Consider the following 71,635-nt stretch of genomic DNA (forward strand, 5'->3'; position numbering starts at 1 on the left):
GTCCTGCGCCCGCAACAAAGTTCCGAGACACCTGCCGGCCGGCCGCCTCCTACCTCTGCCAGTACCTGCTGCCCCCTGGCAGCATATAGCGATGGACTTCATTACTGATCTGCCCGTCTCTGCCGGTTGTACGGTCATTTGGGTGGTCGCTGACCGCTTCTCCAAGATGGCTCACTTCATTCCACTGCCAGGTCTTCCGTCTGCACCCGAGCTGGCTAAAGACTTTATCCGCCACATCTTCCGTCTTCATGGCCTGCCCCGTCACATCGTGTCGGATCGTGGGGTACAGTTCACTTCCCGTTTCTGGAGAGCCACTTGTAAATTGCTGGACGTCACCCTGGACTTCTCCTCCGCTTACCACCCACAGTCTAATGGTCAAGTGGAGCGGATCAATCAGAACCTGACCAGTTACCTTCGGCACTTCGTTAATGCCCACCCTTCTGACTGGGTGGATCTCCTGCCATGGGCCGAATTCTCGTACAACAATCACGAGAGCGAGTCTTCCTCCAAATCCCCGTTTTTTGTAGTCTACGGTCAGCATCCTCGGATCCCGTTTCCCGTCTCCACCTCGGCGGACAATCCGGCTGCGGAATCTCTTGTTAACAAATTTTCCTCCATATGGGAGAGTACCCGGTCCGCACTCCTTCTGTCATTCCGAGCGTATGAAAAGACACGCTGACAAAAAACGTCTGGACCCTCCTCAATTCCGCCCTGGGGATAAAGTCTGGCTCTCGTCCAAATATGTCCGGCTCAAGATCCCTTCCTATAAGTTAGGGCCTCGGTTCATCGGCCCACTGGAGGTCATCAGTCAGATCAATCCGGTGGCCTATAAATTGAAACTCCCGGCCAACTTACGGATCCCTAACTCCTTCCATGTGTCTCTCCTCAAACCTGTGGTGCTTAACTCTTTTTCCAAGTCTACAGGTACGCCTCCTGCTCCGGTTTCTGCTGAGGACGAGTTTGAGGTAGAGAACATTCTTGCCACCAAAAGGGTAAGAGGAAAGACCTTTTTTCTGGTAGATTGGAAGGGGTTTGGTCCTGAGGAGAGAACGTGGGAGCCCCGGGAGAACATCCATGCCCCTCTCATCCTTGCTAAATTTCTGTCTGGCCTAAAAAAGGGGGGGCCTAAAGGGGGGGGTACTGTAGTGCCGGCGTCCCTGCCCTCTGCTAGGCAGGGACGCTGCTCCCCTCACCGCTCTGCTCCGTGCCCGGCATCTTCCCCCCGCTCTGCTGTCAGCGCGCGCTCCGTCCCGGCGTCCTCCTCCTGCTCCGTCCCGGCCCCTGTGCTTAGGGCGCGCGCGCGCTCCCCTCCTCTTAAAGGGGCCGCGCGCGCCGCCCTAAAGAGTCCCCGGCCAATGGCCGGAGGACTTCATCATATATAAGGCACCTCCTCCAAAATGGAGGTGCCCGAGCAATGTTGTTTGCACCTGTGTCTCACCTGTGCTTCAGCCCTCAGGTCCCGTTGCCAGTTACCTGCCAGTTTCCTGCTAGTTACCTGCCAGTTACCTGCCTGATTCCTGCCTGAATACTTGTTACCTGTCTGCCAGTCTGAGGTCCGACGGTCTGCCTTACTACTCCGGTCAGTCTGTCTATGGACCAGCTTGCCCGCTCACCTGGGAGCGCTTCTCCGTTATCTGCCTGCTTGCCAGCCCGGAGGCTCCGTTGTCACGTGCTGTGACCACCAGCTATCTCAGAGACTCTTGCCCGCTCACCTGGGAGCGCATCTCCGTTACCTGCCTGCTTGCCAGCCCGGAGGTCCCGTTGTCACGTGCGGTGACCACCAGCTATTCCAGAGACTCTTGCCCGCTCACCTGGGAGCGCTTCTCCGTTACCTACCTGCCTGCCAGCCCGGAGGTTCCGCCGTCACGTGCCGTGACCACCTGCTATTCCAGAGACTCTCGCTTGCTCACCTGGGAGCACACATCTACCATCTGCCTGCTAGCCTACCCGGAGGCTCTGCCATCACAGGTCGTACCTACCCCTTACCCAGAGACTGCCCTGATCACTTGCCGTAACTCCCTGTCCGTTCACCCAGAGACTGCCACCCGCTCCCTTACAAGGGCCGCCCCCTTGTATAGTAGCTCAGAGGTTCCGCCTCCCGGACCCGTTACAGATGCCATGGTATTGGTGGGCAGTGGCGCTGCCGGGGTGCGAGTCGTGACACTAGTGGTGGTTGCTGGTGGAGCAGTCAGTGTGTCCAAACGGGAGTTGACATTCCGCAGGTGGTTCAGGATGGACTCCTGCTGGGACCTCTGACGGGAGACTTCATGGTATAGGTCAGAGAGCGAGGGAGCTTGGGTGCCACCGGGTTCCATGGCCCGAGCAAACTGTTACGGGTCCGGGAGGTGGAACCTCTGAGCTGCAATACAAGGGGGGAGTCCTTTTAAGGAAGCGGGTGACTCCCAGGGAAGGCAGGCAGGTAGTCACAGCAAGTGACAGGGACAGTCTCTGGGTAGACAGGCAGGTGGTTACGGCAAGTGACGGGGACAGTCTCTGGGTAGACAGACAGGTGGTCACGGCAAGTGACGGAGACAGTCTCTGGGTAGACAGACAGGTGGTCACGGCAAGTGACCGGAACAGTCTCTGGGTAGACAGGCAGGTGGTCACGGCAAGTGACCGGGATAGTCTCTGGGTAGACAGGCGAGGCGGATACCTGACAGGTAACTGGCGGGCGCTCCCAGGTGAGCGGGCTGACGGAGACAGCAGGTAACAGGCAGGTAACTGGTGGCCGCTCCAGGTGAGCGGGCTGACAGACGAGGCAGGAGACAGGCAGGTAACTGGTGGACGCTCCCAGGTGAGCAGTCTGGCAGACAAGGCAAGTAACAGGCTGGCAGGCAGGACGAGAAGTCAGGCTAGCAGCGGAACCTGAGGGCTGAAGCACAGGTGAGACACAGTGCAAACAACATTGCTCAGGCACCTCCATTTTGGAGGAGGTGCCTAATATATGGGAGTTCCAACGGCAATTGGCCGGGGACTACTAAGGACGGCGCGCGCGGTCCCTTTAAGAGAGGGGGAGAGCGTGCGCGCCCTAAGCACACTGCCGGGGAAGGAGCGCGTGCAGGAAGCAGCGGGGAGAGAAGCGCTGGAGGACGCCGTGCCCGAAGCGGGGAGGTGAGAGGGACGGCGTCTCTGCCTAGCAAGGGGCAGAGACGCCGATGCTGCACACACCTCCTCCTCCATGCTTCACGGTGGGAACCAGGCATGTAGAGTCCATCCGTTCACCTTTTCTGCGTCGCACAAAGACACGGTGGTTGGAACCAAAGATCTCAAATTTGGACTCATCAGACCAAAGCACAGATTTCCACTGGTCTAATGTCCATTCCTTGTGTTTTTTAGCCCAAACAAGTCTCTTCTGCTTGTTGCCTGTCCTTAGCAGAGGTTTCCTAGCAGCTATTTTACCATGAAGGCCTACTGCACAAAGTCTCCTCTTAACAGTTGTTGAAGAGATGAGTCTGCTGCTAGAACTGTGTGGCATTGACCTGGTCTCTAATCTGAGCTGCTGTTAACCTGCGATTTCTGAGGCTGGTGACTCGGATAAACTTATTCTCAGAAGCAGAGGTGACTCTTGGTCTTCCTTTCCTGGGGCGGTCCTCATGTGAGCCAGTTTCTTTGTAGCGCTTGATGGTTTTTGCAACTGCACTTGGGGACACTTTCAAAGTTTTCCCAATTTTTCGGACTGAATGACCTTCATTTCTTAAAGTAATGATGGCCTCTCGTTTTTCTTTACTTAGCTGCTTTTTTCTTGCCATAATACAAATTCTAACAGTCTATTCAGTAGGACTATCAGCTGTGTATCCACCAGACTTCTGCACAACACAACTGATGGTCCCAACCCCATTTATAAGGCAAGAAATCCCACTTATTAAACCTGACAGGGCACACCTGTGAAGTGAAAACCATTTCCGGTGACTACCTCTTGAACCTCATCAAGAGAATGCCAAGAGTGTGCAAAGCAGTCATCAAAGCAAAAGGTGTCTACTTTGAAGAACCTAGAATATAAGACATATTTTCAGTTGTTTCACACTTTTTTGTTAAGTATATAATACCACATGTGTTAATTCATAGTTTTGATGCCTTCAGTGTGAATGTACAGTTTTCATGGTCATGAAAATACAGAAAAATCTATAAATGAGAAGGTGTGTCCAAACTTTTGATCTGTACTATATATATATATGAAATATACATTGAAGGAAATAAGTATTTGATCCCTTGCTGTTTTTGAGTTTTCTCATTGACAAAGACATGAACAATCTATAATTTTAAGTGCAGATTAGTTTTAACATTGAGAGATCGAATATCCCAAAAAATAAAGAAAATCACATAGTATAAATTAGATGAATTTATTTGCATTTTGCAGTGAGAAATAAGTATTTAGTCCTTTCAGAAAAATATTAAGAATTCCCTCCCCCCCCAGACCCCTCTTCTTCTCCCCCTCCCCTATACTATATGTCAGGAGATAAGAGCTGATAATCTACCATCTGTCTGTATGCAAATTATCACCACAGCAGAAGTGGCTTGGACAGATGCTGGCACAAAGAAAGGTGCTACAACCCCAATTAGCATGTGAGTGTGTTTTCCTCTGACACAGACCTCCGACAATTTACATCTAGCTGAGGAGGACACAGCTCGTTAACTAAGACAATTCCCCACCTGCAAACTGCAGGATTTTCGGAGCCAAAGTAAAATATGGAATAACTAAAGTTCCATTTATTCCGATGATAATGGAGCCCATATTATTAGTGACAGGGTCAGCCAAGCAACAATATGCTTATTTTTCCAGCGCTGTGAGCCCTTCCGGGGAGAAAAATGGACTGCAGCTATACCGTGTGTGGTCTCCCCTCCAGCTATATTGAATCATCTCTGTGATCGTATAGTAAGTTTTTTCTTTAATCCTTATTATTTTGTGTAACTGCATATGTATTGTATTGCCCCTTGTGTAAAATCTTTGTACATTTTTCCTAAACACTGCCTCCATTTTGGATTAAATATAAAATTTAATAAAATAGGAGGTGGGGGAGATATGGCAATGATGGAGGAGTGCCGGGGAGATATGGCAATGATGAAGGAGGTGGGGGGAGATATGTCAATGAAGATGGCAATATGAAAATGATGGAGAAGGTGGGAGAGAGCAATGATGAAGGAGGTGGGGGAGAGAAATGATGGAGATGGGAGAGAGTAATGATGGAGGAGGTGGGGGGAGAGCAATGATGGGGAATTATTTGGATGCTATATGCTGTTAATATCTGGTCTGGTCACGGTGTGGTGGTATTTCTCCCTTGTATGTGGTATTAATCAGTCACTATGTGGTGGTAATATGTGGTCTGGTCACGGGTGTCACTGTATTTCTGCCTTGCATGTAGTATTATTCGGTCACTATGTGGTGGTAATATGTGGTCTGGTAATGTGTGGCAGTATTTCTCCCTTGTATGTGGTACTATTGCTGTTGGTATAGTGGGTTGTGTTGGGTATGGCAGTCATTTGTTCTTTCTGATATTAATTAGAAGATTCTTTATTTGCACTAGTGATTAAATACTTGGAGCAAGATGCACTTACAGGGGTTCTCCGGGGAAAACAAGTAATCACCTCTCCACAGGATAAGTGATAAAGTATTGATTGGTGGGGGTCTGAATACTGGGACCTGCACCAATTGGTAGAATGTGGAGTTTTTATTCCCATTAGACTGGAGCTCATGTGCGACTTGACCACTGATCCATTCATTCTCTCAGGTGCTGTTCTTGTTTTTATCTGGAAGCCCCAAAATGAATGAATGAGGCTGCGGTCAGACTTCCCTCCTGCTGCTGCATTTTAAAATGGGGATAAGTGTCCTGACAGGGATAAAACTTCCCCATTCTTCCGATAGGTGCGTTTTCCAATGTTCGGACCCAAACGATCAATAAGTTATCACCTATCTTGTGAAGCCCATGGATCGGTGATAACTTGCTGTAACCAAGGAACCCCTTTAATGCAAACTACCTTATTTGTACAACTACCTTAGTTATAGTGGTGCACAGTAGATGCAGGAGCCGCCTGCTATTTACAGTCGACGCTCCACTATAACAGGGATAACGGCTAACAGGTATGTGCATATAGCTGTAGAGTGGGCCCCGAGGATCAATTCCCCCTGTGGGCCCTAGATACCCCAGTCCGACACTGGCTGTCTTACATAGTCACCTGTATAAAAGACTCCTGTCCATAGACTCAATTAATCAGACAGACTAACCTCTCCAATATGAGCAAGACTAAAGGGCTTTCTAAGGATGTCAGGGAGAAGATCATAGACCTGCACAAAGCTGGAATGTTCTACAAAACCATAAGAAAAATGCTGGGTGAGAAGGAGACAACTGTTGGTGCAATAGTAACAAAATGGAAGAAATGCAAAATGACTGTCAATCGACATCGATCTGGGGCACCATGTAAAATCTCCCCTCGTGGGTTATCCTTGATCATGAGGAAGGTGAGAGATCAGCCTAAAACTACATGGGGGGAACTTGTTAATGATCTCAAAGCAGTAGGAACTACAGTCACCAAGAAAACCATTGGTAACACATTGCGCCTTAATGGTTTAAAATCCTGCAGTGCCCGCAAGGTCCCCCTGCTCAAGAAGGCACATGGGCAGGCCCATCTGAAGTTTGCCAATGAACACCTGGATGATTCTGTGAGATATTGGGAGAAGGTGCTGTAGTCAGATGAGACAAAAATTGAGCTCTTTGGCATTAACTCAACTCGCCGTGTTTGGAGGAAGAGAAATGCTGCCTATGACCAAAGAACACCATCCCCACTGTCAAGCATAGAGGTAGAAACATTATGTTTTGGCAGTGTTTCTCTGCTAAGGGCACAGGACTACTTCACCGCATCAATGGGGGAATGGATGGAGCCATGTATCGTAAAATCCTGAGTGACAACCTCCTTCCCTCCACCAAGACATTAAAAATGGATCGTGGCTGGTTCTTCCAGCAAGACAATGACCCAAAACATACAGCCAAGGCAAGAAAGGAGTTGCTCAAAAAGAAGCACAGTAAGGTCATGGAGTGGCCTAGCCAGTCTCCAGACCTTAATCCCTTAGAAAACTTATGGAGGGAGTTGAAGCTCTGAGTTGCCAAGCGACAGCAATCAAAATCTGAATGATTTAGAGATGATCTGCAAAGAGGAGTGGACCAAAACTCCTCCTGACATGTGCGCAACCCTCATTATCAAGTACAAGAAACGTCTGACCGCTGTGCTGCCAACAAGGGTTTTGCCACCAAGTATTAAGTGGTGTTTGCCAGAGGGATCAAATACTTATTTCTCTCTGCAAAATGCAAATATATTTATCAAATTTATACAATGTGATTTTCTTGATATTTTTTTTTTGGATATTCTATCTCTCAATGTTACACTTAACCTACCCTTAAAATTATAGACTGTCCATGTCTTTGTCAGTGGGCAAACTTACAAAAACAGCAAGGGATCAAATAATTATTTCCTTCACGTTTTTTATATATATATATATATATATATATATATATATATATATATATATATATATATATATAATTTATTTTTTCCCTTCGGGGTGGGGGGGCTCAATTTCAGCTATTGCTTTGTCACTGTGTGTAGTATCGGCGTGTCTGCTCCCTGACAGGCAGAGACGCCGTCCCTCTTACCGCCGCGCTCCCTGCCCGGCATCCTCCAGCGCTCCTACTGCTGCGGCTGCCTGCAGGCACAGCTTTCCAGGCACTGTGCTTAGGGCGCATGCTCCCTCCCTCATAAAGAGGCCGCGCACGCCGTCCTAAGGAGTCCCCGGTTAATGGCCGGAGGACCTCCCGTATATAAGGCACCTCCTCCAAAATGGAGGTGCCCGAGCAAAGTTGTAGCACTGTGTACTTACCTCTGCTTCAGCCCTCAGGTTCCGCTGCCTGCCTGACTACCAGTCCTGCCCGGCAGCCTGACTACCAGTCCTGCTCGCCAGCATGACTAAAAGTCCTGCCCACCAGCCTGACTACCAATCCTGCCCGCCAGCCTGATTACCAGTCCTGCCCGCCAGCCTGACTACCAGTCCTGCCCGCCAGCCTGACTACCAGTCCAGTTCGCCAGCCTGACTACTCTCCAGCCCGGCAGTCTGTCTTCCGTTCAGTCCGCCAGTCTGTCTATGGGCTCTGCCCGCCTGCTTACCTGGAAGCACCTGCCTGTTACCTGCCATGCCTACCAGCCAGCCTACCTAGAGGCTCCTGCCTGTTACCATCCATGCCTACCAGCCAGCCTACCCTAGAGGCTCCTGCTTGTTATCTGCCGTGCCTGCCAACCCGCTTGCTTACCTGGAAGCACCTGCCTGTTACCTGCCGTGCCTACCAGCCAGCCTACCTGGAGGCTCCTGCTTGTTACCTGCCGTGCCTACCTGGGGGCTCCTGCTTGTTACCTGCCGTGCCTACCTGGAGGCCCCTGCTTGTTACCTGCCGAGTCTGCCAGTCCGTCTACCCGGATCACCCACCAGCCTGCCTGTTGTGCCCATCTGCTATACCGGTCAGTCCCTGCCTTCTGACCCGTGGGAGTCACCTGCTCTCATACAAGGTCTGGCCCAGAGTAGCACCTGGTCCCTCTGCTCGGTCCTTCTCTGGTCACAGAGTCGATTGAGCCGCCGTACGACCTTGTTCAGTCCGAATTGATACCTAGTTACCCCCCCTCTGGTCCCTCCTTGCACCGCAGCACAGAGGTTCCAACACCCGGATCCGTAACACTGTGATTTCTATCTACGTCACTATGTAGATAATGTATAAAGGAAAACAGAGTATAAGAAGGTTATTATGGATGTGACTTAACGAACATTGTGCAGTGAGTCTGGATTCCCTAGTGACAGATATTTCTTGTTGCTAAAACTGAGATTTTTTTCAGGTTAAATATTTTTTTAAACAACTCTCCTCAGTGCGATCATACACCATACAAGCCTCTGATTGCTCAGGTGATGCACTGTACTACTGTAGTGCGGTGTATTATCACTGCCTGTCAGTGTAATACTAACGGCCCCATACACATGAGATAAGTGTTGGCTGAACGGTCATTTGGCAGACTGCTTTCTCTCCAGACTCCCCCATACACAAATATTCCAGCTTTCCTGGGGTATGTATGAGAGAGTCGCCTCCAGACTCCTCTAGTGGACGATTATCTACAGGAAAAACAAATGGATTAGCCTCTGAAATTCAGGATGACAGATCCTTCTCTGCAATGACATCATCTGTCGGGAGGCCCCCAAATACTTTATATAGTCGATCAAACTCCCTGAATCAGTGTTTTCATGCAACTTTAGTCTAATGTGTATGGGGGCGTTAAAATGTAACTTATTGGGTGCTGCCTCTGGCCCGGCCTAATAGACTTTCATACATTGCAGGCCCAGACACCATTAATAGGCATTTAGGTATCAAAGTAACTAGGCAGCCCCATACTATCGAGTACTTGGGGGAGGAGGGACATACGGCCGAACTCTGTCACACCTTCTTAGATGCCATATTTGCTTTTGACAGCAGCAAGTGGTTCAACCGCCAGGGTTTTGTTGCAGCCTGTGAGATCCCTGCGGTGTACATCTATGTTCTGGTGCCCAAATGAGTTTTTTTTTTTTTTTTTTAAACAAATTAACGTGTTAAAAAATAACAAAATGTGTCTTCTGCTTTTTGCATGTTTTTTTCTTTTTACAAGAATTGTTGGTGCCAATTTTCTTTTGAAACATTTTAATTTCTGCTTTTTTCCTTGTAATATTGGAAAGCCTAAGGCCAAAAATAAACTCCATAAAGCATTGTACATAGAGGCCTTGGTATCAAATAATTTCTGTCTGCGATGTTTGTGCAAACAAAAAAGCTTTTATAAAAGCCTCAAACTTCTGTGTGTGAATCAGACATGAGATCTAACGTGTAAGAAGATTACACTCCGGGGAAGACGGGAAACATTCATATAGACGGTCGCTGATGATGTAGTCAGTGACGGACTGTCTCCAAATATGTTTCTAGAGCCGTAGTAGAAGATGAAGATATCGTCCTCATCATGAAGTAGTTATTTGTCATGTCACGTGTAATGAATATCTCTTGCAGAATTGCTAATGCCGATTCCAGTGTCGGTAAAGGAGATGCGAATTAGCGTCATGGAAGATGAGTCTATGAGAAACGTATTCAGCTACTGACTCCTAGGAAGAAAGAGGAAAACTAAAGACTGTAAAATAATAAATCTCCTCATATGTTTCCCTTATTATCTCCAGTAATTGTATTATTACATAGGATTTATATGATGTTACATCGGCTCATCTTCTCATTCAGATCCCTACAATATCAGATCCTCTCAGTGAAGATCTTCTATATAAGAGAATTTTCCTTATTGATCCATAAAAGATGGATCTGGACAGAGACAAGATGGTGGAGAAGATATTACACCTAACCCTAGAGATCCTCTTCCGGCTTACTGGAGAGGTGAGAGATTCTGATGACGTCACATTACATCATTCTTATCTATGGGAATAACAGATGGACAGAACTGGAGAGGTGAGGACTCTGGAAATGTCTGGAGTGAGATTTATTAATGTTTCTCTCCATAACCAGGATTACACAGTAGTGAAGAAGACCTCTAGTGAGCGCTGTCAGGACCCTGTGTCTGACGGATGGGGAAGACCCCTGAGCCCAATCACGGGACCTCCACCTCACCCCCTGATACATGAGGACATCAATGACCAGAAGATCCTAGATCTTACCTACAAGATGATTGAGCTGCTGACTGGAGAGGTGACACTGCTGGGAATGCTGGGACATTATACAGTAACACTATAAAGGGATCGGGGAGATGACGGTATCATTGTATGTGTCAGGTTCCTATAAGGTGTCAGGATGTCGCTGTCTATTTCTCCATGGAGGAGTGGGAGCATTTAGAAGGACACAAAGATCTGTACATGGACGTCATGATGGAGGTTCCCCAGCCCCTCACATCACCAGGTAATAGACAGGACTAAATACACACGGCCTATAATTATCTGTATGTAAAGAATGAATTCAGTCCCTGTATGTGTTTCCTCCAGATCTATCCAGTAAGAGGACAACACCAGAGAGACTGTAAATAAGAAGATCCCAATGTTCCTCAGGATCATCAGGTAGATGGAGAGAAGGTGTCATGAGATCTCCCCTATGATGTGTAGATGGCTGTGAAGGTCTTGTGCTCAGTCTTGTTTTATCCACCAGGATTATATGTTTTATACTTGTGTAATGAGAACGGTGGAGATGGCAGGATTAGAGCTGATCATAGATGGGACTTCTCCATCTGTCTGTGACTTTTATAATATTTGTTTCAGGGTGAAGATCTGACCCATATTAATACTACAGAGACATATGTGAGGGGTGATGAGTGGTGTAAAGAGGAGATTCCTACATATGACTACCCAGGTGAGTAGTAACCACTAAATTCAGAGAAGTCACAGATTCTTCTCAATTACCGGCTGTGGCTGCTTTATCTGTGGTGTAGTCCGGCCGTATCACAATCGTGTGATCTCCATTTTACCTCTAGACCACAACATTCTTCTCCACCCAAAACTGTTCAAATGAATTTGGGCATTGAAAACCCTTTTTCTAGAGAACTTGCAACCTGGAGATCCACCTACCCCCTGGAATTAGTAGACGCTGACCGTTACCTGCCCAGATCTGTAAACTACAAAGCCAAATGACAGCGTACGTAGAAAGTGCTGACAAGTGAGAAAATCACTTGAAGAAAAACATTATGATGGGCCTGTAAGAGAAAGCGGAGGGTGATGATGCTGTTGGCTTCCTAGATCCCTGATATCTTATTGGATGAATCTACCTTCTCTCCCTTCTGTGCTGCTGAATGTTCTCATATGGTCCCTACAAGACCAAGTTCAGTCTTTCTGGCCAAACTTCACTTTTATGATCGCAAATATTAAATGCGCAGTGAGGGACAAGTGTGAATTTCTGTACAAAGTTTCCCTTTATTCTGACTTTTTAATTTCTTTTAAAACTGAATAACTTGAAGCAGGATTGGGATAAAACTGCATAAATAACATTACACCTGTGCCATGATATCTCTCTAAGCTGTGCGTGGCTGATGGCTGTAATATACATCTATTCACGCCTGCAGGAGATGTGGTGGCATGGCTCGAGCCCTGGTTTCATGGATTCACTCCACGTCATAAATTCCATTATGTTTTCAATCCTAAGGAATTCAGATTACTGCACAATCTCTCCTGAAATGGGGGCACTAATACTTTCTCTACTCTTCTGGTCAGGACTCATAGTAGCTCCAATGGTCCACCATAAATGAGTGCAACTCCGGTTTAGTGTTGGATTTCTCCCTTCATACATACGTTGGTGTTGGGGATGTAACATATTTTTATTGTTGTATATTTTTTTACATGTTCATTCTGTATGATAGTTTATTTGGGGTTGGATCGGCCTGCCTCACCTATGTGAGTCTTTAACTACCTAGTAGTTACAGTTACAGACTAAAGTTTTTTTTTACTGAAGAAGACTGTTCAGCTTGATCGTTTCAGTCGGTGTTATTATTTGTAGTCACAGTTTTGCCCATCACCCTTTAATCCTTCCTTACGGATCTTGACTTACACAGAGACCCCTAGGCTTGGGCCATAGTGTTACTTGCTGTTCTGTGGAGTGAGATGGGAAGAAGAATAGTCCGGTAGCCGGGCCAGAACCAGGAGGGCTGAGAAAGTACAAAATCAGAATACGCAAAAATAGTCAGTAAACGGGCCGAGGTCATAACAGGAACCAAATACACAAGCCGGGAGCTGAGCGCAGAGGACTGAACCCGAGGAGAACAAGGCTGGATCTGGAAGCTTCCGGCAATATGCTTCCAGCTTTAGTAGGGTGCGGTGCTTTCCATATGGCTGAAGCAGGGAGCAGATTATTGCAGCTGGACAGCACACACACCCATACTGCCAGACTGGATGGTACTACTGGTTCCATGCAAACTAATTTAAGTGGCTGGACAGAGCCTGCGCCGCCCAGAACTTTTGGTCCCAACGTCTTCTCAATCACTAGCGCCGCCTGCAGAATAAATAGGACAGCACCTGGTGACAGAAGCAGACGTCGCAGGAGCAGGTCCCAGAGGATATGGGACACACCACATCATACAAAATGTCAGAAAATCAGAGCAGTATAAATTCCCATATATTGACTCCATTTTGAAAATTATGACCCTCAATGAATTAATCTTTAGAAGTTGTCACTTCTTTGACTCCACAGTCACTTTCCGGAAATTAGCACACAGTAGATGTTTCAAAGTGAAAATTACACATTGGCCATTTTATTGCCCAACACATAGTGCCCAGATTGTGCTCCGGGAGACACACACTGTAAATGAAGAGGGTTCTTCTCACTATAGTAATGCCAAATACATGGATGATAAATGTGGTTTTGGCGCACTGCAAGGCTCAGAAGCGAGGGGGAGATCTGACTTTGGGAGAGCGAATATTGCTGGATTGGTTTATAGAAACAAAGTTGCTTTTCAAGAGCCTTTGAGCCACTAATAATGTGAAAATCTCTGTTTTTCCACTGACAAATTATGGACCTGAGTGGGGACTTGTTTTTTGTGAGATGAGTAGAAGTTTTTATTGGTGTTATTTTCATCTACATAACATTGTTTGGTGGCTTTTTATTCCATATTTGGGAGGCAGAATGAACAAACAGTTGAACACCGCTCCACTGGTTCATCCTATGAGGTTTTCTATTAGACTGTGAACTGTCATTGTCTTGGTAAATAATTCAATATATTTACAGAACTTACCCTTTTTACAGACAGTTTAAGTAGAAATGTTAAAAAATATAAATTTCAAGAATATTTTATTCAAAAATAATAATTGGTTTTATTCTTGACAGATGACTGTACCAGGAGATCAGAGGGACGGCTGACATCTTCAATTTTTAAATCAGTTGAGCTTGAGATCCCAGAGGATACAATTGAAGTGAATGCAATTACTCCAGATCTACCATCATCCCTTCACAGCAAAGATCAATCATCTGATCCTATGAAACACGTCCTGTCTTCTGATTCATTACCGACTACTAAGGAAAATCAAAGTCACAAAATAAGCATTAAAAAACAAACTGCTCCTAAAGCAAAGAAGCCATTTTCACGTTCAGAATGTGGAAAATGTTTTACAGAGAAATCAAAGTTTATCAGACATCAGAGAACTCACACAGGGGAGAAGCCTTTTTCATGCTCAGAATGTGGGAAATGTTTTAACCGGAAAGCGCATCTTGATAACCACCAGAAAACCCACACAGGAGAGAAGCCATTTTCTTGTTCAGAATGTGGAAAATGTTTTACATTGAAATCAAGTTTTATCAGACATCAGAGAACTCACACAGGGGAGAAGCCTTTTTCCTGTTCAGAATGTGGGAAATGTTTTAACCGTAAAGCGCATCTTGATAACCACCAGAGAACCCACACAGGGGAGAAGCCTTTTTCCTGTTCAGAATGTGGGAAATGTTTTAACCAGAAATTAGATTTGGTCTATCACCAAAGAACTCACACAGGGGAGAGGCCTTTTTCCTGTTCAGAATGTGGGAAATGTTTTATCCAGAAATCAGATTTTCTTAAGCACCAGAGAACTCATACAGGGGAGAAGCCTTTTTCCTGTTCAGAATGTGGAAAATGTTTTAAACAGAAATTTGATTTGGTCAATCACCAGAGAGCTCACACAGGGGATAGGCCTTTTTCCTGTTCAGAATGTGGAAAATGTTTTAACTATAAATCAGATTTTCTTAAGCACCAGAGAACTCATACAGGGGAGAAGCCTTTTTCCTGTTCAGAATGTGGAAAATGTGTAGTGCCGGCGTCCCTGCCCTCTGCTAGGCAGGGACGCTGTTCCCCTCACCGCTCTGCTCCGTGCCCGGCGTCCCTCTCCCGCTCTGCTGGCAGCGCGCGCTCCTTCCCGGCCACTGTGCTTAGGGCGCGCGCGCGCGCTCTCCCTCCCTCTTAAAGGGGCCACGCGCGCCGTCCTAAGGAGTCCCCGGCCAATGGCCGGAGGACTTTACCATATATAAGGCACCTCCTCCAAAATGGAGGTGCCCGAGCAATGTTGTTTGCACCTGTGTCTCACCTGTGCTTCAGCCCTCAGGTCCCGTTGCCAGTTACCTGCCAGTTACCTGCCAGATTCCTGCCTGATTACTTGCTACCTGCCTGCTAGTCTGAGGTCCGACGGTCTGCCTTACTAATCCTGTCAGTCTGTCTAAGGACCAGCCTGCCCGCTCACCTGGGAGTGCACATCAGCTACCTGCCTGCTTGCCTGAGGTCCGACGGTCTGCCTTCCAACTCCTGTCAGTCTGTCTATGGACCAGCTTGCCCGCTCACCTGGGAGCGCACATCTGCTACCTGCCTGCTAGCCTACCTGGTGTTAGAACCTTGCTCTTAGGTTTTTCCTTTGCTGGTCACATGACCTTGTTGGCCTATTTAATCCTGCTCCGCCCTTCTGGCTTTGCTGGACTTCATTGTATATCTACTTTCTAGCTAGCCTGTGCTCTGTGTCTTGCTCTGTTAGTTTGCTTGGTCTACGGACCTCTATGTTCTATATATTTTGTTTGTTCGTCTGTCTGCTACTATTTCTGTTAGGAGGTGTCCCATATTCCTCCCAGTCCTTAGTACTTGTAGGGATTCCTTCCCCACATCTATAGGTCTCCGTACAGACTAGCTTAGGACTTTAGCAGGTCTGATCGCAGGATCAGGTCCCCTGTTACATCGTAGGGATTAAGCTGAGTTCTATCGCAGGGACAGATCTCCTCTCTTTCCTTAGCTCTGGTAGCAGAACATAACAGTAAGTCCAGCCAGCAAATTCTCTAAGGAAAGATTTTTCTGTTCCATCATGGTGTCTGTTCAGGATTTGGCTCATCGCCTGCAGGGACTCTCTCTGGAGGTGGCCGAGCTCCGTCAGCACGTGAGTAACTGTCCTGGAGCACATTTCTTGGAGCCTAAGGTATGTTTGCCGGATTTATTTTTTGGTGAACACCGAGAATTTTTTTCATTTAAAAATGCTTGCTTATTGTATTTTCGTTTGAGACCCAAGTCCTCTGGGGATGAATCCCAGCGCGTAGGGTTCATAATGTCACTTTTGCTCAAAGAGCCTCAGGAGTGGGCCTTTTCTTTGCAACCTAGTGATACATGCTTCAGATCAGTGGATAGTTTTTTTTCTGCTTTGGGCCTATTATATGATGATCCTGACCGTGTCGCATCAGCTGAGACTGAGTTGAGACGTTTAAAACAAGGATCAGGTAATGTGGAAAAATATTGTACTCATTTCCGTCGGTGGTCTACTCAAACAGGGTGGAAAGATTCTGCTCTAAAAAGTCTATTTCTTGCTGGGCTCAGTGAAAGGGTTAAAGACCTGCTAATTGCTTATCCTACACCTGAAGATTTGCAACAGGCTATGCAATTAGCTATACGGGTGGATAGAAGACTGCGTGCAAGGGTTAATGAGAGCAAATCCTCTGCTATGTCAGTTTCTGGTTATGAGAATGTATGTACTAACAGTGGTGAACCGATGGAAATTGGATCGGTGGCACCTCGCTCTCAAGAAAAAGACCGTCGATTTTTTGAAGGCTTGTGTTTCTATTGCGGAAAATCTGGTCATTTGATAAAAGCCTGTGAGCTTCGTATGAAGAAAGAAAAAAAAATGGTCAGTCACGCCCGTATTGCCTGTTTAAATTCCAAGGGTATATTTTTAGCTGCTTCCACGATTGCTCAGGAAAAAGTAATGGAATTTCGGGTGTTTGTTGATTGCGGGTCTACTCTGAATGTAATTGATGGGGGATTCTTGGAAAGACTCAATTTAAAACCCGAACCTTTGTCATCCCCCATTGCTGTGGTTTCTGTGGATGGTTCCCCTTTGAAGAATATTACTCTCAAGGTCAGTGAATTTCCTCTCACTATTAATGGTGTTCACCATGAGAAATTGGATTTGGTAGTGTTGAATAACTTGCCTTCTCCAGTAATATTGGGATTGCCCTGGTTAAAATTTCACAATCCTGTACTGGATTGGTCTACCAGTGAAATTAAATCCTGGAGCCATAAATGTTATGACAAGTGTTGTAACGGGCGTATTGCAGCTTTGGATAGGGGAGAATTGCCTGTTCCTATTCAGGATTTTTGGAGAGTTTTTTCTGAGAAGGAATCGCAGGTTTTGCCTCCCCATAGAGACTATGATTGCTCTATTGAATTTGTCCCTGGAGCGACTCTTCCTAAAAGTCGTTTATTTAACCTTACTATTCCTGAGAGGAAGGCTTTGGAGGAATACATACAGACAAGTTTGGCCGCCGGTCACATTAGGCCCTCTAAGTCTCCTGTGGCGGTTGGATTTTTTGTTGTAAAAAAAAAAGGACGGCGGTTTACGTCCTTGTCTGGATTTTCGTGAGATTAACAAAATTACTGTACGCAATCCTTACCCACTGCCATTGATTCCTGATCTGTTTAAGCAGTTAATGGGGGCCAAGTGGTTCTCTAAAATTGACCTTAAGGGGGCATACAATCTGTTGCGCATGAAGGAGGGTGACGAATGGAAGACTGCTTTTAACACTCCTGTGGGTCATTTTGAGAATCTGGTTATGCCTTTTGGTCTTACCAATGCTCCTGCATTTTTTCAGAATCTTATTAATGACGACATCCTTGGGCCTTTGATCGGCAAAAATGTGGTTGTGTATTTGGATGACATTTTGATTTATTCGCCGGATCTGGAGTCTCATTGGCGGAGCGTACGTGAGGTATTACAGTTATTAATGGACAATTCGCTTTTTGCTAAGCTGGAGAAATGTGAATTCGCTGTACAGAGAATTAGTTTTTTGGGTTACATTATCTCCAGCGAAGGTTTTGAGATGGACCCGGTTAAAGTTCAAGCTATACAGGAATGGCCTAGGCCTATTGGTTTGAAATCGATACAGAGGTTTTTAGGTTTCGCCAATTATTACAGAAAATTCATAAAAAATTTTTCTAGTATTGTCAAACCTCTGACCGATCTCACCAGGAAAGGTGCTGATGCGGTTCAGTGGTCTGCTGAGGCCATTGAAGCTTTTGTGTATCTCAAGGAGAGGTTCACCTCTGCTCCCATCCTTATGCAGCCTGATGTGACGAAGCCGTTTTTGGTTGAGGTTGATGCTTCCTCTGTGGGGGTTGGAGCAGTATTGTCTCAGGATAACGGGGATGGATTACATCCCTGTGCCTTTTTTTCAAAAAAATTTTCGGAGACTGAACTGAATTATGATATTGGTAATCGGGAATTATTGGCTATTAAGCTCGCATTTGAACACTGGCGCCACTTCTTGGAAGGTGCGGAATTTCCCGTTCAGGTTCTTACGGATCATAAAAATCTGATATATCTTGATGCTGCCAAGCGCCTGAATGCCCGTCAGGCTAGGTGGGCACTGTTTTTCTCGCGGTTTAATTTCTCCGTTACTTACATCCCTGGTACTAAGAATGTTAAGGCGGATGCCTTGTCTCGCAGTTTTTCTCCCATAGTCGGTGCTGAGAAAGAGGAGAACATTTTACAAGAAGGTGTTGTGATAGCTGCTTTAGACTCCGTTTTGGAAGATGAGATTCTTAAAGCACAGGAGAATGCCCCTTCTAACACTCCTCATGGGAGGTTGTTTGTGCCTGGGACCTTTAGGAGAGATTTGTTTGTTGAGTGTCACGAATCTCGGTTGGCAGGTCATCCCGGAATCTCTGAGACCAAGAGACTGGTGGGTCGCAGTTTTTGGTGGCCTGGATGGCAGAAGGAAGTCATTAAGTGGGTGCGCCAATGTACTATATGTGCTAGATCTAAGTCCTCACATACTCCTGCTGCGGGGTTGCTTTGTCCTTTGGAGGTCCCCAGTGCTCCTTGGACACATTTGGCTATGGACTTTATAACTGACCTTCCCCCCTCTGAGGGTTTTACTGTCATCTGGGTGGTCGTGGACCGTTTTAGCAAGATGTGTCACTTGGTTCCCTTCGTCAAACTGCCCTGCGCTAAAACTCTCGCTAAGGCCTTTGTCAAGGAAATTGTCAGACTTCATGGCGTTCCTACTGACATTGTTTCTGATAGGGGTCCTCAGTTCGTGGCTAATTTTTGGCGTGCCTTTTGTGACAGGTTGGGAATTCATTTGTCGTTTTCGTCCGGATATCATCCTGAAACTAATAGCCAGACAGAAAGGAAAAACCAGGATGTTGAGCAGTTCTTGCGTTGTTTTGTGGCAGACAATCAAGAGGGGTGGTCTGAGTTTCTGCCACTTGCTGAATTTGCTCTGAACAATCATACATCTTCTTCTGCTGGTTGTTCGCCTTTTTTTTGTTGTTCTGGGAGACATCCGTCGTTTGGGTCGTTCTCCAAGTTGGGATCTGCCGTGCCTGAGGAGGAGAATTTTTCCGGTGATTTGGAGAGAGTTTGGACGGATGTGCGTGGTAATCTTCAGGAGGCCAACAGAAAATCTAAAGACTACTTTGATAGGAAACGACAGGAGGTTTTGTTCGCTGTTGGTGACATGGTTTGGTTGTCCTCTAGGAATCTGCGGTTGAGGATTCCTTCTAAGAAATTGGGTCCCAAGTTTGTAGGGCCCTTTAAGGTGCTTCAAGTTGTCAACCAATCTGCTGTTAGGTTGGAGGTTCCTACCTCCTGGAGAATTAATCCGGTATTTCATGTCTCTCTGTTAAAAAAAGCTGTTGTGTCGGATGGTGACGCCTCTGCCTCTGTTCCTCCGGTGGTGGAGGACGGGGAATATGAAATTTCTCGCATCCTTGACTCTAGACGGTATAGAGGTAGTTTGCAGTATCTTGTGGCCTGGAAAGGTTTTGGACCCGAGGATAACTCTTGGGTGAGGTCAGATGATGTTTCCGCGTCCAGACTTATCAGAGCGTTTCACAGGAGATTTCCTGATAAGCCTGGTCCTAGGGGATCCGGAGGATCCTCTTAGAAGGGGGGGTACTGTTAGAACCTTGCTCTTAGGTTTTTCCTTTGCTGGTCACATGACCTTGTTGGCCTATTTAATCCTGCTCCGCCCTTCTGGCTTTGCTGGACTTCATTGTATATCTACTTTCTAGCTAGCCTGTGCTCTGTGTCTTGCTCTGTTAGTTTGCTTGGTCTACGGACCTCTATGTTCTATATATTTTGTTTGTTCGTCTGTCTGCTACTATTTCTGTTAGGAGGTGTCCCATATTCCTCCCAGTCCTTAGTACTTGTAGGGATTCCTTCCCCACATCTATAGGTCTCCGTACAGACTAGCTTAGGACTTTAGCAGGTCTGATCGCAGGATCAGGTCCCCTGTTACATCGTAGGGATTAAGCTGAGTTCTATCGCAGGGACAGATCTCCTCTCTTTCCTTAGCTCTGGTAGCAGAACATAACACCTGGAGGCTCCGCCGTCACGTGCTGTGACCACCTGCCTGTCCAGTGACTCCTGCCCGCTCACCTGGGAGCGCTCATCTGCTACCTGTCTGCTTGCCTACCCGGAGGCTCTGCCGTCACGTGCTGTGACCACCCGCCTGTCCAGAGACTTCTGCCCGCTCACCTGGGAGCGCTCATCTGTCGCCTGTCTGCTGGTCTTCCTGGAGGCTCCGCCGTCACATGCTGTGACCACCCGTTCATCCAGAGACTCTCGCCTGCTCACCTGGGAGCTCACGTCTATCTTCAGCCGCCACAGGTCGTACCAACCCTATATCTAGAGACTGCCCCGGTCACTTGCCGTGACCACCAGCCCGTTCATCCAAAGACTGCCTCGGTCACTTGCCGTGACCTCCAGCCCGTTCACTCAGAGACTGTCCCGTTCACTCAGAGACTGTCCCGTTCACCTGCTGAGACTTCCAGCCCGTCTTCCCTGGTCGCCACCCGCTCCCTTACAAGGACCGCCCCCTTGTATAGTAGCTCAGAGGTTCCGCCTCCCAGACCCGTTACAGTTTGCTCGGGCCATGGAACCCGGTGGCACCCAAGCTCCCTCGCTCTCGGACCTGTGTCATGAACTGTCCCGTCAAAGGTCCCAACAGGAGTCCATCCTGGGTCACCTGCGGAATGTCAATACTCGCCTGGACACTCTGACTGCTCCACCAGCAACCTCCGCCAGTGCCATGTCTCGCAATCCGGCAGCTCCACTGCCCACTAATACCATGGTATCTTACCCCGGACCCCGGCTTTCTGCACCTCCTCGCTTCGGAGGCGACTCCGCCCAGGCTCGGGGCTTCATAAATCAGTGCACCCTGCACTTTGAACTATTATCTCACCAGTTTAACTCCGACCGGGCCAAAATTGCATTCATCATGTCCCATCTCACTGGGGAGGCCCTGGCCTGGCTAAATCCTCTATGGGAGAGAGGAGACCCCCTGGTATCCAACTTGCCTGCTTTTCTCACGGCTTTCCGGAAAGTCTTCGACGAACCCGGACGGAAGACCTCATCCGCATCATCTCTGCTACGCCTCCGTCAGGAAAGTCTCACCGTGGGCCAATATGCCATACGGTTCCGTACCCTTGCCTCGGAGCTGGCCTGGGATAACGACGCTCTGGTTTCCGTCTTCTGGGAGGGTCTGTCCGGCCGTATTAAAGATGAGCTTGCCGGTCGGGACATTCCTACCACTCTCGATGACTTAATAACTCTTGCCACCCGGATTGACCTACGGTTCCAGGAGCGTGCCAGAGAGGTCACCCGTGAGAGGAGATTACCACGTCTAGCTCCTACTTTTCAGAAACCCGTCACTCCTTCTGTCTCTTACCAGGTACACTCTCCTGAGCCTATGCAGGTCGACCAGACCAAGATGGTCAAGACCCGTCAGGACTTACGCCGTGCCGAGGGGACCTGCTTCTACTGTGGCAGTAAGGAGCACCGGATCCGTGCCTGCCCGGAGAGGTCGGGAAACGCCTGTGTCTAGGTTCGCTCAGAGAGGTCCACCTAGACAAGAATAAATCCTCTCCATCCCTGCTGTTGTCAGTTTCAATCGTCTACGGGGAGAACCGTTATTTCGAACTAGCCCAACTTGACTCTGGAGCAGCCGGGAATCTTATCTCACAGTCCCTGGTAGAGAAATACCGCATCCCCACCAAACCTCTGGCTGTACCCTTGTCTGTTGCTGCCGTGGATGGGGGGCTCTTACCACGCCCCATCCAACTCATCACCGAATCCATTACTCTGCAGGTGGGAATGCTGCATTCTGAAAGTATCTCCTTCCATGTTCTGCCTGGACTCTCTCACGCCCTCTTGCTAGGTCTACCTTGGCTCCAGAGACATGCACCCGTTCTTGACTGGCAGACCGGAGAAGTCCTTCGCTGGGGACAGGGCTGCCATAAGACCTGTCTGGTTCCCGTTCATCCCGTCCGTCCTTCTCCTACCCCAGCTAATCTACCTGGACTTCCGATCCCTTATTGGTCTTATGCTGATGTCTTTAATAAAAAGGAAGCGGAGACACTACCCCCTCATAGACCATACGACTGCCCTATCGACTTGTTACCTGGTACTTCTCCTCCCCGTGGGCGTATTTATCCATTATCCGCTGCTGAGACCCGCTCGATGTCCGAATATATTGAGGAGAATCTGGCCAGGGGATTCATCCGGAAATCTACCTCCCCGGCGGGAGCAGGCTTCTTTTTCGTCAAAAAGAAAGACGGCTCTCTCCGTCCCTGTATAGACTATAGAGGCCTTAACCAGATCACGGTGAAGAATAAGTACCCCCTTCCGCTCATTCCGGAGTTATTTGATCGTCTGAGGGGGGCTAGAATCTTCACCAAACTGGACCTCCGTGGGGCGTACAACCTGGTTCGTATCCGTCAGGGGGATGAATGGAAGACGGCATTCAACACCCGGGACGGCCACTATGAATATCTGGTAATGCCCTTTGGCCTCTGTAACGCTCCTGCCGTCTTTCAAGAGTTGGTCAATGACATCTTCCGGGACCTTCTCTACTCCTGCGTAGTGGTGTACCTGGACGACATCTTGGTCTTCTCTCCAGATCTCCAGACTCACCGGAGGGACGTTCGTCAGGTCCTGCTCAGGCTCAGGCAGAACCATCTCTACGCTAAATATGAGAAGTGCCTCTTTGAGCAGACCTCGCTTCCGTTTCTGGGCTACATTATCTCTCAGACCGGCCTACAAATGGATCCTGAGAAACTGTCTGCCATCGAGAAATGGCCCCGACCGGAGGGGTTGAAGGCCATTCAGCGATTCCTGGGCTTCGCCAACTACTACCGCCTCTTCATACCACACTTCTCTTCCCGGACTGCCCCAATTTCCGCGCTCACCCGTAAGGGTACTAATCCCAAAGAGTGGCCGCCCGAAGCAGAGGAGGCCTTTCTTTCCCTAAAACAGGCCTTCTCTTCCGCCCCGGTGCTGCATCGCCCGGACGGCAACAAGCAGTTCTTCCTGGAAGTTGACGCCTCCTCCTCTGGAGCCGGAGCGGTACTTACTCAAAAATCATCTTCCGGGAGAATGGTAACTTGTGGCTTCTTCTCCAAACTCTTCTCCTCTTCTGAGCGCAACTATTCCATAGGAGACCGAGAGTTATTGGCCATCAAGCTGGCGTTGGAGGAGTGGCGTTACCTACTCGAGGGGGCTCTTCATCCGGTAATAATTTACACTGACCACAAGAACTTGGCTTACCTCCAGCATGCCCAGAGACTTAACCCGCGCCAAGCCCGGTGGTCCTTGTTTTTTGCTCGCTTTGATTTTGTCCTTCATTTTCGCCCGGCTGACAAAAACGTCAAAGCAGACGCCTTGTCCCGATCCTTTCTGGTGTCCGATCTCGAGGAAGAACCTAAACATATCATCGATCCCGCCAGAGTAATGCAGGTGGCTCCCGTGAGTCTAAATCGTCTCCCTCCCGGTAAGACGTTTGTTTCAGTACCTGATCGGGAGAAGATCCTACACTGGGGCCATTCGTCTAAGCTTGCTGGCCACGCCGGTCAGAAAAAGACCCTCCAGCTTATTGCCCGGCAGTATTGGTGGCCTACCCTGCACAAGGACGTAATAGACTTTGTTTCTGCCTGTGTGTCCTGCGCCCGCAACAAAGTCCCGAGACATCTGCCAGCCGGACGCCTCCTTCCGCTTCCTGTGCCTGCTGCCCCCTGGCAGCATATTGCTATGGACTTCATAACTGATCTCCCCGTCTCTGTCGGTTGTACGGTCATTTGGGTGGTCGCTGACCGCTTTTCCAAGATGGCTCACTTTATTCCCCTGCCAGGCCTCCCGTCTGCTCCCGAGCTGGCTAAAGACTTTATCCGCCATATCTTCCGTCTTCATGGCCTGCCCCTCCACATCGTGTCGGATCGTGGGGTACAGTTCACCTCACGTTTCTGGAGAGCCACTTGTAAACTACTAGACGTCACCCTGGACTTCTCTTCCGCTTACCACCCACAGTCCAATGGTCAAGTGGAGCGGATCAATCAGAACCTGACCAGTTACCTCCGGCACTTCGTTAATGCCCACCATTCTGACTGGGTGGATCTCCTACCATGGGCCGAGTTCTCTTATAATAATCACGAGAGCGAATCCTCCTCCAAATCCCCGTTTTTTGTAGTTTTCGGTCAGCATCCTCGGATTCCTTTTCCTGTCTCCACCTCTGTGGACAACCCGGCTGCGGAATCTCTCGTTAGCAAATTTTCCTCCATATGGGAGAGTACCCGGTCCGCACTCCTTCTGTCATCCGAGCGTATGAAAAGACACGCTGACAAAAAACGCCTGGATCCTCCACAATTTCGTCCAGGAGATAAAGTCTGGCTCTCATCTAAATATGTTCGACTCAAGATACCTTCTTACAAGTTAGGGCCTCGGTTCATCGGTCCTCTGGAGGTCATCAGTCAGATCAACCCGGTGGCCTATAAATTGAAACTCCCGGCCAACTTACGGATCCCTAACTCCTTCCATGTATCTCTCCTCAAACCCGTGGTGCTTAACTCTTTTTCCAAGTCTACAGGTACGCCTCCTGCTCCGGTTTCCGCTGAGGACGAGTTTGAGGTAGAGAACATTCTTGCTACCAAAAGGGTAAGAGGAAAGACCTTTTTTCTGGTAGATTGGAAGGGGTTTGGTCCTGAGGAGAGAACGTGGGAGCCCCGGGAGAATATCCATGCCCCTCTCATCCTTGCTAAATTTCTGTCTGGCCTAAAAAAGGGGGGCCTAAAGGGGGGGGGTACTGTAGTGCCGGCGTCCCTGCCCTCTGCTAGGCAGGGACGCTGTTCCCCTCACCGCTCTGCTCCGTGCCCGGCGTCCCTCTCCCGCTCTGCTGGCAGCGCGCGCTCCTACCCGGCCACTGTGCTTAGGGCGCGCGCGCGCGCTCTCCCTCCCTCTTAAAGGGGCCGCGCGCGCCGTCCTAAGGAGTCCCCGGCCAATGGCCGGAGGACTTTACCATATATAAGGCACCTCCTCCAAAATGGAGGTGCCCGAGCAATGTTGTTTGCACCTGTGTCTCACCTGTGCTTCAGCCCTCAGGTCCCGTTGCCAGTTACCTGCCAGATTCCTGCCTGATTACTTGCTACCTGCCTGCTAGTCTGAGGTCCGACGGTCTGCCTTACTAATCCTGTCAGTCTGTCTAAGGACCAGCCTGCCCGCTCACCTGGGAGCGCACATCAGCTACCTGCCTGCTTGCCTGAGGTCCGACGGTCTGCCTTCCAACTCCTGTCAGTCTGTCTATGGACCAGCTTGCCCGCTCACCTGGGAGCGCACATCTGCTACCTGCCTGCTAGCCTACCTGGAGGCTCCGCCGTCACGTGCTGTGACCACCTGCCTGTCCAGTGACTCCTGCCCGCTCACCTGGGAGCGCTCATCTGCTACCTGTCTGCTTGCCTACCCGGAGGCTCTGCCGTCACGTGCTGTGACCACCCGCCTGTCCAGAGACTTCTGCCCGCTCACCTGGGAGCGCTCATCTGTCGCCTGTCTGCTGGTCTTCCTGGAGGCTCCGCCGTCACATGCTGTGACCACCTGTTCATCCAGAGACTCTCACCTGGGAGCTCACGTCTATCTTAAGCCGCCACAGGTCGTACCAACCCTATATCTAGAGACTGCCCCGGTCACTTGCCGTGACCACCAGCCCGTTCATCCAGAGACTGCCTCGGTCACTTGCCGTGACCTCCAGCCCGTTCACTCAGAGACTGTCCCGTTCACTCAGAGACTGTCCCGTTCACCTGCTGAGACTTCCAGCCCGTCTTCCCTGGTCGCCACCCGCTCCCTTACAAGGACCGCCCCCTTGTATAGTAGCTCAGAGGTTCCGCCTCCCAGACCCGTTACAAAATGTTTTAAACATAAATTTGATTTGGTCAATCACCAGAGAACTCACACAGGGGAGAAGCCTTTTTCCTGTTCAGAATGTGGAAAATGTTTTAACCAGAAATCAGGTTTGGTTACGCACCAGAGAACTCACACAGGGGAGAAACCTTTTTCCTGTTCAGAATGTGGGAAATGTTTTAACCGTAAAGCGATTCTTGATAGCCACCAGAGAACCCACACAGGGGAGAAGCCTTTTTCATGTTCAGAATGTGGGAAATGTTTTAACCAGAAATCATATTTTGTTATTCACCAGAGAACCCACACAGGGGAGAAGCCTTTTTCCTGTTCAGAATGTGGAAAATGTTTTGTGAAGAAATCCTCACTTCTTAGTCACCAAAGTACTCACACAGACGAGAAGCCATTTTCATGTTCAGAATGTGGAAAATGTTTTAAACAGAAATCAACTCTTAATAAACTTCAGAGAAGTCACACAGGGGAGAAGCCTATTTAAATTCTAACCGAAAATTGTATCTTCTTAAAGGGGTTTTCCACTTCTCTTGGCACAACGACTTCTCATTCCTCATGTTTGGCCTTGTTAAAATAAAAGCACTCATACGCACCTGCCGTTGTGGCACCGTTCCATTGGTGTCACAACTTGTTTTTCCGGGGCTCACATAAGGTTATTACATCACACAATCCTGCTCCCAATCAACGCCGCCTTCAGACGTATTGAAAATCAACAGGAAAGACATGGCCTGGACATACAAATGAGAGCACTCTCTTCAGACCGTGTTCCTGGGGGAATTATAAGCAATTTCCGGCCTTAAACATAACGTCCGATATGGGAAAGAAAGACGAGATCGGAGGTTAATCTGAGGTCCTCCACCTCCGTCAGCATGTCTGGTATGCAGTGTTTCTTATCGAAAGTCTTATCATCCTGCTCCGGAGCCATTACTGCCTCATCTCAGCTTGGAAAAAGAAGCAGTATTAACCCTCATGATGCCAGACAGCTCAAGCCTGGAAGTCCTGCACCAACTTCTCTCTTAATGTAGGCCTCACAAGAAAACATCTCCACAAATCTCCCTGTATTCTCACCAAAGCCCACATACTGAGCAGTGCTTGCTGCACAGGAAAATATACTCCCCCAGCCACAGGGACTTTAATATGGGGAAAGCCATAATTGATTTGTATTTCATATTGTGTCTATCCCTACTAAACAAGAGATAGAGCAATATATACAAAGGCTGAAGACCACGTACAAAACTGAAATATGTCCCCTCACTTCTAGCCTATCACAGCCTACTGACAAGGTACAGAGATAAGAGGATGATGTCGTACAAGTTGTGGCCATCAAAATGCTGAGAAACAAACACTGAATCTTCACAGCCAGCAAATAAACAGTCTCTTTAATATCATTGATGACCAAGAAAATCACAATAATATCCTGAAATCATCAATGCACAGGCGATTATGCCAACACTGTGGACACTGTTCAATTACATCCTTGGTGACCCTATTGAAAAGGAGCTGGAGATCGACAGGGCGCACCGTACATTAGGCAATCATGGCCCAGATCCTGAGCGTCCAAGGGACATTATCGGTCACGTACATTTTTTCAATGTAAAAGAGGCCGTTGTGAGGAAAGCAGGGGATTTGGGTCCTGGTGATTTCAATGGAAAACGCATACAATTGCTCACAGATCTATCCTGAATGGCACTTGCTCAAAGAAGGGTATTGAAACCACTACTTGATACTCTCTAGGAAAATGGTCTGATGTACTCCTGTGGTACCCTTTCCAGCTGCAAGCCCAAAAAATATGGAACATTGTATACTTTGAAAGATCAAAGCGACATGAGACCATTCTGTGATGTCCTGGACATTCCCAGGATTCATATATCTGCCTGGCCACCTTCTCCACCATTGCCACAGAATTTCGGCACCTCACAGAAGGCTTTCAATGGATCAGGAATTTAATGGTGATGCACCCAGACGGGAAAGGAACCTGCCAATCATATGAGCTCCTGAAATGAATCTTCTTTTCCCTGATGAGAGAGACAGTTTGCCAATGCTTACTTATTTCTTTCAGAATATAATAAGATATATCTAAATAGAGTTTTCGGTGCCACTCTTCCACTATGCAGAATGTCTCAGTTCATATCTTAGAACGCCATTTAATTTGAGTTCACATTATATTACTGTAATATCAGGCTGTATTACTTTGCTCGCTATATATTCTATGGTTCCCCCTAATAGGAACCCTAGGACTAAAGGTTTGACTTACGCCTGTAAAGACAACTCCCAGTTAGGGACTTGCATTGGGATCTGCTTGTTTCATAATTTCCTGGTGTTCGATATATTCATAATCTATACCTCTTGGCCACTGAGAGGTAGACGTTACTATCTACCATCTATACCTCCTCTTTACTCTTAATCTTTCTCTCCTCCCCTCCTCCTTTTTTTCATATAATATGACACGACGCAGAACTCGTTCATTGAATGTCAGAGGACTTAATGTTCGGGAGAAAGGAGCTCAAGTGTTTTATCATATGAATAAACAACACGTTCATTTTCTCCTTCTTCAGGAGACCCACTTTAGAGGCGATCATATACTGTACCTCAGATTACTAACAGATATTATTCATCTTGGCGTCACAGTACAAATGCTGTTTTGAAGTCTAAGGTGCGGAGTATAGGCCGCCACAGATCACTGCCGCATACCATTGTAGAAACACTGTCTGACACTGAGAGGATGTATGTGTTTAAGATCTCCATCTATTCCAACATTTTGACATTGGCAAACTTATATCTCCCTAATTGTGACCTAATTAAGACATGATGTCAATACTTAAACAAACTAAAACATTTTCTGTAGGACCTTATCATCATTGAAGGTGACTTTCATTTTGTCTTAGATCCTTCTTTAGAGGCGTTCCTGGGCTGGAGTCACCAATCGAAATCACCCAAAAGCTTTGCTAAACGTTCTCCGGTCTTTCCAACTGGTCGATGTATGGAAGATACAACATCCAGATGTAAAGGATTATACGTAGTATTCTCCTATACTCAATATGCATAGCCGTAGAGACTTTTCCTTCATTAGTCATCACTTGCTTACATGGCAACCTACATCTCTGATAGGGATTGCTATATGGTCAGATCATGCTCCTGTATATTGTAATCTGACTATACCTGACTCCACCAAGGCTTCAACTGTGGGAACTTAAATGATAATCTGCTGAAAGACTCACTCTGTGTCTCAGACCTTCTTGAGACTATAGACTCCTTCACAAATATGAGCATGATGAAACTGCCTTACCATTTCAATGAGAAATACTCAAATGCATCCTCAGAGGGATACTAATAAAACATAGATCCAGGCTTAAAAGAGAAAGCAGCTAAAGTCTCCCATTTGCTTGAGCGGATTGAACTCCTTGACAAACAACATAAATGATCTGCTTCCCTCCAGACATACGCAGACCTGCTTAACGCTAAGCAAAGCAGCTAAGCAGCTAAGGTAGTTTCATGGATGGGTACTCGCAAATATTGTGGAATTTCAGGGCACCTACTTATGGAAGGAACCAAGCGGAAGCTTCCATTCTCGGTACTAGATATGGGGCCTCCTCGAGAAAATGAACTAAAATGTCTTAAGCTAAAGTTAATATATAAGGTGTGGGATAGGGGTAAAAATATTCTTGGGATTGAAAAGTACACAAACTATACTCCTTTATGGCACAACTATAACTTACCAGAGCTACAGAAACTAAATAATGTTAGTGAGTGGGTGGATAGGGGTATATGTTTGGTATCACAACTCTTAAGGAATGGATTATTCAAGAGCTTTGAACAAATAAAGGCAGATTTTAGCCTTTCACATAGGGTGCTTTATCAGTATCTGCAAATACGTCATGCATATAACACACAACTAGAATAACCGCCATACTGATTGATAGACATCACCCGATAGATACCATTGCTACAGCGGTGAATACAAAATGTCTAATATCCCTTATTTATAGGCAGTTACTTGCCCTACATTTGGGTAAATATCCTTTGATCGTTAAGACAAAATGGGAGGAGGATGTGGGTCCTTTATCTGAGGAAACTTGGATTTGACACCGAATCTTTCATTGTCAGAGTCACAAAGATTGTCCCAAATTCTTCTCATTCATAGGGTATATAGATCCCCAAGTATTTTATTTAAAATTTTAATACAAACTGATGACACATGCCCTAGATGTGGTCAAAATGCTGCCAACCTGATACATATGATGTGGGAATATTGACGACTACTGGAAGGGAGTGATCGCTCTTGTACTATCTGTATTTGGGATACAACTTCAGTTGGAACCTAAAATCTGTATCCTGAGACTCCTGGGAGAGGACGTAGACCAGACTCCCATATGGCAATAGCTAGCTCCAGAATATTATTCTAGCCAGATAGTTGTTGGCTCTACATTGGATAGAAAATTCTCCCCCAACGATAACAGAACTAAAATCCAGGATAAATGACATTATGCTTGGAAAGGGAGCTTATATATGAAGAAACGCTGTCAAGAAATCCATACACATATGGGACAATGGTTAATTACCCCCGGTATTGCTTCAGAAAACCTTCTCAGAAATACTATACTGGACCGTTTGTGCATTTCCTTACATAAGTAAACCAGGAATTTATATCCTGATACCCAAGGTGTCAGCGAATAATAATTGTCTCAGTCCACATAATTGTCCCTTCTTAGATATATTCTTTTTCTTTTGATGTCCCAATAGGGAAAAAAATAATCAGTCAGGAATATTTCAGATATTTATGTACAAATGTAAAATTACTATTCCAAAACCTTGTACTATAGAGCGATATTGGGATTTGTATCATTGTACACCGGTTGTTGTATTGTTACTGGTTATTTATTTTTATTTATTTTTTTTGTCACAAAGTTTGTTTACAAAAAAAAATGTTGGTAATTATTTCTTTTGTTCAAAATGATCTGATTGAAAAAAAGAAAGATGCGAAGGTCATTAATAGATCAAACATATACAAAATATCAAGATCGCATGCAGAGGTATTCTTACAAATTCGCAGATAAATGTGGTCTCACATTGACAAGGAGGTTACATCCACACATGTAAAGGACATATGTATCCAGAATAAAAGGGGCACCCGGCTATAGATTCATAACCCCACTGACATAGAGGAAGCATTTCATTGCTATTATAGCTCACTATATAATATTCATGCACAATACCACGACGTGCCACCTAAGAGTCTTGAAACAAAAATTGACAAATATATTATGGACACTACCGTTCCTTCCTTACAGACCCCCGAGCAGGAGGTACTAGACAAAGCTTTCACTGAAGGAGAGATATGAGAGGCCATTAAATCATTCCCTATTGGGCAGGGAGTTAAGGAGATATAGGGGAAAGAGAAAATATACCTGTGTAGCTTATATAATGAGAGGAACAGATGTGTGACACAGTGTCTCACCAGAGAGATCTAGGACTGTAAAGAAAGACAGATACGATAGGTATCCACCACATCATAGACAGCCCCAGTGTCAGAGGAATACAGGCATACCATAGGATTTGTTCAGGATTTCCTAGGTCTGGCGTCCTGATGCGGTATTCACCGCTTGTCAGCGTGCGGCGCCTGTATCAGAGAGCACCCGGAAGTGTTTTATACAGGCATGCAATGAGCGTGCAGAGACCCCGGCCAATAGGAAAATTGTGACCACGGCGGAAGTGACGCTATCGGTTGCTAGGTAGATGAATATCCGGTCATGTGATGCCTATGGTGCGTTCCAGATGGGTGGAAGTATGTGTTCCAAGCTAGTGATAATACTATGGACCAGAGATATCACATTCCGAGGCTGAGTACTATGTTTTAAATGGATACAAGGTGGATATGGGAAATGCAATGGGGCGGAAGAGGGAGAATGGGATGATCCAAATTAGTAGGACCAGCGGAAATAGAATTTGATGTTCCAGAAGGGGGTTAATAGGATATTAACGTTGGATCTAAAAAACATGTCAATATCTCTCAAAACATGTAAACTGTCAAAGATCGACGGTTGGGTCGGGAGATGAGGACTACTACTCCTCTCATCCGACCGCCGCTCCCACTGATAACAGCGAGAGCGGCGCTGCTGAGGGGAGCAGTAGTTTTCCTCAACAGAGCCGGCGTGCCCGCGGTGAAAAAAAGAAAGAAAAAAAGTAAAAAGAGAAAAAAAAAACCTTATGCTCACCTGTCCGGCGACCCCTGGTGTCCTCGGTCCCAGCAATGCTCTCCTCCCGGCGGCTGGCGTTATACTGCTGGGAGTGCGCTCGCTCCTAGCAGTATACTGTGCTTCCAGGACCTGTGGTGAAGTAAGCGATCAGCTGATTGGTTACGTGACCGATCAGCTGATGATCACGTGACCTCACCCTGGGAATACTCTCAAGTTCTGAGTGGTAAGCTCACCGGGGCTGATCTTAAGCTGATCAACCCCAGTGACCTCACTCCTGCACAGCAATATATACTGACAGGAGTGATTTTACACTCCTTGTCAGTGTACATTGCTGTCTTTTACAGCAGTGACATCAGTGATTGGGTGAATGGCAGTAGCTGACACCGAGCTCTTTTCTTTGGTGATGTCAAGATGTCAATCAGACCTTTTCATGACCAAACATAAGTAAAGTAAAGAGTTAAATAAACACACAGACATAAAGCAAACACTTTATTTGAAATACAACAGGCACATTCTTTAATCATTTAAATTAACCAATATACCGAACCCAGTTCTGACGGAAATCCAAGGGTTTAAGCAATGTCCACCAAATAACTTTATTTAGCTCCAAAAAACACATAAAAAATCAAGGCAAAACCGCACATTTTATCCGCAGCATTTTTCCTGCCAAGGAGATGCAGAAACGCTCAGGAAATTTCTGCTTCAAATCCTGATCGTGCGCACATAGCCTCAATCTCAAAGGCAAAGAAAGATCTCCTTAGGCACTTTATAATAGTCCTGGAAATCTAACGTAGTCTACAAATGGATACCTTAAAAACATAAAAAGAGAATTAAAAAACAAGATACTGTCCCTTGTTCACCAATTTATTAGAAAATATGGATCCCCCGCAGGTCCGGCATAGTTCAGCGCTTCCCATGACGTTCCCTGAATCCGTTGATAAAAGTGTATGGAGAGTCTCCATAGGCTTTTAGCAGCCGCTACTCCCGGTTCCTGCTGCACTCTGAGACCCGGCGGCTCTGCACAGCAGTGACTTCAGTAACTATACTGCTCATCAGAGTCGCCGGGTCACACTGTCCTCTGTTAGACCTGGCGACTCTGATGAGCAGTATAGTTACCAACGTCACCGCTGTTCAGAGCTGCCAAGTCCCACAGAGCTTAGCGGGACCCAGGAGTGACTGCTGCTAAAAACCTATGGAGACTCAGAACAAATCTCCATAGGCTTTTATCGACGGATTCGGGGAACGTTGTGGGAAGCACTGGATTACATTGGACCTGTTATTTTCTAATAAATTGTTGAATGAGAGACAGTGCCTTGTTTCTTTTTCCCTCTTTTTATGTTTTTTTGGTTATCCATTTGTGGACTACATTGGATTCAGTGGACTACGTCAGACCTGCATGTTTTTTTTGTGTTTTTTAATAAATTAGTGAACCAGGAAAAGTGTTGGGAAATGTTTATTCAAATGAAGTATTTTTTGTGTGTTTTTATTTTTGATTGCTGGGTCAGTAATGGGAGTGTCTTATAGACACCTATTCATTACTACCATCAGAGCTTGATGCCAGCTGTGATTTTTGACAAATTACAGCTGACATCAATCCCAAGACACTTTACACTGATTGTCAATGCATCAGGGCAATTGGGAAGAGCAAAGGCAAAATGCCATAATTGGTGCATCTCATAGACTTCTGGTATATTTAAGCTGGGAAGGGCCCAATAACCAGGGACCTTCCCAATCTGATATCAGCTCTCTGCTGTATGCTTTACCTTTGCTGGTTACAAAAATAGGGAGGGGTGGGCACATCATTATTTTTAATTATTTATTTGTTAGGTTAAACAAGGCTTATCGGCCATTAATGCCATTGGAAAGGCTGTAAAGGGTGAAAATTTATATATGTAGGGGGGTTGTGAAATTATATGTAGGAAATCTATCTATTATCTATCATCTCTCTAACTTCTTTCTATCATCTATCGATATCTGTACATAACATTGTTTTCTTAGTTTTGTAATCAGCTTTAGGTTACATAGAGGATTATAGTAAGTAAAAGACGATGTTAATGACGCATTGTATACGGATGCAGGCGAGAAAAAGATCGCACACTCGCATGACAATCGTCCAACTTTTCGGGATGAACATCGGAGCGATTTATAATCTGCTGATGTGAACAGACCCTTATCCGGACTCTGAATATAGTCTATCAAGGCCGCCCTCCCTGGAAGGGGTTAAACATACGAGATTTCGGCCTTTTAGCTCCTGGCATGAAGTGGATAGCACAATCATATGCCGCCATATGGTAGACGTCCGGTAACTGGTGATAATCACCTCATGTGTCGTCCCACGTTACATCCTCACATAAAACCGTAGAAAAGGCGGCGCGGGGAAATTGTGCCAGAAGTGAGGGGCAAATAATGGCGGAAATGTCCCTGACTGCGGAGACGTCTCCATGTAGAGTCTTCACCCCGGATATCAGGACAGGAGCCGCGCAGTTCACACTGTGCATCCACTGAGGCCCCTGATCATGTGACCCCTGACTCCTCCCCTCCTGTGACCTCATCACAGGTCCTGTGCGCACACAACAGCCATATATGTGGTGGCGGCTCTGCAGGTGGAGGTATGTGGAGACCCCATTACTGGGCGCAGGGGCATTAACCCCTTCAGCACGGAGGCTCTTTGGGGGTCTCTGTGTGGTGTGAACAGTGAGGTAACAGCTGTGGGCAGAATGCGGCTTCGCTGGTTCCCGTCCACATTAGATCCCTTCAGACGACTGCAGGATGAAGGACAGAAGCCCAGAGACGTCCTCACACAATGGCCGTTCCTTCTCTCCTAGTTCCAGCACAGTGATGTAGATACTGGTGATAATCGCCCCCATATTCTCTTTATTCCTCCGGTGCGATGGATTTACCCTCAGGTTCAGCAATGCTCCTCCGCCATCTCTCCTCGACCTCAGCTATTTACCCTTTCAATGCCACAAAACTGAACGTTCTTACAGTCACCATTGTGTTCTCTTAGGAAATGTGTGGAATCGTTGGAGGGGTTAATGGGCGCGGGATTAATGGGGTCTCCTATGTGCTCATTAATTCTCTGCCTTATTTACGGGAGCAGCAGCCGACATATCTGACATTACATCCCAGACACTGAATACCATATGCTACAAATTCACTGCTGCAGGCGATCGATTGTTTAATGAAATGTTTTTATTTAATGTGATTAAACCTATTTCTTGTGTTCGGCATATTTACATGGTGAACATTCATCAATGCCGCATTGGTGAAAACCCAGAGGTGTAAGGCAGGTTCTCGTTATCGGCTTCTCTTGGGATTAAACCAGGAGACAGGAGATGTGAAAGGGTCGGGGCCGAGAACTAACAACCATCTCATAAAACCATCAGACAACCATCTCGTGAGAAACGTATTCAGCTGCCGACTCTGAGGAAGTAACTGCTTGTTGTCTGGGGCCTAAAATATAAAGGTTTTATTAGTAGATGTAAAGAAGAAAACTAAATACTGTAATATAATAAATCTGATATGTTTCCCTTATTATCTGCAGTAATTGTATTATTACACAGGATTCTTTATGATGTTACATCGGCTCATCTTCTTCTCATTCAGGTCCGTACAATATTGGATCCTGTCAATGAACATCTATATAAGAGAATTTTCCTTATGGACCCATCAAATATCGATATGGACAGAGACAAGATGGCGGAGAGGATATTACACCTCACCCTAGAGATCCTCTTCTGGTTTACTGGAGAGGTGAGAGATTCTGATGACATCACATTACATCATTCTTATCTATGGGAATAACAGATGGACAGAACTGGAGAGGTGAGGACTCTGGAAATGTCTGGAGTGAGATTTATTAATGTGTCTCTCCATAACCAGGATTACACAGTAGTGAAGAAGACCTCTAGTGAGCGCTGTCAGGACCCTGTGTCTGAGGGATGGGGAAGACCCCTAAGCCCAATCACAGGGCCTCCATCTCGCCCCCTGATACATGAGGACATTAATGACCAGAAGATCCTAGAACTCACCTACAAGATGATTGAGTTGCTGACTGGAGAGGTGACGCTGCTGGGAATGCTGGGACATTATACAGTAACACTATGGAGGGATCGGGGGGTGACGGTATCATTGTATGTGTCAGGTTCCTATAAGGTGTCAGGATGTCTCCGTCTATTTCTCCATGGAGGAGTGGGAGTATTTAGAAGGATACAAAGATGAATACAAGGACGTCATAATGGAGGTTCCCCAGCCCCTCACATCACCAGGTAATAGACAGGACTAAATACACACGGCCTATAATTATCTCTATGTAAAGAATGAATTCAGCCCTGTTTGTGTTTCCTCCGGATCTATGCAGTAAGAGGACAACACCAGAAAGATGTCCCCGTCCTCTTCTTCCACAGGACTGTAAACAAGAAGATCCCAATGTTCCTCAGGATCATCAGGTAGATGGAGAGAAGGTGTCATGAGATCTCCCCTATGATGTGTAGATGGCTGTGAAGGTCTTGTGCTCAGTCTTGTTTTATCCACCAGGATTATATGTTTTATACTTGTGTAATGAGAACGGTGGAGATGACAGGATTAGAGCTGATCATAGATGTGACTTCTCCATCTGTCTGTGACTTTTATAATATTTGTTTCAGGGTGAAGATCTGACCCATATTAATACTACAGAGACATATGTGAGGGGTGATGATCGGTGTAAGGAGGAGATTCCTACATATGACTACCCAGGTGAGTAGTGACCACTAAATGCAGAGAAGTCACAGATTCTTCTCAGTCATCAGCTGTGGCTGCTTTATCGGTGGTGTAGTCCGGCCGTATCACAATCGTGTGATCACCATTTTGCCTCTAGACCACAACATTCTCCTCCACCAAAAACTGTTCAAATGACTTTGGGCAATGGAAGCCCTTTCTGTGCTGCTGAATGTTCTCATATGGTCCCTACAAGACCAGGTCCAGTCTTTCTGACCAAACTTCACTATTATGATCGACAACATTTAATGTGCAGTGAGGACCAAGTGTGAATTTCTGTACAATAACAACAGAGTTTCCCTTTATACTTTTCAATTTCTTTTAAAATTGACTAACTTCTAACAGGATTGCGATAAACTACATAAAAAAACATTACACCTGTGCCATGATATACAGTGGGGGAAATAAGTATTTGATCCCTTGCTGTTTTTGTAAGTTTGCCCACTGACAAAAAGACATGAACAGTCTATAATTTTAAGGTTAGATTAATTTTAACATTGAGAGATAGAATATCCCAAAAAAAATCAAGAAAATCACATTGTATAAATTTCTATATATTTTTTTTTCATTTTGCAGTGAGAAGTATTTGATCCCTCTGGCAAACAACACTTAATACTTGGTGGCAAAACCCTTGTTGGCAAGCACAGCAATCAGACGTTGTTTGTAGTTGATGATGAGGGTTGCGCACATGTCAGGAGGAGTTTTGGTCCACTCCTCTTTGCAGACCATCTTTAAATCATATCATTCAGATTGTGATGCTGTCACTTGGCAACTCTGACCTTCAACTCCCTCCATAAGTTTTCTATGGGATTAAGGTCTGGAGACAGGCTAGACCACTCCATGACCTTAATGTGCTTCTTTTTGAGCCACTCCTTTTGTTGCTTTGGCTTCATGTTTTAGGTCATTGCCTTGCTGGAAGACCCAGCCACGACCCATTTTTAATGTCCTGGCGGAGGGAAGGAGGTTGTCACTCAGGATTTTAAGGTACATGGCTCCATCCATTCTCCCATTGATGCGGTGAAGTAGTCCTGTGCCCTTAGCAGAGAAACACTCCCAAAACCTAATGTTTCCACCTCCATGCTTGACTGTGGGGACGGTGTTCATTGGGTCATAGGCAGAATTTCTCTTCCTCCAAACACGGCGAGTTGAGTTAATGCTCAAATTTTGTCACAGCACCTTCTCCCAATAACTCAGAATCATCCAGGTGTTCAATGGCAAACTTCAGATGGGCCTGCCCATGTGCCTTCTTGAGCAGGGGGGACCTTGCGGGCACTGCAGGATTTTAAACCTTTAAGACGTAATGTGTTACCAATGGTTTTCTTGGTGACTGTGGTCCCAGCTGCCTTGAGATCATTAACAAGATCCCCCCGTGTAGTTTTAGGCTGATCTCTTACCTTCCTCATGAACAAGGATACACCACGAGGTGAGATTTTGCATGGTGCCCCAGATCGATGTCGATTGACAGTCATTTTGTATTTCTTCCATTTTCTTACTATTGCACCAACAGTTGTCTTCTTCTCGCCCAGCGTCTTACTCTTTTTTTTTTATTACTTATGGTTTTGTAGTCCATTCCATCTTTGTGTAGGTCTATGATCTTGTCCCTGACATCCTTAGAAAGCTCTTTGGTCTTGCCCATGTTGTAGAGGTTAGAGTCTGACTGATTAATTGAGTCTGTGGACAGGAGTCTTTTATACAGGTGACTATGTAAGACAGCTGTCTTTAATGCAGGTAACGAGTTGATTAGTAGCGTCTAACTGGTCTGTAGGAGCCAGAACTTATAATGGCTTGTAGGGGTTCAAATACTTATTTCTCACTGCAAAATGCAAAAAAAAATATTTAATTTATATAATGTGATTTTTTGGGGGATATTATATCTCTCAATGTTAAAATTAACCTACCCTTAAAATTATAGACTGTTCATGTCTTTGTTAGTGGACAAACTTACAAAACAGCAAGGGATCAAATACTTATTTCCCCCACTGTATCTCTTTTGGCTGATGGCTGTAATATACATCTATTCACGCCTGCAGGAGATGTGGTGGCATGGCTCGAGCCCTGGTTTCATGGATTCACTCCACGTCATAAATTTCATTATGTTTTCAATCCTAAAGAATTCAGATTCCTGCACAATCTCTCCTGAAATGGGGGCACTAATACTTTCTCTACTCTTCTGGTCAGTACTCATAGTAGCTCCAATGGTCCACCATAAATGAGTGCAACTCCATTTAGTGTTGGAGGTCTCCCCTCATACATACGTTCTTGTTGAGGATGTAACATGTTTTTTTCTTCTATGTCTTTTTTTTACACGTTCATTCTGTATGATAGTTTGATTGTGGTGGGATCGGCCGGCCTCACTTATATGAGACTGTATCTCACTGGTAGTCTATAAAAAAAGATCTCCATTGCCTCTTCCAAAAGTCTGATATCTATATTTAAGACTCCTCAGCTCTGCAGTTTTATAACTATATTTCTCTTTAAATGACTAATATTTCCTCTTGAATCGCATCTGATAGAAAATATTCTCCTTTACATTTTTCACTGATGGAGACTATTGAGTTTGATCATTTCAGTAGATGTGTTATTGTCTATACTCAGTTTCAGTAGATGTGTTATTGTCTATACTCAGTTTTCGACTACAGTAGTTATTTCCCCCTAATACTCTGATTTAACCCCTTCCCGCAGATAGTTTTGTGTTCCTAATCAGGGACCATTTTTCAAATCTGACGTGTGTCACTTTACAGTGGGTACGGAAAATATTCACACTCCTTTAAATTTTTCACTCTTTGTTTTATTGCATCCATTTGGTAAATTCTAAAAAGTTTTTTTTTTCTCATTAAAGTCCACTCTGCACCCCATCTTGACTGAAAACCCCCCAGAAATGTAGACATTTTTGTAAATTTATTAAAAAAAGAAAAACTAAAATATCACAGACCAAATGAGAATCATGAGCTCAAAGGAACTACCCAAGGAGCTCAGAGACAGAATTGTGGCAAGGGACAGATCTGGCCAAGGTTACAAAAGAAGTCTTCCAAGACATGGGCTTCCAGCCAAACTGAGCAATCGTGGGAGAAGAGCCTTGGTGAGAGAGGTAAAGAAGAACCCAAATATCACTTTGCCTGAGCTCTAGAGATGCAGTAGGGAGATGGGAGAAAGTTCCACAAAGTCAACTATCACTGCTGCCCTCCAGCAGTCGGGCCTTTATGGCAGAAGGGCCAACGGAAGCCTCTCCTCAGTGCAAGACATATGAAAGCCTGCATATAGTTTGCTCAAAAACACATTAAGGACTCCCAGACTATGAGAAATAAGATTCTCTGGTCTGATGAGATGAAGATAGAACTTTTTGGTGATAATTCTAAGCGGTATGTGTAGAGTAAACCAGGCACTGCTCATCACCTGCCCAATACAATCCCAACAGTGAAACATGGTGGTGGCAGCATCGTGCTGTGTGGATGTTTTTCAGGTACAGGGACAGGACGACTGGTTGCAATTGAAGGAAACATGAATGCGGCCAAGTACAGAGATACCCTGGATGAAAACTTCTTCCAGAGTGCTCTGGACCTCAGACTTGGACGAAGGCTCACCTTCCAAGGAATGTCCACTTATCTGCTTAATTTAAATATTACCCCCGCCCCTGCACGTCACAGGGCCCTGTAGCGTGCAGTCTAAAGCTGAACATCCCTCTTATGCGCAATGTGCATATAGCTGAAGGTGCTTTTTTTTCTCTCCCTGCGCTATTATACTGATTTGCTCTAGTGCGCAATTGCCGGGAGTCACTGTGACTTCCGCTCCAGTGACCTCCGGCGTGCGCAACAATGAGGTTTGGTTCCCACATCCTCTCGGCATCCTGCTATCCGAGAGGAAGGGGGGACCAAACCTCATTGTTGCGCACGCAACTGATCCCACAGTTGGACACTCTGAAGAACTGTTCACTGGTCCATTTCCATATTTGGGCCCCTCGCCTGCTCCGCTTGAAGTGGTGGAAGAGGAGATCCCATGTAGCGATGGCCAAATATTTGAACAGACACGGCCACAGGAAGGCGACGCTGGCAATTTGTCACAAGAGGTGGACGATGACGAGACACAATTGCCACGAAGTAAGGAGGAGGACCGTGGTGCGGAAGTGGAAGAAGAGGAGGAGGTGGTGGATGATCTAGTAACTGGCCCAACGTGGCAGGAGGACACGCAGAGCGAGGCCAGCAGCACACAGGGGGAGGGAGGTAGAGTACCCCAACAGGCAGGAAGAAGCAGTGTGGTGGCCGCAGACAGAAGGCGGGCAACGGTTCCCTGTAACACCAACACGAGGGACGTAACTAGTACAACCGGTAGGTCTTCCAGAGTCTGGAATTTTTTTAAAGACTCTGCTGATAACCCCAAAAAGGCCATTTGTACCACCTGCCAGGCCAGCATCAGCAGGGGTGACAAAACTACCAGCCTGACCACCACCAGCATGATCAGGCACATGTCAGCAAAGCACCCGACTTTGTGGGTCGAAACCCAGGGTCCACGACCAGTGTCAGCGGGTGTCACCACTGCTTCTTCCGCTGTTGTGCGTGTAAGAGAACTGCCTGTTGTGCGTACAAGGCAATCCCCTGTCCATACTGCATGCAAAGATGCCCCCTCCTCTCAGTCTTCACTTGTTATGGCAGTTTCTCAAGAAACAGCATCAACGTCCACGTCCCACCGCAGCGTTCAATTGTCCATATCCCAGACCTTTGAATGAAAGCGCAAATTCGCAGCCAATGCCCCACAGGCCACAGTCCTAAATTCGCACATTTCACGACTACTTGCGTTGGAAATGCTGCCTTTTAGGCTAGTCGAGACGGAATCCTTCCGCAACCTTATGGCGGTGGCCGTCTCTCGGTACTCGGTCCCCAGCTGACACTATTTTGCCCGGTGTGCCATCCCCGCACTACACAAGCAAGTGTCCCAAAACATCTGCCGTGCCCTCAACAATGCAGTTACTGGGAGAGTCCACCTGACAACTGACACGTGGACAAGTGCTTGTGGCCAGGGACGGTACATCTCCCTGATGACACACTGGGTAAACATAGTGGAAGCCGGGACCCATTTGGACCTTGGGACGGAACACATCCTCCCCACACCGAGGATTGCGGGCCCTATGTCAGTCAGAGTTGCCCCCACAGTGTACAGTTCATGCGCATCATCCTCCTCCTCATGTTCAGCCTCCATCTCAGATATCACCACATCAGTTACAAGCTGGAAGCACTGCAGTACTGCCTCAGCCAAGCGGCAACAGGCTGTGCTGAAACTCATAAGCTTAGGTGATAAACCTCACACTGCTTGTGAGTTGTGGACAGCTGTGAAAGAGCAGGCAGCTCTGTGGCTGAGACCGCTGAACCTACATCCAGGCATGGTCGTGTGTGACAATGGCCGTAACCTGGTGGCAGCTTTGAGGCGAGATCACACACGTACCATGCCTGGCTCATGTGCTTAACCTCGTGGTTCAGCGGTTTCTTAAATCGTACCCCGAGTTGCCAGATCTGCTCGTCAAAGTACGCCGCCTGTCAGCTCATTTTTGGAAGTCGGCTACAGCTTCCGCCGCCCTTGCTGTGTTGCTGCAGCGTTTGCAGCTTCTGGCACACCGACTGGTGTGTGATGTCCCCACATGTTGGAACTCTACCCTCCACATGTTGCAAAGGATTTGTGAGCAGAAGAGAGCAGTTGTGGAGTACCAGCTGCAACAAGGCCGTCGATATTCAGGTTCAGACTCTACACATAAGACCTCAGGAGTGGACCTGGATGTCTGACATATGTACCATCCTGGCAAACTTTGAGGAGTCCACCAAAATGGTGAGTGGCGATGACGCCATCATTAGCGTCAGCATCCCACTTGTCTGTCTTTTGCAATGCTCTCTGCAGAAAATTAAAGAGGAGGCATTGCAGCCAGAGTATGATGAGATGGATCAAGAAGCCGTAGCAGGCGATTACACACACCCCAGCCTCATCTCATCCCAACGTGCATTTAGGGACAATGAGGGAGTGGAGGAGGAGGAGGAAGAACAGGAGCTGGTGTCATGCGCTGTAGACAATAGTACCTGTACAACTGTCATACCGTCGGTTCAGCGTGGGTGGCCAGAGGACAGGGGGGAGGAGGAGAGCATGGTCAGTCGTCATCTTGGTGAGGACACGGAAGTCTTGCCCATTGCCAGTCTGGCACGCATTGCTGACTTTATGTTACGCTGCCTTAACCGTGACCCTCGCTTTGTCAAAATGTTGGGTGATAGTCATTACTGGTTGGTGACACTTTTAGACCCCCCCTACAAGGAGAACTTTCACTCTCTTATTCCTGAGGTGGAGAGGTCTACAAAAATGGGGCAGTACCAGAAGGCCCTTGCTGCAGAACTGTTAAAAAATTCCCATCTGAACACACTAGCAGCAGAGGTCACAGTTCGTTGCCCAACCAAGGCGTACAGATGAGAGAGACGCAACTCCAATCCACCAGAGGCAGGGGAACACTGTCAACATTCTGGGACAGTTTTCTGAGACCCGCCCAGCTTACAGGCCCTGAGGCGCGGGGTACTCTCACAAGGAGTGGAAAGTTTCAAAAGATGGTGAGGGAGTACCTTTCCAACTGTACCAGCATCCTCCGTGATTCCTCTGTGCCTTTTAATTATTGGGTATCCAAGCTGGACACTTGGAATGAACTCGCTCTGTACGCCTTGGAGGTCCTGGCCTGCCCTGCCGCTAGCGTGTTATCGGAGCGTGTTTTTAGTGCTGCTGGGGGAATTATAACTGATAAGCGCACTCGCCTGTCAACTGACAATGCTGACAAGCTGACCCTTATCAAAAAGGGCTGGATTGGGCCAGACTTCTCATCACCACCAAATGACAGCAGAGTAACATAAAGTCAAATCCACTGTGTTATTTCGGGAGGTGTATTCCCATGCACCGCTTCACACCCACACATGGGTATACGCTTCCTCATTTCGGCTGTTTTTTGCTCTTCTACTTATCCTCAGCCTCCACCACCACTATACCACCAGGGTGACCGTGGTACGTGTTGCCAGCATTGCAAGTTCCTCCGTCCTAATTTTTGGCAGCTTTTGCTTGGAAGGCATAGGCAAAGACTATGGGAGACCCACTCCCCAATAATGGGAATAATGTTTTTAATATGCTGTACTGCATGGCACTCGTAAGGGGCATTGCAAGTTCCTCCGTCCTAATTTTTGGCAGCCTTTGCTTGGAAGGCATAGGCAAAGACTATGTGAGACCCACTCCCCAATAATGGGAATAATGTTTTTAATATGCTGTACTGCATGGCACTCGTAAGGGGCATTGCAAGTTCCTCCGTCCTAATTTTTGGCAGCTTTTGCTTGGAAGGCATAGGCAAAGACTATGGGAGAGCCACTTCCCAATAATGGGAATAATGTTTTTAATATGCTGTACTGCATGGCTCTTGTAAGGGGCATTGCAAGTTCCTCTGTCCTAATTTTTGGCAGCTTTTGCTTGGAAGGCATAGGCAAAGACTATGGGAGACCCACTCCCCAATAATGGGAATAATGTTTTTAATATGCTGTAGTGATGAGCGAGCATGCTCACCACTGCTCGGTACTCGCCCGAGCATCTCAGTACTCGAGATGCTCGGAGCTCGCCGAGTACTTTCGAGATGCTCGGGCGGGAGCTTGTGTCCCCGTCCTGCATTTTGGCGCTATTTAGAGCACCAATCATGCAGGGATTGTCTGCCACTCACTGTAATGTCACAGCCATGGTGGTTGTGGCATTATAGTGATTGCCCAAATCGATGGGAACAGTGCTCACAGTGAAACATGAAAAGCCGGCAATTCAGCAGCGGCATACACCGGTACCAGACAATTTAGAACAGAAAGAATAGAGCATCACACATAGATTAGATAGATAGAAACATGTCAGTCACATATATAATAAGTACAGTGACAGTGTTGGTTACTGTACTTGTCATTTAGTGTTAAAATAAAGGATTTATTAAAAAAAAAAATTGGCGTGGGGTTCCCCGTAATTTTACTCTCTAGCGGAGGTTAAGCAGACGGCTGGAGCAGATGTTTGAAGCCTGGGTAGGGGGTAATACCCACGGAGCTTCCCAGGCTACTAATATCAGCCCCCAGCTGAATACCTAGCCTTTACTAGCTATTAAAATGGGGGACCCCCAAAAAAATGACGTGGGGTCCCCCCTATTTTAATAGCTAGCAAAGGCTAGGCAGACAGCTGGGGGCTGATATTAATAGCCCAGGAAGGGTGCCATGAATATTGGCCCCCTCCCAGGCTAGAAACACCAGCCGTCAGCCGCCCCAGAAATGGCGCATCCATAGGATGCGCCAATTCTGGCACTTAGCCTCGCTCTTCCCACTGCCCTGTAGCGGTGGCAGTGGGGTAATAGGGTTGAGGTTGATGTCAGCTTATAATGCCAGTTGACATCAAGCCCAGGTTAGTAATGGAGAGGCGTCTATAAGACACCCCCATTATTAACCCCATAGTCAAAGTTAAAAAAAAACCACAAACACTCAGAATAAAGTCCTTTAATTGAAATAAAGACACAATTCTTTAATGTTCTAAATTAAACTCTACTTACCGTCACGCCCATTCCAGCTGAAGCCAACGATCTCCTGCAATAAAAGTAAAATAATAAACCAACCTCATCCTTACCTTTCCATGGTTCCCAGGACAGTTTCAGCTCTGCTACATTGACATGACAGGCTGCATCGGAGCAGAACGCTGAAATCCAGCTTGCCATGCTGCAGACACTGAGAAGCTCCTCAGTGAAGCTCCTCAGTGTCTGGCTGTGACGGCATCCAGATGAGCCGAGTTCATGTCCAATGAACTCAGCTCACCTCATGCACGTCGTCACTGACAGCGTGGGAGAATTCTCCTGCGCATGCGGTGCCGGCAAATGACGTCACCGCTTGAGCAGGAGAATTCTCTCACACTGGGACGGCACTGAGATGGCAGGCTGAATGGTAGCAGCACGCTGCCATCCAGCGTGCCATCCTTCAGAGACACTGAGGAGCGCAGGCAATGTCTCTGAAGGATGACAAGCTGGATGGCAGCGTTCTGCTACCATCCAGCCTGCCATCTCAATGCCATCCCAGTGTGGGAGAATTCTCCTGCTCAAGCGGTGATGTCATTTGCCTGCCATGTTCCCCAATGATAATCCGCTGCGGATTATTATTGCGGAAAAAAACGCAGCACTACCAATTATTTTGCGGAAGCTCTGCGTTTTCGCCGCCATTGACTTTCATTGGAACGCATGGATTACGCATCACTGTATATGTAGATGCGCATTCCATGCATTCCAATGTGCAGATGGTACCCAGGTGTGGAGGAGAGGAGACTCTCCTCCGGACCCGGGTACCATAGAACCTGTAAAAAAAATAAAAAATAAATGTTATACTTATCTTCTGATGGCCCCCGGTGCGCTTGTACTCCCATGCCGGCAGCTAGTGATGGACTGAAGGACCTGCGCTGACGTCATAGTCATGTGACGGGTCACGCGATGCTGACGTCGGCAGGTTCTTCAGTGTACCACGATCTGCCGACGGCCAGGACGCAGCGAAGCAAGACACCGGGGGCCATCGGAAGGTAAGTATAGATTTTTTTTTTCTACCATGCGTTTTTTAAGCGTTTCTGCACTTCTGTTTGGGCACTTTTTAGGCTTTCTACAGACTGCCGGGGGTGCCGCCGCAAAAATGCTCGAGTCTCCCATAGACTAACATTAGGCTCGTTGCTCGGGTCGAGCACCCGAGTATCACGGTGAGCTCGGCCCGAGCTTCGAGCACCCGAGCATTTTAGTGCTCGCTCAACACTAATAGGGACCAGTTTCTTCTCTAATTTGGAGAAAAACGTTGTAACTTGATTATTTGTGCCGCTAGTGAGAAGTTGAAGTTCTATTTTTACTTTTTCCAACTCTATGGCTACTTCATTATATTCTTTTTCGTTCTGCTTAAGGATTACATCCATCAGATTTTTTGTGTAGTTTAAGTGTATTTTTTTCCCAAGATAACACAAAGTTCTTATTTTTGGAAAATTGAAACACCTCTTTGAAGACTCAGAGCGCCCTAGGGACTCGTTCACGTTCCTGATTAGATTTAAGGGAATTAATCTTCCAAAATAGGCGGTATCTCTTTTTCCGCTAAATGAGTAATTCTTCTTTCCCGAGACTGGATACTGATGACCTGTAACTCATAGTTTAGGTTGCAGTCCATAAAAAACGCATCTGTGTCTACACATAGTGCCCAGATGGTGCTCCAGGAGACCCACACCGTAAATTAAGTGGGTTCTTCTCACTATAGTAATGCCAAATACATGGATGATAAATGTGGTTTGGGCGCACTGCAAGGCTCGGAAGAGAGGGGGAGATCTGACTTTGGGAGAGCGGATATTGCTGGATTGGTTTATGGAAGCCATATTTCTTTACAAGAGCCTTTCAGCCACTAGTAATGTGGAAATCTCTGTTTTTCCACTGACTGATGATGGACCTAAGTGAGGACTTGTTTATTGCGAGATGTGTAGAAGTTTTTATTGGTATTATTTTCATCTACATAACATTGTTTGGCTTTTTATTCCATATTTGGGAGGCAGAATGAACAAATAGTTGAACACAATGCTCCACTGGTTCATCCTATGAGGTTTTCTATTAGACTGTGAACTGTCATTGTCTTAGTGAACAATTCAATATTTTTACATAACTTCCCATTTGTACTGACAGTGTAAGAAGAAATGTTCAAAAACATAAATTTCATGGATATTTTGTTCAAAAATAATAATTGGTTTTATTCTTAGCAGATGACTGTACCCGGAGATCAGAGGGACGGCTGACATCTTCAATTTTTAAATCAGACGATCTTGAGATCCCACAGGATACAATTGAAGTGAATGCCATTACTCCAGATATGCCATCATCCCTTCACAGCAAAGATCTGTCATCTGATCCTATGAAACAGGTCCTGTCTTCTGATTCATTACTGACTACTCATGGAAATCTAAGTCACAAAATAAGCATTAAAAAACAAACTGCTCCTAATGCAAAGAAGCCATTTTCCTGTTCAGAATGTGGGAAATGTTTTAACCAAAATTGGATCCTTGTTAATCACCAGAGAATTCACACAGGGGAGAAGCTTTGTTCATGTTCAGAATGTGGGAAATGTTATAACCAGAAATCAGATCTTATTAATCACCAGAGAATTCACACAGGGGAGAAGCCTTTTTCATGCTCAGAATGTGGGAAATGTTTTGTACAGAAATCACAGCTTATCGCACATCAGAAAACTCATACAGGGGAGAAGCCTTTTTCATGTTCAGAATGTGAAAAATGTTTTAAACATAAATCAGATTGTGTTAATCACCAGAGAATTCACACAGGGGAGAAGCCTTTTTCATGTTCAGAATGTGGGAAATGTTTTAACCGCAAATCAGTTCTTGTTAATCACCAGAGAACTCACAGATTGGAGAAGCCTTTTTCATGTTCAGAATGTGGGAAATGTTTTGTAGAGAAATCACACCTTAATACACATCAGAGAATTCACACAGGGGAGAAGCCTTTTTCATGTTCAGAATGTGGGAAATGTTTTATACAGAAATCACAGCTTATCGCACACCAGAGAATTCACACAGGGGAGAAACCTTTTTCATGTTCAGAATGTGGGAAATGTTTTAACCAGAAATCAGATTTTGCTAAGCACCAGAGAACCCACACAGGAGAGAAGCCTTTTTCATGTTCAGAATGTGGAAAATGTTTTAACCAGAAATCAGATCTTGTTAGTCACCAGAGATCTCACACAGGGGAGAAGCCCTTTTTATGTTCAGATTGTGGAAAATGTTTTGTGCAGAAATCACACCTTGTTAGACACCAGACACTTCACACAGGGGAGAAGCCATTTTCATGTTCTTAATGTGGGAAATATTTTATGAGGAAATCAGCTGTTAATAAACATCAGAAAAGTCACACAATGAAGGAGCCTTTTTCCTGTTCAGAAAGTGGGAATTGTTTAACCATAAATTGATTTTTGTTATACACCAAATAACTCACTCAGGGGAAAAGCCTTTTTCATGTTACTTCATGTGGTGATCACGCCCACACACAAGCGGTGCGGGCCGATCGCCGCGTCTTTTTATGTGACATCTGTCAGTCATAAAAAACTGATATGGATCTGGTATCGCTGTAATCGCACCAAGCCGAAGAATAAAGTCTCTTATTCAATTATACCGCACGAGGAACGGCATAAAAAATAAACTCTAGGGTTGTGCTAGGGTTAGGGTTGTGCTAGGGTTAGGGTTGTGCTAGGGTTAGGGTTGGGCTAGGGTTAGGGTTGAGTTAGTGTTAGGCTAGGGTTACGGTTGGGCTAGGGTTAGGGTTGGGTTAGGGTTGGGATAGACTAGGGTTAGGGTTGGGCTAGGGTTGTGTTAGGGTTCGGCCAAGGTTAGGCTAGGGTTATGGTTGGGTTAGGGTTGTGTTAGGGTTGGGCTAGGTTTATGGTTGGGCTAGGGTTAGGGTTGGGGTTGGGATTTTTTCAACAGTAAAGAAAAAAAATGACGACGATATGGTGACTAGTGTTAAGTGCTCTCTACTTGAGTTTGCATCGGGAGCTCGGGTATGCACTGAGAATAGTGGGTGCTCGAGTGACATGCTTGAGTCTCCGCCTCATATGTTTTGCAGCTGTTATACAGCAAAAAAAAACTTGCGGGGATTGCCAGCCATGCACGAGCGATCCCCGCATGTTTATTTTTGGGTGTCTAATAACCGCGAAACATGTGGGCGGGGACTCGAGCATGTTCCTTGTGCACCCGCGATACATGGTGCATGCCTGAGTACCCGATGCAAACTCAAGTAGCGAGCACTTGCGATCAAGAGTAATGACCACTTATTCAATATGATGACCTAATGTTATCACATTCTGTGTCGTACCTCTGGGTTTAAAATGTTCACTATACCCCTTAATAAAATCCTTGAGGGGTCTAGTTTCCAAAATGGGGTCACTTCTTGGGGATTTCCACTATTTAGGCGCATCAGGGGCTCTCCAAAAGCAACATGACGTCCGCTAATTATTCAAGAAAATTTTATATTCAAAAATTCAAATGGCTCCTTCCCTTCCGAACTCTGCCGTGTGCCCTAACAGTGTATTTTCCCCACATATAGGGTGTAGGCTTACCCAGGAGAAATTGCACAAGAAATTGCATGGTGCAATTTCTCTTATTATTCTTATGAAAATGCAAAATTGGAGGCTGAAAAGCATTTTTGTTGGAAAAATGTTAAAATTTTATTTTTACGGCTCAATGTTCTAAACTTCTATGAAACACCTGGGGGTTCAAGGTGATCACCACACATCTAGATAAGTTCCCTGAGGGGGTTTAGTTTCCAAAATGGGGTCACTTGTGGGGGGTTTCCACTGTTTAGGCACATTAGGGGCTCCCCAAGCACAACATGGCATCCGCTAATTGTTCAAGCAAATTTTACATTCAAAAAGTCAAATGGCGCTCCTTCGTTTCCGAACCCTGCCGTGCGCCCAAACAGTGGTTTTCCTCCATATATGGGGTATCGGCGTTCTCAGAATGAATTACACAACACATTTTGTGGTCCATTTTTTCCTGATACCCTTGCGAAAATAAAAAAATTGGGTCTAAAGTAACATTTTTGTGAAAAAATTAAATGTTAATTTTTTCTTCCACATTACAAAAATTCCTGTGAAGCACCTGAAGGGTTAATAAACTTATTGAATGTAGTTTTGAGCACCTTGAGGGGTGCAGTTTTTAGAATGGTGTCACTTTTCAGTATTTTCTGTCATAAAGGCCCCTCAAAGTTACTTCAAATGTGACATGGTTCCTAAAAAAATGGTTTTGTAAATTTTGTTGTAAAAATGAGAAATCGCTCGTCAACTTTTAACCCTTATAACTTCCTAACAAAAAAAATTTTGGTTCTAAAATTGAATGTTGTTAAGCCCCAGCAAAAACACACAGGGTAGAAGAATTTTTCCTCTTCAGAATGTGGAAAATATCTTATACACCGGAGAATTCAAACAGGGAAGAAGCCTTTTTCATGTTCAGAATGTGGGAAATGTTTTATCCAAAAATCGCATCTTGATAGCCACCAGAGAACCCACACAGGGAAGAAGCCTTTTTCTTGTTAAGAATGTGGGAAATATTTTAGCCATCAATTAGCTTTTGTTAAGCACCAGATAACCCACGCAGGGGAAAAAACCTTTTCCTGTTCAGAATGTGGGAAATGTTATGTGAAGAAATCATCTCTTCTTAATCACCAGAGAATTCACACAGGGGAGAAGCCTCTTTCATGATCAGAATGTGAGAAAAAAAAATTTAATCAATAAACTTTATTGAACACCAAATAACATAGTTTACAGCAGAATAATTATTTTACATGTCATCATACAGTACATGTACAGGAATTGTACCTATATAAACCAATTGCTCATTCAATGTCATTCAAATAAAGACCATATAGTTCTCCCGTTCCCAACCCAGAAATAACATCCACCCTCCCCACCCTCTCTGACTGTGTGCATTACAGTAAAACCATGCCCATACTCAAGTAGGTGTTACTCAAGTACATCAACCTACTACCCAGACCGGTGATGATCATAATTGATAGGATCAGTAAATTAAATAAGACATCTCTAGCCAGCTCTTCCGAAACCACAGCTGTGCACCTAATCCAGTCTCCCCATACTTTACCCAATGTACCAATCATCCCCTCTTTATATAAACCTTTTTTTCCATTAAATAATAGAGTTGAGAGCTTGGACCACTTCTTCTACATAGGGTTGTCTGGTTGCCAGCTAGTGTTTGGCAATGGATGGATCTTCTAGTCTAGCAGAGGATTTTAGCAATAGCTAACTGTACCTGGGGAGATCCTCCCACCTCCCCGGTTAATCCAAACACAGGTTTTCGCACTAAGCGTGGTTTGGATATTAAACACTTCTGCTATTAATCTATGTCAGGGTTCCACAGGCACAACACCGGGGAGATCACACAATATCTCACCGCTCTCTTCACTCTGTCAGGATTTCGTCAGGGATCCATAAGCACACGATCCAGACTACTCACTACACAGCTATCGGCAAGCGAGCAGAAAGCGAATGGTGTCACACCTCCGGATTCCAACACATGGAATATGTGTATTCGCCCCCTGACTGTTACTGCCAGCTTCGCGATAGCCCAATTATTATTATTCGCTGCCACCACCGGCCGAGTTTGAAATATAATACAGGCCTGGCCGGACGCCTGCGTTCTGGTAGCATGTGGCTTTGGGTGAGGGAACGATTACAGAGCAAAAGAAACAGAGCTATTAAATGTTATATTTAATCCAAAAGGGAGGCAGTGTTTATGAAAAATATACAAGATTTTACAAAAGGGGACAATACATACGCAGTTACACAAATAAAACAGGATTAAAGAAGAAACTTACTATACGTTCGCAGAGATGACTCAATATAGGTGGAAGGGAGCTCTCCTATGACTTGACCGTTACCGAATGGGATCTGTTGCTTATAATAAATGTATACTCCCAGCAATGAATACTACTCCATCCTCCGTGGATTCCTTTATCCACGGCTCAGGCCGTCTGCAGAGCTCTGTTGAATTCCCGGGAACTAATCTTCCTTGGCTAGATGTACATTTATCACAAGTCTGTGTCAGAGGCATCTTCCCTCCCATTTTAATTGGGCTGGCAGCACCTAGCATTTGTTTACAAGGCACTTCTCATGTGTGTGTTAATTTGCATACAGTCAGATGGTCCAAGTGTCAGCTCTTCTCTTTGAAAAATGGTGGATAAGGGAGGGGTGAGAGGGAAAAGAGGTTTGGGGGAGATTTTTAATATTTTCTCAGTATCTCCATGACAATCTACCTAACACCTCCCCACCTCCCCTCCCAAGTCACCACCAGTCTCGGGCATGTCCAAAACATTTGCATCAGGTCCGCATATTTTCCCCTGCAACACTGACAACAGCCACGCATCATTAGGCCCATTCTATACAATACTTTGAGAATCTTATAAACTCTATGAACTAGAAACAGTTGAGACCTTTGCGACGTAATTATTGAAAGCAACTCTGGAGATTCCAGCACCTTGTTCCATTCCTCTGTAGAAATGCTACCCACATCCTCCTCCCAATTACTCCGAACCTGAGCCATGGGGTCACCCAATTCAGATTCACGCAAATCAAATTAAACTCCTGTTTCAGCTGTTTGAACTACTGATGGTTATCTGAGTATAGCTGATGCACAAATTTCAATCCCTGATTCTTCCATTCTCCAAATCCCTCCAATCTCCGCAACTCCTCTAGAATAAAGTTATACCAGATAGGCATGCACTTTGGTATGTCATTCCAAACAACCTTTTACATGTCCACCAAATTTTATGTACCAGTTACTGGGTAGGTTATATACTCGAGCTACCTACAAATTTGTGGGATTCCGGTATCTCCAGTAAATTCTTCCTCCCCTCGCCAAGTGTTTTAATATAATCGATCCTGATTCCTGGGCCACCTTCAGTGTCTAGCCTTAAAAGTGCTGAAATTGGGAAGCTAAGTAGTACCCCCATACAGTGGGTACAGAAAGTATTCAGACCCCTTTAAATTTTTCTCTCTTTGTTTCATTGCAGCCATTTGGTAAATTTTAAAAAGTTCATTTTTTTTCTCATTAAAGTACACTCTGCACACTGTAACATACCTGGCGGCGGGCTTGCATGGTGCACCATCTCTCACTATGCAAGATCGCAAACTTGATCTTCAGTCCAGTCTGCTAGCCTGGCTTCTATTCATGCTGTCTGTTTGTCTCTGTTCTGACTGTTTAGGGCGGCGGCCCGGTTACTTCCTGTTTCTTGTAGCTGCTGTGGGCACACCCCTGATGTGTCCTCAGCCTATTGCTGTCTGTCATTGGATATTTAAACCAGCTTCACCTGGAAGCTGGTGCCTGAGCAACTCTTAACATTCAGTGTGCTCCTTGACTCTGAATGTGCCAGGTCCTGTTCTGTTCTTGCCTGTCCGCCAACCTGGGAGCTGTATTCCCAGGCCTGTCTGAACTATCTCCTAGCCTGTTGTCTGTCCGCCTTCCTGGAGGCTGTATTTCCAGGCCAATCTGAACACGCTCCTAGCCTGTTCGTCCCGCCTTCTGGGGGCCGCATACCCAGACTCGCTCCTGTATCTCGCTGCAGTGTCAGTTCCTGTCTGAACACTCAGTTCCTGTCTGAACACTCTCCTAGCCTCTTACCTGTTTTGTCTCTATGTCCATTTCCTCCCTTTTGCTGCAGTTTCTGAACCAGCACTTGGCTATACCTAGGCTCGTTCCTGTATTTCGTTGCAGTAACAGTTCCTGTCTGAACTGTCTCCTAACCTGTTACCTGTTTTGTCTCTATGTTCGTTTCCTCTCTTTTTCTGCAGAGTCCGAACCTGCACCTAACTCCTACTCGTTGTTTCTGTACTTCCGTTTGTGAGTTTGGAGTCCACTCGCTACTTCTTTGCAAGTACCTTGTGTGTATCTGGTTCTGCCTTTCCCTTCCAGTCTGTTCCGTGTGAACAGAGCCCTGTCCACTCTGCTCTGTCTTTGCTCACCGCTTTTGCTGTTTATCTCTGCTCTGCCTTGCTTACTGCTCCGGTGGTTCCTGCCCGCTCTGCCTAGTCCACCGCATCTGCGGTTTCGCTCTGCTCAGCCTTGTCCACCGCTTCTGTGGTTTCGCTCTGCTCAGCCTTGTCCACCGCATCTGCGGTTTCGCTCTGCTAAGCCTTGTCCACCGCATCTGCTGTTTCGCTCTGCTCAGCCTTGTCCACCGCTTCTGTGGTTTCGCTCTGCTCAGCCTTGTCCACCACATCTGCGGTTTTGCTCTGCTCAGCCTTGTCCACCGCATCTGCGGTTTCTCTCTGCTCAGCCTTGTCCACCGCATCTGCGGTTTCGCTCTGCTCAGCCTTGTCCACCGCATCTGCGGTTTCGCTTTCCTCAGCCTTGTCCACCGCATCTGCGGTTTCGCTCTGCTCAGCATTGTCCACCGCATCTGCGGTTTCGCTCTGCTCAGCCTTGTCCACCGCATCTGCGGTTTCGCTCTGCTCAGCCTTGTCCACCGCATCTGCGGTTTCGCTCTGCTCAGCCTAGTCCATCGCATCTGTGGTTTCGCTCTGCTCTGCCTTGTCCACCGCATCTGCGGTTTTGCTCTGCTCAGTCTTGTCCACCGCATCTGCTGTTTCGCTCTGCTCAGCCCTGTCCACCGCACCTGCGGTTTCGCTCTGCTCAGCCTTGTCCCCCGAACCGGCGGTTTCGCTTTACTCTGCTTGATTACCGCATCTGCGGCTCTGAACCCATCCCCCAGTCTGTACTGGACCCTACCCAGCCTGTGCTCTAACCTGCCTGTTCTTGTATTCCCCGGTGTGGGTCAACAGCCGTGTTCGGGGTCTGACCTGGAGTGGCTCCTGGTCCCTCTGCTCGGTTCCTCCCTGGTGCACGGCGTCGTAGCCGGCGTGCGACCTGGGTCGGATCAGGTTGATACTTAGTTACGCCCCTCCAGGCATTCTCCGGTTCATGGCACAGTGGGATCACTAATCACGCATACGCCAGCCAGTCCGGGCGTGAGCGTAACAGTTTGCTCAGGCCATGGTTCCCATTGAGCCCCACGGCCCTTCGCTCTCAGAGACATTTTGAATCCGTGTCCAGCGAATACGTGCATTAAAAATAAAAAAATATATATTTTTTCTCTAGCTATGGCCCAGGCGATTTTTGCACCAGCCCAAATGGATCTATCAGCACTTGTTCCTGCGGATCCGCCACGGTACTATGGGGATCCTAAACAAAGCCGTGCATTTGTGGAGCAATCCATGCTGCATTTCAAGTTCTACCCTCTCTATTTTCCTACCGATTGGGCTAAAGTGGCATTTATGATACCCTACCTAGCGGGTGATGCCTTGAAATGGATCACCCCCCTATGGGAAGCATGGGATCCTATCGTCCTTGACCTGCAGGCCTTCCTGGTGCCCTTTCTAATGGTCTTTGATGACCCCAATCCTGAAGCCTCTGCTAAAGCTTCCCTTCCCAATATCCCGGAGCAGCCCCGATGGGTAATGTGTGTGGGTAACTCACCAGTTCTCCAGCCTGAAGAGACTGCTGCCCACCCCAAATCCTCACAGGATGACTACGCTCCACAGAATACTTCTCTTCCCAACCTCAAGAGGCAGTCCAGACGTGCTAGGTGTAGAGGCAAGCTATCTCGCCAGGTTCTGTCCTCCCAAAGACCTCCTGTTCCTCAGCCTGTAGAAACAGCTACCCGCACGGAATCCATGAAGGTTGACCATGTTTGACAGGCAAAGCAGAGGCCGGAACTCAGTCACGAAATCGGATTTCAGTCCCGCTGCGGTTGTTTGGGACCCCCTGATGGTCTTTGTCTAGTGAAGGTTGGAGAATCCAAAGACATTAGGCCTGTAGGAGAGGCTGTCCTGGGCATTAGTGTTTCCGCTCCACAGATGACCATGACTGGCTCCGTGGCAAGTAAAAGCCTCCGATTAATCGGAAGTTTCGGGCTTAAAGCCTTGAAGAGTCGGTGTCTGATTCCCGTCCGAAAACTCCAGAAGCCGGTTTGGGCATTGTCAGGGGTAGGATGAGCCCTACTCAGAAACAGTCAAAAGATGTCTGTACAAATTAAGCTCCAGATTGGAGCATTACACTTGAAGAAGCTTTCCTTTCAGATGCTGACTGGTTTACCCACAAGTCGTCCAGAGCCGAGAGATCTAGTGCCCGCTCAGGTCTGGAGACCTTGTATGGTGTATCTTGGGGGACTGTTAAGGTATAAGGGGTGTCCAGTCCCCATATCTTCAGGACAGTCAGCAATATCTTCTTCTTCACCAGATCTGCTTGTCGCTGACTCGCTGTGCGCTGAAGTCTCCGAAGGAAGAGAAGCGGAGGCAATGTCCCCACACAGTCTCGACGATTGTACCAATGATCTGGTTTCAGGTACCGTCCCGCCTCACAAACATGTCATCTCTGAAACCAGTTTAAGGATGGTCCCAAAGCATGGACCCTCCATCTCTAATAAATCTGGCCTTGTGTCCATCGAGGCGGTGGATACCCCCAAGTCTCTGCACCCCTCCAACCAGGCGGAGGACCTCCAGTTGCCTCCTGAATCCTCCGGGGTGCTACCTGATAACAAATGGAGAGAGACTTTCCTACACCTTGTACCTGATACCTCGCTCACTTCGTCCGGTGAGCTTGACCAAGTGTACCCCGAAGCAGTGGTTACCCCCGAGTCTCTGCACCCCTCCAACCAGGCGGAGGACCTCCAGTTGCCTCCTGAATCCTCCGGGGTGCTACCTGATAACAAATGGACAGAGACTTTCTTACACCCTGTACCTGGTACTTCACCCACCTCATCCATTGCTGAGGATGGCTTGATGGGAGGAAGCATCCTAGTTACTAAGATGATGAGAACAGTTTCGTTTCCTCTAGTGGACAGAAGAGGTAATCCTCTCGAAGAGAAGGATTGGCCTCCCAATTCTCTGCAGAACATTCATGCATGCTTGAAGAAGAGGGGGCGTAAGGAGGGGGGGTACTGTAACATACCTGGTGGCGGGCTTGCATGGTGCACCATCTCTCACTATGCAAGATCGCAAACTTGATCTTCAGTCCAGTCTGCTAGCCTGGCTTCTATTCATGCTGTCTGTTTGTCTCTGTTCTGACTGTTTAGGACTGTTTCTTGTAGCTGCTATGGGCACACCCCTGATGCGTCCTCAGCCTATTGCTGTCTGTCATTGGATATTTAAACCAGCTTCACCTGGAAGCTGGTGCCTGAGCAACTCTAACATTCGGTGTGCTCCTTGACTCTGAATGTGCCAGGTCCTGTTCTGTTCTTGCCTGTCCGCCAACCTGGGAGCTGTATTCCCAGGCCTGTCTGAACTATCTCCTAGCCTGTTGTCTGTCCGCCTTCCTGGAGGCTGTATTTCCAGGCCAGTCTGAACACCCTCCTAGCCTTTTCGTCCCGCCTTCTGGGGGCAGCATACCCAGACTCGCTCCTGTATCTCGCTGCAGTGTCAGTTCCTGTCTGAACACTCATTTCCTGTCTGAATACGCTTCTAGCCTGTTCGTCCCGCCTTCTGGGGGCCGCATACCCAGACTCACTCCTGTATCTCGCTGCAGTGTCAGTTCCTGTCTGAACACTCAGTTCCTGTCTGAACACTCTCCTAGCCTCTTACCTGTTTTGTCTCCATGTCCGTTTCCTCCCTTTTGCTGCAGTTTCTGAACCAGCACTTGGCTATACCTAGGCTCGTTCCTGTATTTCGTTGCAGTAACAGTTCCTGTCTGAACTGTCTCCTAACCTGTTACCTGTTTTGTCTCTATGTTCGTTTCCTCTCTTTTTCTGCAGAGTCCGAACCTGCACCTAACTCCTACTCGTTGTCGCTGTACTTCCGTTTGTGAGTTTGGAGTCCACTCGCTACTTCTTTGCAAGTACCTTGTGTGTATATGGTTCTGCCTTTCCCTTCCAGTCTGTTCCATGTGAACAGAGCTCTGTCCCCTCTGCTCTGTCTTTGCTCACCGCTTTTGCGGTTTATCTCTGCTCTGCCTTGCTTACCGCTCCGGCGGTTCCTGCCCGCTCTGCCTTGTCCACCGCATCTGCGGTTTCGCTCTGCTCAGCCTTGTCCACTGCATCTGCGGTTTCGCTCTGCTTAGCCTTGTCCACCGCATCTGCGGTTTCGCTCTGCTCAGCCTTGTCCACCGCATCTGCGGTTTCGCTCTGCTCAGCCTTGTCCACTGCATCTGCGGTTTCGCTCTGCTCTGTCTTGTCCACCGCATCTGCGGTTTTGCTCTGCTCAGCCTTGTTCACCGCATCTGCGGTTTTGCTGTGCTCTGCCTTGTCCACCGCATCTGCGGTTTCGCTCTGCTCAGCCTTGTCCACCGCATCTGCAGTTTTGCTTTACTCTGCTTGATTACCGCATCTGCGGCTCTGAACCCGTCTCCCAGTCTGTACTGGACCCTACCCAGCCTGTGCTCTAACCTGCCTGTTCTTGTATTCCCCAGTGTGGGTCAACAGCCGCGTCCGGGGTCTGACCTGGAGTGGCACCTGGTCCCTCTGCTCGGTTCCTCCCTGGTGCACGGTGTCGTAGCTGGCATGCGACCTCGGTCGGATCAGGTTGATACTTAGTTACGCCCCTCCAGGCATTCTCCGGTTCATGGCACAGTGGGATCACTAATCACGCACACGCTAGTCAGTCCAGGCGTGAGCGTAACACACCCCATCTTAACTGAAAAAAAACCCAGAAATATAGCAATTTTTGCAAATCCAAAAGGAGCGGATTTAGACCAGTTTATTGTCAGCAGGGTCGCCATCAGGGCATTACTGCCCTTACTCCCGTATGGGGCCCGGTGAGTAGAGGGCCCCTCCGTCTGCTCACCGGGCCCCAGCGAACTGAACTTGCGTCCTCAGACACAGGTTCACTTTAAATCTATTGTCGTGTGGGAGTCTTCCCGCACCGCAATAGTTAAGTCGCCAGCCAATCACAGGCCGGTAGCTGACGTCCGTGTGCACGTCGCTGGTGTAGGATGTCACTGCCTGCCTGTGACTGGCTAACATCCGTGCTTCAAATCAACGAAGGAGCGTCGCTGCTGGAGCAGCAGCAAGGTGAGGAGGAACTTTATTTTTTTTTGAGACTTGGAGGCAGAATAGGAGATGACACATGGGGGCGGAATGGGAGATGACACATGGGGGCGGAATGGGAGATGACACATTGGGGCGGATGGAAGATGACACACGGGGGCAGAATGGAGACACATAGGGGCAGAATGGGAGATATGACATGGGGCAGAATGAGAAATGAGACTTGGGGCAAATTGGGAGATGACACATGGGGTAGAATGGGAGATGACACTTGGGGGTAGAATTGAGAGACATGGGGGCAGAATGAGAGATGAGACATGGGGGGCAAATTGGGAAATGCTACATGGGGGCAGAATGGAGAGACATGGGGGCAGAATGGGAGATGAGACGGGGGCAGAATGGAGAGACATGCGGGCAGGATAAGAGAACATATGAGGGCAGGATGTGGAACAATATTACTGTAGGGGCTAATTAAAGGATTTTATTACTGCTGTGATGTATTTTAATTTTGAGGATACTGTTTTCAGTGGGGGAGGGGGCCCTATTACTGTGTAGGGTGACACTTTGTCGCTTTTTTTCTTCATCTGATGTAGTGTAGAAATTGGGGAAAAACTAGGGAATGTGCTTTGGAAACTGCTCTAGATGTGTTGTTTTCTGCAGAGATGAGTCTTGGCTAGAAGAAGTGATGGCAGTCTGTGTTGGATGAACAAGAAAAGCTAAGATGAAGGACTTCAACTAGAGACGGCACTGGTGAGTCAGTGTGTTACCTGTACACTGACACTATACACTACATACTATGCTGTCACGCCATATGTGGGAAAGACTTAGTGCTACACAAAAGAAAGAGGGAAAGGGAGCCCAGACTCTAGGGAACAAAGGGGGAAGTGGAGACCTCCTAGTCTGGTCTAGTGTCACCCTAGCTCAACTACTGACCCTATATTGGCTCTTCACCAATCGCCGCACGCGTGCCTCACCCTGACTTTCCCTAGCGTATGTGACGCACCCCCTGGGCCGTGGGGTACTCTGAGCTGGGCCGGTTGTTGCTAGGGGAGATGTCACAGTAGCGGTGACCCAGTCCGTGATATTTACAGGGGAATTAAAGTTCTTATATACAGTTTGTGACGCCACCTGTGATATGCGGCTATATGGAGCCGCCGCTGCGGTGCCGAACCTCTGGAGCTGATGGTGACGCAGCAGAGTTGGTTCAGCTCTCCACAGGCAGAGCTTAGCTCCAGGGCTGTGTAGATGTTGTAGATATTGAGGTAGCGCTCGTGGTGCAGTGTAGTGCAGGGGGTGATGGCGCAGCAGTAATAATTCACAGAGACAGTGGGGTGCAGTCTTCCGGATTTACTCACAGTTCTCACTTTGCTCCTGGTTACAACTGCAGATCATAACTTCCCACGTCGTCCTGTGCTTACTCAGGGAGGGGTTCAGCAAACCCTCATTTACCTCCAGAGTACATAACGGGACCCCCTTCTGTGTGTTCCTTCTGGCCGTCTTCCTGCACCTCACAACCAGTGTCTCAATCCAGTGACCGCGGACTTTGTCGGGCGGCATCTTCTCTGTCCCCTGGGTCCTCTATAGCCACCTTTTCAGTGAGTTAAATGTGGCTTCCAGCACTGCCTGTACCACTGGGATCCTTTCTTCACTCCTGGAGCCTTCTCTCTGTTTCCTTTCCTTCCTCCTCTCCTTCTCCTGGGCCTCTTCACTCAGGCCCGCGCTTCCCTGAGCAGAGCTCCTACAGAGCTCCTGCTCCCAACTCTTCCTCTGACTCTTTCTCACTTCTCCTCTGACTGGAACTGAACTCCTTCTAGATGGTTCCATCCCATTTTATATTGCTTCCTACTGAGCTCCCTTGAACTACTTCCTCCACACACACACCCACTACATGCTTCCCCCTACTTTGGTCCCCCCCCCCACTCCAGCCAGGGACAGGGCTCAGCAGGAGAGCGACGCATCTTGCCCCTCCTGCCGGTCTGGAGTAGTGTAGTGTTGGATGCAGGTGTTAGGGTCCCGGGCAGTACTCCATCCTTACCTGAGAGTAAGATACCACACCTCTGGGTGAGATGCAGTACCTCTGTGGCGACTGAACCCGCAGGGGCGCCACATATGACTAAGGCTAGGAAAGGGAGGAGATGAGCACTAGTCGATCTCCACTAAACTCTATAGACAACAAGGGTAGACAAAAAGGGGGAGATTGCTTAGCTTTAGACGACTTCCAGACAAATGCGCACACGGCCTCAAGCTCCAGAGAGGACAAAGTACTGCTCTTGCTAAAGCCTAACAAGTAGTAATGAATATTGCCGGAACCTCCCTCTCAGACACACCAGGTATTTATACACCCAGGCCAGGGAGCTAATTAGCCAGATGGAGGTAGCCGCTGGGTCCTAGAGACAGCCTCTTGCCTCTAAGAAGATGTCTGTAATGCCAAACGTAGAGATCTCCTGCAACCGAGTGCAGGGCGACTGTCACCTCTGATACACCCGTGACAGTACCCCCCCCTGTGTGTCAGAGGTGACAGACAGTCGCCCTGCAGTTGGTTGCAGGAGATCTCTACGTTTGACATTCTAGACAGCTTCTTAGATAAGAGGCTGTCTTTAGGACCGAGCGGCTCCTCCCTGTTGCTAATTAGCTCTCTGGCCTGGGTGTACAGTCATGGCCAAAAGTTTTGAGAATGACACCAAAATTATATTTTCACATGATCTGCTGGCGTCTGTTTTTTATTAGTCTTTGTCTGATGTTTATATCACATACAGAAATATAATTGCAATTATATTATGAGTACCAATAGGTTATATTGACAGAATGAGTTAATGCAGCAAGTCAATATTTGCAGTGTTGCCCCTTCTTCTTCAAGACCTCTGTAATTCTCCCTGGCATGCTCTCAATCAACTTTTGGACCAAATCCTGACTGATAGCAGTCCATTCTTGCATAATCAATGCTTGCATTTTGCCAGAATTTGTTGGTTTTTGTTTGTCCACCCGTCTCTTGATGATTGACCACAAGTTCTCAATGGGATTAAGATCTGGGGAGTTTCCAGGCCATGGACCCAAAATCTCTATGTTTTGTTCCATGAGCCATTTAGTTATCACCTTTGCTTTATGGCAAGGTGCTCCATCATGCTGGAAAAGGCATTGTTGGGCGCCAAACTGCTCTTGGACGGTTGGGAGAAGTTGCTCTTGGAGGACATTCTGGTACCATTCTTTATTCATGGCTGTGTTTTTAGGCAAGACTGTGAGTGAGCCAATTCCCTTGGCTGAGAAGCAACCCCACACATGAATGGTTTCAGGATGCTTTACAGTTGGCATGAGACAAGACTGGTGGTAGCGCTCACCTCTTCTTCTCCGAATAAGCTGTTTTCCAGATGTCCCAAACAATCGAAAAGGGGATTCATCAGAGAAAATGACTTTGCCCCAGTCCTCAGCAGTCCACTCCCTGTACCTTTTGCAGAATATCAGTCGGTCCCTGATGTTTTTTCTGGAGAGAAGTGGCTTCTTTGCTGCCCTCCTTGAAACTATCCCTTGCTCAAAGAGTCTCCGCCTCACAGTGCGTGCAGAAGCACTCACACCAGCCTGCTGCCATTCCTGAGCAAGCTCGGCACTGCTCGTAGTCCGATCCCGCAGCTGAAACAGTTTTAAGATACGGTCCTGGCGCTTGCTGGTCTTTCTTGGGCGCCCTGGAGCCTTTTTGACAACAATGGAAGCTCTCTCCTTGAAGTTCTTGATGATGCGATAGATTGTTGACTGAGGTGCAATCTTTGTAGCTGCGATACTCTTCCCTGTTAGGCCATTTTTGTGCAGTGCAATGATGGCTGCACGTGTTTCTTTAGAGATAACCATGGTTAACTGAAGAGAAACAATGATACCAAGAACCAGCCTCCTTTTAAAGTGTCCAGTGATGTCATTCTTACTTAATCATGACTGATTGATCGCCAGCCCTGTCCTCATCAACACCCACACCTGTGTTAATGGATCAATCACTAAAACGATGTTAGCTGCTCCTTTTAAGGCAGGACTGCAATGATGTTGAAATGTGTTTTGGGGGTTAAAGTTCATTTTCTGGGCAAATATTGACTTTGCAAGTACAGTAATTGCTGTTAAGCTGATCACTCTTTGACATTCAGGAGTATATGCAAATTGCCATTACAAAAAATGAAGCAGTAAACTTTGGAAAAATTACTATTTGTCTCATTCTCAATACTTTTGGCCATGACTGTATATATACCTGGTGTGTCTGAGAGGGAGTCGCTGGGTATACTCATTTCTACTTGTGTGGCTTATCAGGAGCAGTACTTCGTCCTCTCTGGAGCTTGAGGCCGTGTGCATATTTGGCATCTTCTAAAAGCTAAGCAATTTCCCCCTGTTTTGTCTTCCCTTGTTGTCTTTAGTGTTTAGTGGAGGTTGACTAGGGCTCATCTCCTTCCATCCCTCTCAGTAGGCATACGCCAGGGAAAGTAGGGCGAGGCACGCGTGCGGTGATTACTGAAGAGGCAATATAGGGACGTTAGTTGAGACAGGTTGACGCTAGACCAGGCTAGGAGGTCTCCACTTCCCCCTTTCCCTAGTGTCTGGGCTCCCTCTCCCTTTTCCCTCTGTGTTGCACTATCACCTGGTGTGACACCCCCTCTACGAGTGGCCTCTGGACACTCAGGAGCGGGTTTCTCAGGAAAAGAGGTGTGGAATGAGCGAACCAATCTGGGAGCGTTCACCTCTGACGCTGAAACCCACATCTTCTCCTCTGGACCATAGCCTTTCCAGTGCACCAAGTATTGTAGAGAATGTCGTTGAAGACAAGAACCTACAATCCTCGAAATCTGGAACTCCAAATTACCAACAACCATTACTGTGGGCAGGGTTTAGAGGTGAGGGCTGAAGAGGTTCCACATACTTTTTGAGTAAAGACCTGTGGAACACAATGTGGACCTTAAGGGCCTGAGGAAGTTCAAGACGAAACGCTGCTGGGTTAATGACGCCGGTTATTTTATAGTGACCAATATACCTAGGTCCCAGCTTCCAAGAAGGGACTTTCAGTCTTATATTCCTGGTAGACAACCACGCAAAGTCATTCACATTCAGGTCCAGACCTGACAAGTGTTTTCTGCCAGCCATACGTTTATACCTGTCTCCCATGATCTTTAAATTACTCAGCACACCCTGCCATACCGAGAAGAGCGACGAAGCAAACCGCTCCTCCTCAGGAACTCCTGAAGCTCCTCCCAAACTAAAGGTACCAAACTGTGGGTGATAACCGTATGCATCGAAGAACGGTGACCTGCCAGTGGATTTTTGCTGATGATTATTAATGGCAAATTCTGCCAGCGGTAAGTAAGATGCCCAATCCTCCTGATTTTCGGAGACTATACACCTGAGGTAGGTATCCAAATTCTGATTGACCCGCTCGGTCTGACCATTCGACTGAGGGTGGAAGGCAGAGAAAAAGGACAGCTGCACCCCCAGTCGAGAACAGAATGCCTTCCAGAACTTGGAAACAAACTGGATTCCCCAATCTAACACCACATCGGAGGGAACCCCGTGAAGCTTCACAATCTCATTTATGAACACCTGAGCAAGTGTCTTGGCATTTTGAAGTGCAGGCAGTGTGACAAAGTGAACCATTTTACTAAACCTATCTACTACCACCAAAACCACTGTTTTGCCTGCAGAAACTGGTAGGTCAGTAATAAAATCCATGGACAAGTGTGTCCATGGCCTACTAAGGATAGGTAGTTGTAGAAGAGTACCAGACGGACGGGTATGCAAAACCTTAGAACGCGAGCAAATACTACAAGCAGCTACGTGTTCAATCACATCCCAATGCAACCCTGGCCACCAAAAAAAACGAGAGAGGAGGTCATAGGTTGCCTTACCACCTGGATGCCCAGCAAGCACAGTTATGATGTTCCTTAATTACTTTGCAGCGCAGATCAGATGGTGCAAGAAACTTTCCTGAAGGAAAGGAGGCAGGGGCGTCCCCCTGTGCCTCCAACACCTCACCCTCCAGTTCAGGATAAAGTGCCGAAATGACTACCCCTTTCTTTAATATTGGGGCAGGGTTCTCATGGTCATCACCACCAGGGAAGCTCCGAGACAAAGCATCAGCCTTGACATTTTTGACCCCTGGACCAAAAGTGACAACAAAATTGAACCTAGTAAAAAACAGGGAACATCTGGCTTGCCTAGGGTTGAGACGTTTAGCTGATATGAAGACATGACAGATTCTTATGGTCAGTAATAGGATGGACAGCCCCCTTCAACGCCACTTTGATCGCCAAAAGTTCCCTATTACCCATGTCATAATTTCTCTCAGCCGAAGACAATTTTTTAGAAAAGATGTTGCATGGACACCATTTACAAGGGGACGAATCCTGAGACAACACAGCCCCAACCCCGATATCCGAAGCATCAACCTCCACAATAAAGGGTTGATAAACATCGGGTTGACTGAGTATAGATGCAGTGGCAAAATTATTTTTTAAAGAAGAAAAAGCCTGTAGGGAAGCATCCGACCATTTGGAAAAATCAGACACCTTCTTAGTCATGTCAGTAAGGGGTTTCACAATAACTAAGTAATTTTGGATGAATTTCCGGTAAAAATTAGTAAAGCCCAGAAAACGTTGTAGAGCCTTCAGGTTCTTGGGACGTTCCCAGTCAAGGACTGCACGGATCTTCTCCGGATCCATCCGAAAACCGGAAGATGACAACAAGTACCCCAAAAACTGCACCTCCTGAAAATCGAAAACACATTTTTTCAAGTGTGGTGTCAAGTTTGTTATCCCTTAATATAATAATAATATTTTTTATTTATATAGCACCAACATATTCCACAGCACTTTACAATTAAGCGGGGACATGTACATACAATAAATTCAATACAAGGTGAGACAGTTTAAACAGTTACATTAGGAGTGAGGTCCCTGCTCGCAAGCTTACAATCTACAAGGAATTGGGGGGACACAATAGGTGAAAAGTGCTTGTTATTTCAGGTCAGGCAATTATAATAAGAAGGGATTTTCATATAAGACTGCATGAGCCGGTCATCAGCCAGTATGTTTAAGTGCAATAATAAAGTATCGAGTGTAGTTATCGTGTGCATGGAGGGTGTGGAGACAGATGAATAGTAGGGTGCAGATTAAGAATAATATTTAGAAGGAGAGAACAGGGGAAAGATAGTTTACGGAGTAGTTGCGGTGGTAGGCTTGTGACTCGCCCCCTGGGCCGTGGGGCACTCGGATCCGGGCAGTAGGGAAATGATGGGAGTAGTAGTGGCAACCCGGTTCCGTGGCTCAGGGTGGTCAGACCAATGGTAGTCTGCTATGCACTATTGATAATGTCCGACTACGCCACCCATGGATTGCGGTAATTAGGATCCGCCGCAGCATGCAGACCGCTGGGGCTGATGAGGTGTGCAGCTAGGGTAGTGTGACTCCCCACGGGAAGAGTGCGGCCCCAGGGCAGTATAATGGATGGTGGGAGTGATGGTGGTGAGAGTCCCAGTACCAGTAGTGCTGGAGGCGCGAAGGAGCACACAGACAACAGGTTGCAGTCCAGGGTCTTTACTAAAACAGGTAAACTGACACATAAACAGTCCCGGCTAGGAGGGGACCTGGATGTCTGAGAGCAAATGGGAAATTGGCCCTGGTCAGGGTGAGGGTGTAGGCCTACCGTGCTTTCTGCGCTCTTTCTGGCTATCTCCTCCTTATAGGGTAACAGCCCACGTTTCCGAGCTCTCCGTGTACTCTCGCCTGTATGGCCTGCAACGTGGGTTCCTTTCTGCTCCCGGCCTGGTGCGGCTTTCCTGGTCCCTTCTGTTGTGGCAGGGCCTTCAGGCTTCTTAGGCCAAGGAATATACAGTCCCCTGCGGACTGGTTATCTGCTGGAGAATGTGGAATCCTCCCAGCCTCAGACACCAAAGTCTGGTAAATTAAGTCCTTTATCTGCCAAGACAGGCTCACTTCGCCTCTTGTCTCTGGCTTGTGGCTCTCCTCCTGCTACACGTCCTCTTAGGTGCAATACAACTTTCTGTCCCTGCTCTGGAACACCTCTCAGTGCTGAGACAGGTCATCCAGTTCTTTCTAACCCTGCCCCCAGTACCAGCTTTTATAGGGGCAGCCAGCTCCCCCTACTGGCCTGAGACAGGAGGCATTGCATGCTAATGTTCCCCTGACTAGAGAACCTCCCCCTTATTCTCAGACACAGCTTTATTACACTTGTGGCATCCAGGCCAGGGTGACACATTCCCCCCTAGTAGAATTTTAGTACTCCGGGACTAAACAATAAACAAAGACAATATACATGACTATAAAACATTAACAGACAGACTGAGCCCAGATTGAGTTCTTAAGGTCACAGTGTGGTCTGTGACCGGGTGTCCATATCACCAACACAACGGGGAGCCTTAACCAGGTGGGGGTCTGTCCTACCCCAAGTCCTTTACAGTCTTAGTTCATTCCTGGGTTAGGCTCCAAACGCAGTCCATACAAGGTCCCGGTTATAAAAAGTCCATAACCTTTGAGTCCTTACGGTAGCTGCAAGAAACTGAAACATAGAATTACCAAACATGCATGTAACTTTGCAAACATTTCAACATTTGGCAACAGGGTTATTTACAAGTTTAGTACACTCTATATTTTCCAGCGAGCAGGTATCTGCCCCTTTGTGCTCCTGGTTGACCTCCTTAACCCACTGTCTGGTGGTGGACTGACTTGGCTTTCCCCACTAGCATTAGGGGTGCAGCTACCAGCTGGGTGTACAGGTAGGGCAGGCAGCTGTCTGTGGGTCCTTTGGCTTACCGCAGGCATGGCAGGCTCACTGTCAGCAGAGGGTTGACTCCCTTGGGCTGCTGGTACAGGCTCTTCTGCCTCTGGAACCGCTTGCTCCTCTTCACCTTCCGGCTCTGGTGTTGGTTGTTGCTGTGCCGGTTGCAGGAAATGCAGGACGGGTACCACTATGGCATCATTTATGCGAGTCCAGGACTGAGGGAACTCTCCGAGAACGGTGCTGATCATTTCTTCCTTGTCCTCTGCGGGTTCAAGGTCACTCTGATCCTCTTCTGCACTACGGAGTTGCTCGGGGCATCTTTTGAGGTGGTCTCTGGAGACGGTACTAGTGGTTTCTCCTCCGTCCTTGGTGATCACGCACACCTTCGGGTTGTCGTGATCAGACTGCAGTACTGTGTAGGGTTCCCTTTCCCACTGGTCGTTCAACTTATGTAGCCTTCTCTTCCGCTTCAGGACCTGCTCACCAGGTTCCAGGGGACCAGCAGGGGCATGTTGGTTGAAGAGTTTTTCTTGCCTCTCTCTCACCTGGGCCAGGCTCTTCTCCACACTCTCCTGTACCTTCTTGTACTGCAGTTGCCTTTCCGTATCCCAGTCCGCATCCGGAGAGGTGTCCTCAGGCGTTAGGACTCCCATCTCCAGGTCTACGGGCAGCTTACCCGGTCTGGCTCGCATCAGGTAAGCCGGGGTGCAGTTGGTAGCATTCACCGGGATATGATTGTATAAGTCTATCAGGTCCGGCAGTTTTTCTGGCCACAGGCTGCGTTCCTCCAGGGGCAACGTCTTCAGGAGATCAATGACTATATTGTTCATCTTCTCACACATCCCGTTGGTTTGTGGGTGGTAAGGCGTTGTCCGAATCTTCTTACAGCCATAGAGCTTGCAGAACTCTTGGAAGATTTCAGCCTCTAACGCTGGACCCTGGTCTGTCAGGACCTGTTCCGGATACCCGTGTGGACGGCAGAAGTATTGCTGGAAGGCTCTGGCCGCTGTTTGGGCTGTCAAGTCCTTTACCGGGACCACCACTAGAAAACGGGAATAGTGGTCCACGATTGTCGGGGCATAGATGTATCCTGACCGGCGGGGAGCCAATTTGACATGGTCCAGAGCTACCAGCTCAAGAGGCTGCGTGGTGACAATGGGCCTCAAGGGTGTCTTCTGGCTGGTGCGGTCCTTCCTCCTTAGATGACAAGGGCCACAGTCTCTGCACCATTTTTCTACAGCTCCTCTCATGCCGACCCAAAAGAACCTTCCTCTTAGCAGGAACTCCAGTTTCTTCCAATCGAAGTGCCCCACTCTGTCATGGTAAGCCCCCAGGACCATAGCTGCATCCCGCCTTGGGACCACGACTTGCCAGGTCAGCTCGTGCGTCCGGTGGTTGACAATCCTTCTGCACAACTTGCCTTCGTAGAGGAACAGCCTGCTCTTCTCTTTCCATAGCTGCTTGTCTTCCTCTGGGGCATCTGGATCTAAGCGGGCATCTTCCCGGGTCAGCAGATCTTTCACCAGGCGGATTTCAGGGTCACTATCTTGGGTCTCGGCCCAGCTGTGGTGAGGTAGGGGATTTATCATAACGGTGGTTAAATCTTCCTCCTTCACGTGGTGGGAGTACTGAGCGGCCCCATACCGGTGAAACGCGGGGAGTTCTACCTCTTCCAGCTCTTCTGGGTCTTCGTTACCTTCAGGTAAGTGAGGCATCCTTGATAGGTCGTCTGCGTTGGCATTGGTTTTGCCTGCCCGGTACTTGATCACGAAGTCATAGTTGGAGAGACTGGCCATCCACCGCTGTTCCAGGGCACCCAGTCTTGCATTGTCCAGGTGTGTCAACGGGTTGTTGTCCATGTACACGGTGAACTTTGCGGAGGCCAGGTAATGCTTGAAGCGTTCCGTCACGGCCCACACCACCGCCAAGAATTCTAGCTTGAAGGAGCTGTAATTCTCCAGGTTCCTCACGGCGGGCCTCAGCTTACGACTGGCGTATGCGATCACCTGTTCTCTGCCCTGTTGGTTTTGGGACAGTACGGCTCCCAGTCCCACATTACTGGCGTCTGTGTGGAGAATGAAAGGCTGGCCATAATCAGGGTAGGCCAGGATCTCATCCCCCGTGAGGGCCATCTTTAGCTGGCGGAAGGACTCCTCTTCCGGTTTATCCAACTTGAAGGGTGGCTTTTGACTTCTGGACTTAGACTGTCCGATCAGGAGGTCCTGCATAGGAGCTGCCCTCTTAGTGAACCCGGGGATGAACCTTGGGTAGTAGCCTACCAACCCGAGAAACTGTCTCACCTCTTTGATGTTCGAGGGGCTTGGCCAGCTCTTGATTGCCGTGACCTTGTCAGGGTCGGGGGCTACTCCTTCCACGCTTACCACGTGCCCTAGGTACTGGACCTTTGGTTTTAGCAGGTGACACTTCGATGGTTTCACCTTCAGGCCATAGCCTGCCAGGGCTTCGAACACCTCAGCCAGGTGCTTGAGATGGTCCTCGTAGGTCTTCGAATAGACGATCGCGTCGTCCAGGTAAAGGAGGACCGTCTCGAAGTTTCGGTGCCCTAGACCGCATTCCATCAGCCGCTGGAAGGTCCCTGGTGCGATGCAGAGCCCGAAAGGCATACAGTTGAATTCGCTCAGTCCCATCGGGGTGGTGAAGGCGGTCTTCTCCTTGTCAGCCTCTGCCACAGGAACCTGCCAGTACCCGCTAGTAAGGTCCAAAGTAGAAAAGAAGTTAGCTGATTTTAGTGCGGCTAAAGACTCCTCTATTCTAGGCAGCGGATATGCGTCTTTGTGGGTGATACGGTTGATTTGTCTATAGTCCACACACATTCTCATGGTGCCGTCCTTCTTTTTCACCAGAACCAAGGGGGCTGCCCAGGGGCTACAGCTATCTCTAATGACCCCAGCTTCTTTCATTTCTCTTAGCATGCCCTTTGCGTTCTGATAATGTGCAGGGGGTACAGGTCGGTGTCTTTCTTTTATTGGTGGGTGGCTCCCTGTGGGGATGTGGTGTTCTATCCCTTTTACTCTGCCGAAGTCTAGCGGGTGCTTACTAAAGACTCTCTCGTACTCCTGTACCACCCGGTAGACTCCTTGTTTTTGGTGCAGGGGAGTGGAGTCAGCACCCACGTGGAGTTTCTGGCACCAGTCCTCCTTTTGTTTC

General features: G+C 47.3%; 3 protein-coding genes across 3 annotated transcripts; all 3 read left to right on the forward strand.

Annotated features, from left to right (window-relative positions):
- The first annotated feature begins 6,445 nt into the window (after window positions 1–6,445).
- LOC141178787 (oocyte zinc finger protein XlCOF7.2-like) lies at window positions 6,446–12,550 on the forward strand. The gene is made up of 4 exons (XM_073660627.1): window positions 6,446–6,454; window positions 10,557–10,736; window positions 10,820–10,943; window positions 12,525–12,550. Exons 1-4 carry the CDS (start codon window positions 6,446–6,448, stop codon window positions 12,548–12,550), a joined length of 339 nt encoding a protein of 112 aa, XP_073516728.1.
- Window positions 11,023–31,126, forward strand: LOC141178789 (uncharacterized). Its single transcript, XM_073660628.1, has 4 exons — window positions 11,023–11,098; window positions 11,297–11,387; window positions 13,848–14,905; window positions 25,740–31,126. Exons 3-4 carry the CDS (start codon window positions 13,997–13,999, stop codon window positions 26,673–26,675), a joined length of 1,845 nt encoding a protein of 614 aa, XP_073516729.1. The 5' UTR covers window positions 11,023–11,098; window positions 11,297–11,387; window positions 13,848–13,996; the 3' UTR covers window positions 26,676–31,126.
- On the forward strand, window positions 27,635–49,413 carry LOC141178790 (uncharacterized). Its single transcript, XM_073660629.1, has 4 exons — window positions 27,635–27,713; window positions 29,077–29,207; window positions 37,032–37,122; window positions 47,920–49,413. Exons 1-4 carry the CDS (start codon window positions 27,635–27,637, stop codon window positions 49,023–49,025), a joined length of 1,407 nt encoding a protein of 468 aa, XP_073516730.1. The 3' UTR covers window positions 49,026–49,413.
- The last annotated feature ends 22,222 nt before the right edge of the window (window positions 49,414–71,635 follow it).

The sequence above is a fragment of the Phyllobates terribilis genome, unplaced genomic scaffold (genome assembly GCF_046119375.1).
Source record: "Phyllobates terribilis strain yellow unplaced genomic scaffold, ASM4611937v1 Scaffold_30__1_contigs__length_15301838, whole genome shotgun sequence".
NCBI classification, from domain to species: domain Eukaryota; kingdom Metazoa; phylum Chordata; class Amphibia; order Anura; family Dendrobatidae; genus Phyllobates; species Phyllobates terribilis.

Coding starts and splice junctions, on each gene's coding strand:
- LOC141178789 (XM_073660628.1), top strand. CDS start 13,997: ATGAAACACGTCCTGTCTTCTGATTCATTACCGACTACTAAGGAAAAT. Junction 14,906..25,739: donor CTGGCAGCGCGCGCTCCTTC/CCGGCCACTGTG, acceptor GCTACCTGTCTG/CTTGCCTACCCGGAGGCTCT.
- LOC141178790 (XM_073660629.1), top strand. CDS start 27,635: ATGCCAACACTGTGGACACTGTTCAATTACATCCTTGGTGACCCTATT. Junction 27,714..29,076: donor GGAGATCGACAGGGCGCACC/GTACATTAGGCA, acceptor ATTTTGTCTTAG/ATCCTTCTTTAGAGGCGTTC. Junction 37,123..47,919: donor TCCTACATATGACTACCCAG/GTGAGTAGTGAC, acceptor TATTCTTAGCAG/ATGACTGTACCCGGAGATCA.
- LOC141178787 (XM_073660627.1), top strand. Junction 10,737..10,819: donor TTGAGCTGCTGACTGGAGAG/GTGACACTGCTG, acceptor TGTATGTGTCAG/GTTCCTATAAGGTGTCAGGA. Junction 10,944..12,524: donor CCAGCCCCTCACATCACCAG/GTAATAGACAGG, acceptor TATTATTTGTAG/TCACAGTTTTGCCCATCACC.